Source organism: Phyllostomus hastatus, unplaced genomic scaffold (assembly GCF_019186645.2).
Source record: "Phyllostomus hastatus isolate PE091 unplaced genomic scaffold, TTU_PhHast_1.1 phas_contig_402, whole genome shotgun sequence".
Lineage (NCBI taxonomy): Eukaryota > Metazoa > Chordata > Mammalia > Chiroptera > Phyllostomidae > Phyllostomus > Phyllostomus hastatus.
In genome coordinates this window covers 9452889-9524514 of record NW_025333873.1, presented here as the reverse complement: position 1 = coordinate 9524514, position 71626 = coordinate 9452889, and the positions used below count along the sequence as shown (strand labels likewise).

General features: G+C 44.4%; 2 protein-coding genes across 5 annotated transcripts; both read right to left on the bottom strand.

Moving 5' to 3' along the window:
• Positions 1 to 32716: 32716 nt before the first annotated feature.
• RDH14 (retinol dehydrogenase 14) lies at positions 32717 to 37415 on the bottom strand. Its single transcript, XM_045844443.1, has 2 exons — positions 36934 to 37415; positions 32717 to 33728 (listed from the first exon to the last, which is right to left on the bottom strand). The coding sequence occupies exons 1-2, from the start codon at positions 37312 to 37314 to the stop codon at positions 33111 to 33113; spliced, it is 999 nt and encodes a 332-aa protein (XP_045700399.1). The 5' UTR covers positions 37315 to 37415; the 3' UTR covers positions 32717 to 33110.
• A 2996-nt stretch (positions 37416 to 40411) lies between these two features.
• NT5C1B (5'-nucleotidase, cytosolic IB) lies at positions 40412 to 60415 on the bottom strand. Of its 4 annotated transcripts, none has more exons than XM_045844441.1 (10): positions 60383 to 60415; positions 58511 to 58601; positions 58000 to 58130; positions 57262 to 57399; positions 55395 to 55955; positions 54944 to 55111; positions 53225 to 53354; positions 50657 to 50779; positions 50018 to 50202; positions 40412 to 40744 (listed from the first exon to the last, which is right to left on the bottom strand). In XM_045844441.1, exons 1-10 carry the CDS (start codon positions 60413 to 60415, stop codon positions 40412 to 40414), a joined length of 1893 nt encoding a protein of 630 aa, XP_045700397.1. The 4 variants fall into 4 exon arrangements, with proteins under 4 accessions (XP_045700397.1, XP_045700395.1, XP_045700396.1 ...); XM_045844439.1 differs by having other exon boundaries at positions 55395 to 55954; positions 57255 to 57399; positions 58000 to 58182; positions 58512 to 58601; XM_045844440.1 differs by having other exon boundaries at positions 58000 to 58182; positions 58512 to 58601.
• Positions 60416 to 71626: the final 11211 nt, after the last annotated feature.

Here is a 71626-nt window from a genome sequence, read left to right as displayed (position 1 = left end):
TGTGCCCATAGTGTTGCTGTTACATAATCCAGCTCCTGACAATATGACTGTGCAACTGTCATCAAACAAGTTCAAAGTGATGAGACTTCCAAATGTCCAAATGGGCTGTTTTTCTGCCTCTCCCTTCACTCTCTCTTCCCCTCCCCACCAATCATTCACCCCTCATCCTCGCTAAGTATTTAAATATTAATATAGTTTATTTAAATCATTAACTTGTAATTCTTCCTTTCTATAGCTCCGAGCGCGATCCTTAGCTTGACATTAAATGATATTTGATTCCTTTAGAATTCTCAATCCTAGAGAGACTGCACTGCTGATTGCAGAGAATGATGGAGGAGGCCAGACAACCTGGGCTCCCAGTCTCAGCCCCATCGTGTCCTGCTGGATGCTGTGGACAAGGCATGCCATCCCGTCATCGGTTCCGGGGGAGATGTAACGCTTGTCCTGGTGGCTCCGTGGGGTTGTGAGAATGAGGCTCCCTCTGGCTGAGAACGTGCTCTCAGCGCACCCAGACGGGGTGTGCACGTGTGAGGTGCTGCCCACGGGAGCCCGTGCCTGCGCTTCTGGGAACACGTTTCTGGGCTGTATTCCCAGCGGCCTTTTCCTTGGTTTGGTGATTGTGAGCAGAGCCCTTGAGGGCTGAGAGGTTCTGTTAGCACATGGATGCAAGAAGATGAGAGAGAAATGATAATATTTCTTTCTCCATAGGGAACTTCCAGCATCTCTGAGGAAACAGAATTTCTTCTGATCACAAGAGAGCCGCCAAGAATATTAACCATGGCGTGCCCACCAATGAGAGGGGACAAGGAGCCTTGGTTGATCAAGGAGCACGGGCTGGAAGTGCCTGGGTGTGCTTGTGTGAGGTTCACCAGCTGCACCCGCCTGGAGAAAAGCACCAGATCTTCTGTCTTCCATGGGCTGCATCGTGACTCCCTACATCTTCCCAGAGGTAAGGGGAGAACAGACAAGTCTGGAAGCTGTAAAACGAAGCAGTTATCAGGGACCCTTATAAAGTCCAATACCTACAGGACCAGGCAAATCAATGCGCATGTGTCTGGCAAATGGGAGAGCACACATTATCTAAAGGTGAATAGTCACTGCTCAGCTGCCGCCCCGGACACCGTATTAGATACTGAGAAAGTGTGTGCGTGTGTGCGCGGGCGCTCGCGCCCTTAGCAGTGGGGATGGGCTTGGGCTATTAACACATCTACAGCCATGTGGAAACAGCCACAGCAGTGGTGAATAATCACGCACCCCCGTGACTGTCTACACTGGGTCCCTCCAGGACCTGCCTCTGTCTGTATAGTACCGCCACAGTGCCACCAAGAGTTAATATGCTTCCCAGGCCTAAATGTGTCTCCCTCTGGGTGTTTGAGGGCAAATCTGTAGAAATAATGTTTCTCAGAGCCAAACATGTGCCTCTGTTTCAAAGGGACTCTACAGGCCACCCCTGATGGGGCCAAACAAAATACTCCTGAGAGCAGGATGGGACCTGTGGCTGCCAGTTAGAGTCTTTGCTTCTTCAGGAAAGGAAATCTGATCAAAACCAGCTTCTTCAGGGCAATGCTCAGTCTTACTGTAGTCATTTTGCTTCCTTTCTTTCCTCTTTTCCTTTCATGTCTCTTCTTCAGTCCCTCCTCCGCAGGACACAAACACATTCCTTCCTTCCTCGTGTCCCCTGATCCTGAATCCACAGCCACACACCTTGATAGCCTCCACTCAGCTACATAGAAGGAAAAGCAGAAGCTGCTACTCTTAGAGGGGGTGCGATAGGCTATTGTATATTTTTAGCATAGGACAGAAAGGATAAAGCTAGAAATTATTTGCTCTGGGTGACAAAGTGTCAAAGACTCTCATATACTTCAGGACCTCAGAGATGATAATCAAGGTCTTTCCACATTTGTTTTTGGACATTTCACTCTGAAGAGATAGGTGCCGACAGCTATCTTGGGACCACAGAAGACTGCTTTGCCACAGGACTTTTGTCATTTCCTGAAAGAAGGGGAGAGAATCATCCCCATGGCCCCCCTGCAGAGGTGGCCAAAGATAAACACCACCGAGGCGCTCGCTGACATGGGCCTTCGGGTCCTCGGAGGTTTGTCGGAAAGGTGGAGGGCGCCGGGGCTCCCAACCAGCCGTCGGGACACCGGGGGATTGCGGGTCAAAATGTCATCTCAGACTTTACCCTCCAACGATTGCAGAAAGGTCTCTGGTTAGTGCCAAAGATAGTCCCCTGCTGCCGTGTGGAAGCAGCAATGAATGAAGCATAAACACGCCTCCTTCTCCCAGACGCCCAGGGCTCTGTTTACAGATGAAATCCCAGGATGTGTATATTCGGTGTTCTTACTCCAGGATATTAATGGTCAAATGAACTCGTCTGGTGATGGCTCCGTCCCATGAATGCCTGATGGACGGTTCCGGTGTGAAAGGGGCACGGGACGTGCTGAGGACTCTGCGTGTGTGCGTCGGAGGCCGCGAGGCTGGAATGTGAGCTTGTTTAGAGTGGACCCGAATGGAGTCGCTTTAACCCTGCAGGGGTCGAGTCATCTTAAATACCACAGCCCCAGAGGGCCGGGCCTTGATAAATAAGATGAAATGGGCAAAATGTTGACTTTGTGATTCGTGATCTGACTAATGGAGTCCAGCAGCATTTCTAGGAAGCTTTATGGGTTTTTAAGCTTTATTTCAAAATCTGTAGTCAGCCCAGAGGTCAAGGGGTGGCAGGGCAGGTACCTCAAGCCTCTTTAAATCTTGCGGAGAGAATTCTTGGAGTAGGTGATGGGCATGGCTAGGCTTAGGAGTGATCTCTTGGATTGACTGAACAGTTAGTGAGCGTCCGTATCTTGTCCACTTGGGAGCTAGGCAATGAATGGGGGGGACACGTTTTTGATTCCAGAGGTTGCGCGCAGTTGACTGGGAGGCAAGACCAACTCGCAGGAAACCAATACAGAGCCGAATGGCACCATTGAACCTGACGTCGAGGGATATGGTAGAAGACGCAGCCAGGCATTGAAGAACCCAGGAAGCTCTGCGCATGTTCTCCTCCCAAAAAGAGTGCTCCGGCGGCGGCTCCAGCACAGGAGCCTGCGGTGACCCCACTGGAACACATAATGAGAGCCATCTCCCAGGGTTCGAAAGCCCTTGGTGTCCTTTCCACACGCTGTCTTGAGCTAGCGTGCGTGATGCCAGAAGTGACTGGGAAGGGAGAAGTCAGGGGCAGTGGGTTCTCTCTCCGCCCTGCGTCAGCTAGCTGGCGCCCCCTCTTTTGTCTTCCGTCCTCTCTCCGCGTCCTACGCACAACCAGACGCCGCAGAGCTGAGGACCGGAGGACAGCTCTGGGCTTCCCTGTGACTTCTGCTACCCGATTCACCCGTCTACATCCACGAGTCGCCTTTCCTAGGGCCTTGGTGAGGACACGGCGAATGCTCCCTGTCTCGCTAAGGACCCTCCAGAGTCCAAAAACCAACCAACTCAAAGCTCTAGAACTGGCAGGAAAAAGGAAAACCAGTTCTGATAAAATGGTTTAAGTTGAACGAAAAAAATGTTACAAAAAACAACCGTCATTTTTCCTGGATCTTGCTTTATAATCACTGGTGGAAAGCAAACATCAAATACATGTGTATATTTAAACAATTTTAGTCATTTCCAGACTATTTAACTAAATATAGCACTGCTTTAGCAAGACAGAGTATTATTTGTTTTATTCTCATAAGTGTCTTTGTGTTGTGGACATATAAGAAGATATAAAAACTACTTCGGCTCTTTAAAAACCCGATCCAGTAGAAGCCATGCCCATCAGCGTGCAGGCACTGGCCTCTGGCCCATTTCGGTGGCCGTGAACTCAGCCAACAGTTACTGCGTGCGCCCGTGTGCCAAACACCGTGTCAGGCAGTCAAGACAGACAGGTGACTCAGACGTGGTCGCTACCTGCCCTTCAGGAGGCTGTAGCTGGGCAGCGCTCCATACGGACATCTCTTCTGCAAAACAAAGAGTTCCCCAGGAAACACGACCCAGCATCTTCCACCCCTGGCTTTCATGACTCATACGAAAAACGTCCAGGCTGGATTGAGCCTGGGCTGGGGGTGGGGGGGCGGGGAGGGAAAGAAAGAAAAATGAGAAGTACCATACATGTGACAATAAATTTGAGATCATAAACCTTGGGATTCTTTTTATAATACCACGTACTTCAAAATCGGGCTGTATTTTTCATTCGACATGGATTTAAAGATAGCTCAAAGAAAACACGGGATTAACTGTAAGTAGTGAGATAGCGAGCGTGAGCCAAGCTTCCAAATAAACACATCAGAGGCCTTGGTCTAAAAAAAGACAGAACACAAATAACCTCCTCTTGATGTGCCTAAGGTTTCGTTTAACTGTTCCCAGGTCACGGGCTCATTTGCCAAAAAGAGGTTAACTCCAGGGCCCTCGCGGCAGCATTTCAGGAAACAGGTTTTGTGCCTGTGGCCTGTGGCAGCTGGGCGAAAGCGGGCGGGGGGGGGGCCCTCAGCCAGTGAAAAGGCTCTCATCCGAGCACTTTCAAAAACGCTTTCGTGTACTTGAGCGAATGGGCGATGCTTTCGGAACTTAGGGACGAGGGGCCTGAACAAACATGGGCTTGGCTTACCCCCAAACGTTGATGTCTCCAAATCAAAAATCAGCCTAAATGCATTCGCTGTGAGAGGCTGCGTGACCCCGGGCAGCCCCCTTCCCTCCCTACGCTAGGTGTCCTCCCTATAAAACGAGGAGCTTGGACGGACTGCTCTTTCAGATCCTTCGCAGTGCACACAGGCTCTTCCCCTAGGACTCAACACAGGAAGGCTGGCCTCTGCCCCCCCCAGAAGCTTCCAGCTGATGAGAGCAGCGAAGTAGCCAGAGTCCTAGCAGCTCAGCTGCAGGGTGATTTCCATTCGCGATCATCTTTCGGACGCTGGGCCTGGAGGAAGAGCAAGGGCGTTGTATCATTTCCAGGCAAAGACCTAGGTTCTCTTTTCAGGGCATGTGATTTCTCTTCAAATGTTGCACTTCATCATTGGCTGCCTCATCTGACCTAATCAGCGAGTCTCCTGATTTTCGGATGCGTGGAAGTCACCTGGGGATTTTGTGAAACATACTCATTCCTGGGCCCTGCTTCCAATGATCCTCATTGAGTCAGCCTGGACTGGAGCCAGGAACTAGATTGCTTAACAAGCACCCCAAGGGGTTCCACACACTAGGCTGGGAGAACACTGTTAACTCTTCTGAACTCGGGCTCCATCTCTCTCACAGACTTAGTCTCCTAGGAGCCGCCCCAGACCCATCTGACATTGCAACCCAACAGAGCGCATGGCAAAGGGGGCACGCCAAGGGCTCGACTGCATTCAGTGAGGAAGGGAATCCATGAACGAGTTAGGCGCACAGAGTAGGGACGGCCATTGTCACCACGATCTACCAAACACGGAAGTCACGCGATGCCTGAGGAGCTCAGGTGAGTGGGAGGGGTCCTCCAAGCCAGGCTGCAAACCTGGGTCTCCTCGGAGCCACCTGAAACAGTAGGCTGCTCGCAAAGGGATGTTTCTTCCCCAGAAAACACATCTGTCCAGAGGGAGTCCCTACGCCTCCTCTGTATTTTAAGCTGCATCCCTCAACATGTCAAAAGTGGGATTAAAGTGTAAATGATTGTCAATTCACCGCTGTCCTCCTGGTACTGTGCTGAGCGTTACAGGCCCTTTGGGGATGTAGGACAGAGCGGGGGAGGGGTGGGGGAGGGGACTGTCTTTAAATGTAACTGAATCGAGTGAGCTCTGGTGTGTCTTGGGGGGATAAAGCAGTTCACAGGCTGCTACTTTTTTGTGACATAGCTTTTATGAGGGGAGAGCCAGAATATTAAGCTCATTGCTTCCAGATGGGAAGGTTGGACAAGACAGAGAGGCCTTGGCTCCCAGAGCCTGGACGCCGTGGTGCGATATGGATGTGACATATTGAAGTAATCGAGATAGAAGATCTGGCTTTAGCCAAGGCTGTCAGATAGATACTTTTTAAAACATTACATGGTTTGTAACAAGGTATTGTGTATCCTCCCAGAAACCCTGCAGCCTCGGTCTCTGGGAAGGTGGTGGGGGGGGGGAAGTGTGCTTATTTTGCTTGAGTTACTAAAGCTCCTTTTTATACACGAAGCATTTGGCGTCTCCTGGCCAGGAGTGGCTGAGCCAACAGTCCGATGCACTTGTAATGTAGACCGTGCTAGTGACTCGCTAAGTGAGTCCAGGTGCTTGCTCGAGAGTCAGGGTCCTAAGCATTCCCTTATTTGAGCCCTGAAGCAATCATGGCCCAACGCCTCAAACGAGCCTCAAATCTGTTTAATAAATCATCCGTCTATTTATAGAGTTAATCCAGGGAGAAATCCTTCGGATTGCCTGGTGAGGCGTCTTCCACCAGAGGGCGCCCAATGCCCGTCGCATTCTGTCCGGGCTGCTCTTAATTGATGCGGGATTTCAGTTCCCCCTGGAAGCCCCGAGTCCTGTCCTTTCCTCCCCGTGTAACCTCCAGGCCCTGGATACAAGCATGTGGATCAAAGCTGGCTGGGACGGGGAAGAAAACCCAGACCCCTCTGGAGGGGGTCCTTCTCCCGCAACATCCACAGCGAGAGTTGTGTTCTGGCTCAGCCTGCCCGTGCACGCTGGGAAGGGAGTGCAGGTGTTCAGCAATCCCCAGTTTGCAACGTGCTGGTCGTCTTGTAATTCTCCTAGTCAGGAGGACGGCCCTTCCTTGGCGAACTTCACACCTGAGAACAGGTCAGGCATCCCTCGGGACCCAGCGTCTGCTCCCCGTTTCAAAGGTTGGGGACTGTTAAGCTTGTATTTTGATTAAAATTTTGCTTTAGCTTCCCCCCTCCCCTTCGACGCAATTTCTGGATATTTCATCCCAACCCTCATCTGAAGGGAGAGGGGAGGAGGTAGTTGATGTGAAACAGCACACTGGGAAAGGCAGCCAAGTACAAGTCCGAGAAGAGAGCAGCTCAGGCCCGTGGACATGGGACAACTAAAATCTCTTTCGTTCTCCAAGGCAGGCTCTGAGACTGACGCCCGTCAAGGACAGGAGATCGGTCCTGAGCTTGGAATCCAGACGACCAGTTGTTCAGGCTGGCCTCTCCACCGCCTCTGTGGCCTGGGGCAGGTCCCTGCACGTTTTCTGGCTCCGGCTACCTGGTGAGGCTCTGGGGACAGGAACGCCCAGCACTTGCCACTGGCCACAGGGACAGGGGTAGAAAGTAGTATGTCTTCAGAAAAGCTAGTCTCTGGAGTCTCTGATAGACATTAGTGGTAATGTCTCCGCTTCAAAGGGACTCAAACTTCCGGTAACGATGATTACACCAAGACAGACAAAGGAACATCATTTCTCCCACCTCAGTCAAACATTAGCCCACCTTGGTGTTCCCATAGGGTGCTGGTCACTTATCCAAACATATGCAGGGTCCAGGCAGGCCATACAAATGTCATGATGAGGGCACGCCTGCGAGCGAGGTGCACACTGAAGATTTGTTGGCTGAGTGACTAAGAGTGGGTCTGGTGGGAGACATTAGGGAGTGGTGGAGACCATGCTAAACTGGAAGGTACATACCTTATCTTTGATGTTCAAATTGTTGTTCTTTAAAACAGCACTTTAAATATCTTCTTAGCCCAAGGCTGTTGATTTTGTATCTCTGGATCCACTTTTTAAAAAATATTTTAGGCCTGTGTAAAAGAAGAAAAATAAAGAAGGACAATAAATTTGGTAGTCAAGGAAGCCCCCAATCTGCCCAGTTATGCCTGATTTAAGATCCCATCTTTGCTCATAAAAACAGTTCCATTTGTCATTCTCCTTGCCCACTCAGGATTAAGTCAACCCAGTCACTGCGGAAATAGTGTGTGTGAATGTCACCATAGGGCAGAAAGGATCATAGCAACACTCTTTCTTGCAGACCTCTATATGGTGGACAAATCATGAGCTAATGATCATCCCTGCCTCATCTTCCTCTGACAAAGCCCCCCGCCCCGACCCCCGACCACCCACAAATCCATGAGGTTATGACGGACACAGTGGGACAACTGGCCTGGTCATGGAACTAGGCTTCAGGTTCCCAAAGTGGGGGTTCTCCCTCCCTGGCTCTCCTTGTGCAGGGCTGTGTGTGAGGGCCCCGGAGGCAATGTCATGGGAAAGAGCTTTGTGAGTTACCATGTGCAGAATGAATACAATGAGTTAATACTATCGATTTGCAGGGAGCCTGGAGAAATAGTCCTCATGCTGGTTCAGTACCTCCCTTGAATGGCTGGCACTACAGCATGCTTTTCTCCATAGCTGAATAAAGTCTTCAATTTATGGGGTCAACCTTTAATGTCCCTGATGTTTCTTACTTGAGTTAATGAGTCCAAAGCTCCTGTTTGCATGTGACCACTGACCCTTACGGCTCACCCAAAGCTCTGCCCCATCCTTACAGTGGATGTGAGGCGATGACCCCAGGGTCGGGGGACAGCCATAGGTGGCTCTCTGTGCCCTGCCTCCTCCATCCAGACTTCCTGCAGTGGGTCCGGTTCTCAGTCATCCGCTGTTTGCATTTCTGTTGTTTCTGGTGTTTGCCTCCAGAATATGTGGTTGCAGCTTCCAGCCTTATATTTAAGGTAAATGTGTACGGTGATTTCAGCCTAGAGCCTAAGGGGATGCCCCTAGCATTACTCGTAAGCAGGTAAAGTGGAGGTGGGTGCTCAGGATGGCTCTTTCTGCCCCCAGCCCTGCACTGCTCCCCACTCTGGTGCAGGCAGATGCTTACCGTTATGTTTCCAATAAGAGGCATAGATTTGCGCTGCCTAATGATCAAAGTGGAACTGCTAGGCCTGGAATTCGAGGCTCTCCAAATCTGGCAAGATCTTTCTTGCCTCCCCCTCCCCCACTTCCTTATTAACACTCTGGGTTTCAGGCACCACGGAGCACCTCCGCTTCCACGAACATATGCCACATTTTCTCACGTCAAGCCTTCATGCATACAATTTCTTCTGCCCGATTTTTTTTTTGGCCTGGAATGCCTGCCTGTTACAATCATGAGCATTTTTAGAGCTTTGTGCCCCTCATATCTCCATGGAGAGGGGGTGTGAAGGTGGAGAGTCTCACCCGCCTCTCCAGGAGGAGGGAGGATGGAGAGACACCACCAGGCCTTCTCTCCGTCTTTCACTCATGCTTCCGAAGGGAAGAGGAGTGCCCGGGGCCAGGAAGTACACGCGTGGGCCTCGGCCCCGCCCCCCTCTTCGTAGGGCTGCAGCTGCCTGGAGGTCAACGGCTTCTTGTCTGGCTCCTACCCACTCCCTTTGGCCAGGACTTGGGGCTGCCTTCTAGAGGCAGCGAAGAGGCCCCACTCTTTGTCCCTCCACAACCACAGGGCTGGCCTGAAGCAGTGACATGCCTGCAGGGGGCAGGGCAAGCCCATCCACCTGCAGACCCAGCCCCCCCCCTCGCTGGGGTCCCCACACGCTATAGCCTACAATAGTGGGGGGCCCATGCTCTCCCATCTGGAGGCAACAGCAGCAATGCTGGTGGTGTTAGCTCCTCACACTCATGGCATCCCTGTTGCTACTTGGTTATGAACACTGAGGGGGAGGAGAGACGTTATTAATTATATCCTCACTCATTGATGTCCAAATATCACATTGTCCAAGAGGTCTTATCTGACTTCCCTGAGTAGGTGCCCTCGTCCCTCCCTTTTCCCTCTTAGCCCACCTCTGCCAGAATTTCAGTTGTACTTTACTTGTTCATCTGTTTCTTCTAAATGTATTTACAGGTGTCTGGAGAGCTGGGTTGTCTGAATTTAGATGTGGTATGATTTTCTCTGAAAATGCAACTCTAGACATTGGTGTGGTGCACTGAGAGCAAAGTCAGACAGAAGGCCTGGGGTGAGGTCTCAGACTGAGGTGTATAAAATATTGCGAGCCCAGCAGGTCCAGCAATGGTGTTTGGTGCTTTTTGAGACAAAATCTTGAGGGAGCTGGATAACATTATCTGCTTTGTACAATGGCAATGAGTGAAGCTCAAAGACAGACACGGAGAACACGGGGCATGATAACGAAGGAGCCTCGGTCTGCTTGGGGTCCTGCAGCCAGCAGCTGGTTGAGCCGGGGTCCCAGCATCGAATGCTCTGCCCTGCCCACCCCTCCACAGGCCTTGGCAGAAGCCTCGGCCCACACACGCTCTCTGTGGCTCTTGTGGTCCCTCTGCAGGGACAAGGGTAACCAATACAACTACCTGTAGTGACACAGGCAATAAACGATAAAGGCCAAAACAAATGATCCAGGATGTGAGTGTGCAGAAGACACCATGCAGGGCTAACCCTTAGGGCCTTGCCAGCCTTGGCAGAAGGAACCGGGGAAGCAGACTAGACGGGGGCCCCGGAAGAAGCATCCTGGAGCAGGCGCCGCCTGGGAGGGGCGTTCTAGACAGAAGGCCCCCCAGCAGCAGACAGAGCAAGGGGAATTCAGAACACGGTGAATTTACCACCACTCCCATCGCCTGGCCGGACCCAAGGTGGATATTTAGATGAGGTGGCAGGTAGAGTTAGGAAGGGCAATTTATTATGTCTTTACTGGGTAAGACAGTAGTTTCCAACTTAAGATGAACTGTAGTCTCATCTTTTTGAAAAGACACACCCCCATCCCCAGACCTACTGAATCAGAACGTCCAGCATGCATCGGAACCATTGTTAGTATTTTTAAATCCTTCCCAATGGCTCTGATGCGGAACAAAGGTGGAAAATCACAGAGAAAGGAAAAAAGACTTCCTAAGGCAGAGCCGAGTCCCAGATTTAGACAGATGAGTCCTGGGTTTGAGTTCTGGCCTTGGCATGTGTCACACTCTGCTTTGGAGCAAGCTTGTGTCTATGCCTCAGTTTTCTCCTTTTTACGGTGGGAGCAGTGCTAGGATGGCCTGCCTCCCACAAAAGGTCATTCTGATGAAAAACCAAAACGTTGTATTTGAAAGCCACATGTGCACAGGGAAACCTAGGTAGAGGTGAGCTGCTTCTCTGAACTGGGAGGTGGAACAGGTTACATAGCAAAGTGTTTGGGGCCGGCTGGGCACCCAGGGAGGACCGAGCATGGAAGATTGGAGGGTGCTGGGTGGCAGCTAAGGCACTGACTCAGGGGAGACTGAGGCAGCCCAGCAAAGGCAAGGCCTTGAGGACATCCGTGTGGCCACAGCCCAAAGCATGCAGATCCTCTGTGGGTGAAAGGCAAGGCCGTGTTCATGCCTAAAAATAAAACGGGCCTCTCCCAGCATTGGACTGGGTGCCTTGAAATACTGGAGGGCCGTGAGATGCAGTTCTGATTTTACGAAAGTTATCTTTTTTAGTGCAAATTCGGAAGCAACTTTGCTGGGGGACAATGTCCACGTCTTGGGTCTTTCAGAGTACTATCAATGATCCCAAAGAGACGACAGGTGCGGGAGAACTGAGAGGCCTGTCAGGCAGGACACGTCCTGTCCTGGGGCCTCAGACACTGGCACCTTCCATCAGGCAGGGGGAGGAGCAGGAAACCAGAAGGTTAAAAAAATCCCGATGTGTGATTCAACACCCCTCCTGCTCCCAATTTGGTCTGACCCGGGTCTCTACCTCAATTCCCTCCGATCCCGAAAGAGTTACTGCCCCTCGGGGTGGGGGTTGGGCCTGGCTCCCCTCCCTCCCGCCCTGGTGGCTACAGGCCCCATTATCTCACGAACTTTCTCATATCCCTGGGAGATAAGTATTTCCTTATGATAACGCTCGGGATCCTCATTTCACAGCCGAGCATGTGCAGACAGAGAGATGGTCCTGAAAAGAGGGAGACATTTTCTTCCCTTTCTCTGGACTCTGTCAAGTTCAAATCATAAAACGGAAAGCACAGGAAACGTCTCTGAGTCTTTTCAAGCCCGGAGTAGCAGGGAGCTGCGCGGGGAGAAGGAAGACTCGGTGTGGGGGTGCTGTGCTGTAAAATTTATGTTCAGTTTGGGGGGCTGGGGGGCTGGGGGGCTGGGGTGTGGATAGTTCCTTTTTCTTTTCATATGCCCGTAAAAAAAAAGATGGGGTTCCAGGCATAATCTCTCACGCAGGCTTCGTTTTGCAAAGGAGGAAATGGAGGTCAAAGAGGGGACTTGTTAAACAGGCGGAGGGGAGAAGCGCTGACCCCGCCCCCAAGTCCTAGTTGCATTTTTGTCCCGCTGTCCTTGCCTAAACTGTTACACATGCTCCCTGGGCCGAGTCTCTGGGCGGGCAAAGCCACGTCCAAGGGCAACGCTGCCTTTCCTCAAGGTCACCGTGCGAGCCTGGCTGCAGGCCGGACTTATCTGAAGGGTTTGAGAAACATATTGAAATTATCAAGACTTGGAACGCGGCCTTCATTTGCACGAAGCTTTCACCGCCTTACCGAGTTCCTCGACTTGAACTTCTCAAGGTTCAGTCAGTCCTTTTTATTTGCCTCATCGGAAGCCCTGCAATCACAGCACGGGCTTATCCCCCGGACTCAGCGTGAGGATTCTGGGAGGTGTGGGAGCCAGGCCGTCTCCACGACCCTCCAAGGACTGAGGGGGGAGAGATGTCCTGGGAAAACGCCCCCAGCTGAGCACGGGCCCCCGGGCCTGGCATGGGGAGGGGGCGCAGACTGGGTGGGAAGACAAGCCTTCAACACGGAGCTGTGGGCCTGGGTTCCGAGAACCAGCATGGCGTTCGGGACAGGGTGGCCCCTTTCTGTGCAAGTGATTTATTACTGGAGACTTCCCATGATCGCCAATTTAAATAATTCAGAATAATTTTCTCGCAGGCCTATAGAAGGAAAGCTGCATTTTGAGACTTATAAATGCATAAATAGCATAAACAATTCAACTCTTTTTTTTTTGCTTTTGAATTTACTTTTAAAACAGTAACTTCATCTTATGTATGTTAAGACTTCCAGGAAACTTAGAGATGTTTGTTCAAGGATGCTTTTCATTTTCTTGGGGTGAGCTGTACTGTTCTCCTAAATCCGTTCTAAATCAGCAGCTTGAGTTACCCTGTCGGATGTCTGGTCATCTTCATCGTATTTTACCCCATCCAAATCTATTTCATAATGCCGTTATTCCAGGAGTGTTTCTCGGCAGAAGCACTATCATGGCCACTTAAAGAACCCTTGGATGGCATTAATAGAAGCTATAGAAAAAAAATTTAAATTATAAGAACTCAGAGCACCCTGGCTGGCGTAGCTTAGTGGATTGAGTGCGGGCTGTGAACCAAAGCATTGCAGGTTCGATTCCCAGTCAGGGCACATGGCTGGGTTGCAGGCCATGGCCCCCAGCAACCGCACATTGATGTTTCTCTCTCTCTCTTTCTCCATCCCTTCCCTCTCTAAATAAGTAAATAAATAAAATATTAAAAAAAAAGAACTCAGAGCAGCAAAAGAAATGGCAGCAAGAGTTCCCCTCTGCCTCCTTCTTGGATAAACAACAGGAAGTACAGGGAGGGCCTCACGTGTGCTGGGGAACGGAGCATCGCTGTGGGGCCACAGTGAACACTTGGTTCCCAACCAACTCAGCCCTACTGATCATATGCGGTTCTTAAAGTCTATGCGTTTTGGAGATTTGGGTTACTCAAAAATTCATCGTTTTGTGTGCTGTGTTTAAAGGCATCTAACTTTTTGCCATGCTGTGCAATATGCAAAATAATGTAGATGTTCAGAGACAGGAGTGGGGAAAATAAGGCATCAGGATCAGGATTCAGACTCACACCTTTGCTTGTGGACAATGACACATATGACTTACTGAGCACTGCACGCTCTAATAATGTGCCATTCTTACATTCTTAGCACATCTGGAACGTCCCCATTGCCTGCATTAGGGAAAATCACTGCTGAGATGGCATCGTATTAGGTATCCTCCTTTTATTCGGTTCTCGTGGCAACACCAGGAAGCCAGTCTCTGTATGTCAAGCGGACGCTGAGTACTTGTGCCATTTCCTTGAGTCTCTGCTCTCTGAAATTGTGGCCTCATGAGTTCCAGTTGTTTTGGTAGTTCCCAATCCCATTGTTTCTCTGCTGAACCCCTTGTGATAGCCTCTTAGCAGCTACCCTCTGCCAGGCTTCCTGGGCACCCTCCCTGCACCAAGAAGTGACATACTTACCGTATCAAGCTGTGTTCAAATACCTGGGCCCATACGCTAGCTCCCTAAGTCTTGGCTGCTTCAGTAGCTCTCTGCTGTCCTTTGCTTTATCTGCTTTGTTTATTGTTCTCACCTACAACAGTGGTTGGCTACAGCTACTGCCTCATCACCGGAAGTGGAAGTCAATATGTTTCTGAGATTCGTAGATAGAAATCTTGGTCGTTCTTTTTAACAGATGGATGGAATTTACATACATAGTGCATTTATTTATTTATAGGTGACGTTTGGGTGTTTTCCAGTTGTTCACTGTTAAAACTCATGCTGTAATGAGTATTCTTGCTGTCTTGTGCACATCTTTGAGAATCCCTCTAAAACAGACATCTGAAAGTGGAATCGAAGAGCCAGCAAGGACACTCATTGTTAATTTCATTGCTTTTTGCTGCTTTGCTTTCCCAGGTAGATGGAAACATCTATCCTGTTTTCCCCAGTAGTGTGTTCGTGTTTGTGTTTACCACTAGCTTTGTTAATGTTTGATCGTGAGATCATTTATGTTTTCCTCATCAAATGGAAATGGATTTGTATCTCCTTATTTTGATGTTAGTGGAATTTCAAGTTCATTTTATTTTGGGGGTTCCTCTTCTAGAAATGCCTGTTCACCTTTCTGGTGTACACTTCAGCTGGGTTTTCCAGCCCTTTGGAGCACAGATCTGACCCACGCCGGCAGTCCTTGCAGTTACAAATCTCAAAGGTGCCTTCTTCCAACAGGCTCTGTGGAAAGCCCACGAGTGCCTTCCTCCCTTCCGATTTTATTACTTTCTACTGCTCTGCTGTTCTCTTATCCCAACACTCCAGCCCAAGCTCGTTTCCGACCTACCCCAGGAAGGCTTTTCACACAGACCTCATCCACAGAGAACGCTCCTTCCTCTGAAACCTCTGTCCCCTGTTTTCAGCGTGTGCTGCTGTGGTACAGTCTAGAACTGTGTTCTGTCTTTTCCTGTCCCCCAGATCAACTCAAAGCCCCATGTGGCCAGGGCACTGGAGGGCTATGGATCCAGGAGGCAGACATGTCAGGCATGTGGACTCTACCTTTACTAGCGTGTGATCTTGAACAAGCCACATAACCTCTCTGCACCTGTTTCTTCATCTGTAAAGATCACAATGCCAACCTCATAGAAATATTGTGCAGGCTAATGCCTTGATGCCTTTATCAGAATGCCCAGCCTAATATTCACTCAAAAAACTTAGCTGTTTCCATAGTAATTATGATTTTGTATTTTTCTCCACCCTAGGTTCCTGAAGGGGATTTCACACATGCTAGGTTGACCTTGACTCCCATGGAAGCCTCTTATGTATCAACGTTCACTCTTTGTCCATTACCTCCTGCCCACTGGCTTTGGGTCCTCTCACCCTTGTCCCTGGACTGCATGGTGGTAAGTGTGCCCTACGATCTGGGCAGTGCGATAGTACAGGTAGGGAGCATGTGTGAAGGTGGTGCTTTCAGGAGTCAGCATGGAAGCCATAAAACCGAGGTGAGGGGTTTTACGAGGAGTTTCCATGAGATTATTTGCTTTGTAGACATGAGAATCCCATATACCGTATGGCACTTTAATGTGCAAGGTACTTGCACATCTATGATGTCACACGGTCTCCAAAATAATGCTCACAGGTGGTCAGGAAGTATTAACCCCATGCCACAGATGACTCAGAGAGGGGAATAACTTCCCCAGGTTCATAAAACTCAGAAAGGACAGGGATGAGCTGCAGTTCAGGGCTTTGAATCTGAATGATGATTGATATCGTTACTATTCAGAGTTCCTACTGTGTGCCACACCCTGCACTGAGTGTTTTACTCGTGTTATTCCATTTATACTCGTTTCACATGCCAACGAGGTAAGTCTGCAGAGATGACGTGACTTGGCCCAGGTGCAAGGCTAGCGACGGAAGAGCAAAAACCGAAACTAGAACTCTGTGGTTCTAGAGCACAGGTGGCAAACACAGGGCCCGCAGGCCGAATCCTGCCCTCCACCTTGTTTTATCCAGCCTGGCACCTTGTTTCTACCTGGGGGGAGCGCCAAGCTCCTTGCCCCTAGTTAAGGAGTAGTTCCATTTACACAGTCCTAAAATTACATTCGGCCCTTTGAAGGCAACTGCGAGGCTGATGTGGCCCCCGGTGAACATGAGTTTGACACCCCTGCTCTAGGGCCATTGCTTTCACCCCATACACGCTGTGCAGCGTCCACATCTACAGGTGATAAAGCATCAGAAGGCAGGAGAACACCTCACCTGAGGACATCTCAGATGAGGTGACACTCACGTTCAGTCTGCAGAGAGAAGGGACATCCCATTCTTGCCCTTCACCTCCTCCCCAGCGACCACCTCTCCCTTGAGTCCCAGGCTCTCTGCAGGGCCTGGTCTAGCTCTCTGGGAGCACCCAGCCCCTTGCGGGGGAGACCTGGGCCTGCACAAAAGGAGTGTAAATTTTTGACAGTAATACTTATGCCAACTTGGACATAAAACTGTCATTCAGGAGCACACTGGAGAACTTTTGAATGTTTATCTGAGTAGTCTTCATAATGATACCCTCTCAATGACATAAATTATAAAGCATCATTTTGGTGTAAAGGAAACTAAAGAAAAAATCATCTTGAAAAAGCACATGGGGTGCTTAGAAGAGTCTATAAACCCCATTCATTCACACATCTGTTAGGCTGGGCAGTGCTTGTTGGGCTGGACAGGGAGACCTTTTTAAACATTCTCCAGGCATCAACCACTGGATAGAGAATACCCTCATTGGGGGGGTGAGGCCATTACAACATGAACCTGGCTACCGCTTCTGACTAGCTCTTCTTGGACTAGAGCACCAACCTCCTAAACGGCTGTCTGCCACCACTGTCCCCACCTGACTGTCACCCTTGTCCATGTGACTGCAATCCATGTGACCTACAGAGCTAACCATGCCATTCATCTGCTGAAGAACTCCAGTGCTGTCCACTGCCTAAAAAACTGGGTCACCTTGACCTCCCGTATGTGGCCTTCATACCATTCACGACTCCTGTCTCATCCATCTCCCCAGTGTCTTCTGTAGTTTCCTCTCTCTCGCCAAGTCCCTGAGCCTCAGCCTGTGCTTCCCCTGCTGCCTGTAACACCCCCCTCTCCCTTCTTTCCCCAGGAGCCCGAGCTCCCCAGACCAACTCAAAACCACATAGCTGTACAGGCACAGCTTTCCCACCCACCAACATTCGTTGTCCCCTGAGCTCTTTATCATAGGCTCAGTTATTTTGTATCACAACTGTTTTGTATGCATGTATTTATCTACACTGGCTAGACTGGGGGTACCTTGATGAGGAAAAAAATTGGTCTTATTTGTCAATGTATCATCAACACCCAGCTGAGTACCAAGAATATAACAGATACTAAAAAACAGTTAGTAGCCCTGGCTGGCATAGCTCAGTGGATTGAGCACGGGCTGCGAACCAAAGCATCGCAGGTTCGATTCCCAGTCAGGGCACATGCCTGGGTTGCAGGCCACGGCCTCCAGCAACCACACATTGATGTTTCTCTCTCTCTCTCTCTCTCTCCCTCCTTTCTCTCTCTAAAAATAAATAATTCTTTAAAAATTAAAAAAAAAACAGTTAGTAGATCATTTTTGCTGCCTAATATGTGCCAGGCCTAAAGACACACACAGATCTGACCTACGGACCGATGGGACTTGCAGGTGTGTTAAGGGCTTGACTGGAGGGACCGTGTGAGCTGGGACTCATCACGCAGGTAGTGGTTTTATGAAGGAAGTGAAGAGCAATTCCTTGCCCGTGCAGGGGGGAAACAAGGGGAAGAAGCACTCCCAGTGGAAGGAAGTGGCCCCTTTGGAGCAAAAGAAGGTGCAGCCAGAAAAACCCTTCAAAAATACCGCAGGCTGCAGTTCGCCGAGGAGTAAGTATCCTTTGCTGAGAGCGCTCACGCTGAAGCGAAGGTTCTTGGCTTGCAGTGCGGGTCACCTGCTTCCGTGAACTCCCAGATAGCAGAACGCAAGGCGCGAGCCCACATATGGGATGACTTAAACTGGTGCGAGGGAATGTGCGTGTCACTCCGGTCGGGGGTGGTACGTGCTGCGTTATTAGGCCCAGGCTGAGGCCACAGCGCAGCCATAAATCAAGGAGCGGGTGTTTAAAAACCAGTGGAAGTGTTAAGGAAACATGAAGTGGCTGACCTGTGGGGCTGGGCTGTTACTCCCTACAAGAATTTTGATGACTAATGATGTGGATAAATAAGTGCTTAAATTTCTCATAACCACACGTGTAATTTATTTAATTCAGGGGGCATTATGCAGTTCTGGGAGCTCTTTAAGACAACGGTGAGCAGTTAGCTGGAAAAGGTTGCTTACTCTTCCAAAGGGGCTGGTGCCTTTTTCTTCCAAACATGATTTTTTTTCCCCTGATAACAGGGATTAATGTATAGAAAGATGGGATTTAGGAGTAGCCACCCATCCTTCGAGTTTAATTTATAGTTTTTGAAGTTCAACCCATAGATGATCATTCAATTGGGTCTTTGAGAGCCTTTAAAAAAATTAAAATAACTGAGGAGGAGGTGAGTCACACCTAAGGATTTATTGGGTCCCACTGAACAGAAATTCAGGGCCGTCTGCTGAGGGAAAGGCCTACGCACCCAGAGAGGGAAGGAAGTCAAGTGACCGAGGTCTGAGACCTGGTGCCCAGCATGCGTTTGTTTCACTGGCTGTCACGCCCTGCACCTCAGTTTCTTCTTCTCGAGGAGGGGGCCAGTCAGGGCCACCTCACAGAGGATTGTGAGGGTCAAAGGGAAAATTCAGACGCCTACTTCCATACATGGTACACTTCTTAGATGTCTGTGAAAGAGATATATTTCAGGTGAACAAGCAATATAAAAATACCATAAGGAAAGTTTGTTCTCGGCTCATTATAAACTACAAAATCCCTAACTGGAACTTACTGTTTTGATAAAAATCTCAGAAATAATATTTTAGCACTTTATGTTCTTTTATAAACATACGTGCAGAAATATATGTATGTATATATATATATATATATATATATATATATATATATATTTACTTTAAAACTGAAAAAAGATAATGAGCTTAGCCCCAATGAATATAGGATTGAGGTTATAGATTATTTGCTTTCAGAACCTCATTCATTCATTTGACAAAAACAAACAAATTAGTATTCAGTTCTTTGCACGTTAGTCTCAAATGTGTTAGGATTACGAGACATGTGTTGATTAACCATTCTCCTTGTTTTAAAATGTCAACCTATTTTAAAAAGTATTGAGAAAGTGCAGTCAGTAGCCAAGTGAGTTCCCAAACACCGCAGAGTGTGGACAGCACCCTTGCCCACAGAAGTACTAGCCGGTGGCAACACTGTAGGGCTGGCTCAAGGTTCTTTTCATTCTTGACAGCGAAAGTCGAAATTCAGCACAGAGATGTGTTTTAAGGGTCTGAGTGTAAAATATAGACAGTGAAAATGTTGAAAACCATCAGCATTATATCTAAAATGTTTTCGTTAAGGCACCACCCTAATCTAAGGGAATAATACTAGGGCTGGGTGTCAGAGGGTGCTGGCGGGGTAAGAGGAAAAACCAAGCAGGCCAGTGGGGGAAGCAGAGTCCTCTTCCCAGACACCAGGCTTCTCCTGAGAGCCCGCTCAGACGCAGGATGAAGATGCCTTCTTCAGGGGGCCCTTCTTCTCTATGTCATTCTCTACCGTAGAATTCCACAACTCCATGTTCTCAGTCAGGGCTACATGCACCAAACTCTTGGTTCTTGAAAAAAAATGCCAGTGCCAGAGCCCTACCCTATGTCAATTACATTAGAATTTCTGGGCTAGTAACTGGGGAAGCTCAGTGCAATTTGTGTCTGGATGTCTACCTGTTGTTGTTTTTTTTCCTGCTCTATTAGTTTGGAGATTATGCATTTTTTTAATAAGGTAGATTTTTTTAAAGATTTTATTTATTTATTTTTAGGGAGGGAAGGGATGGGGGGAGAGAGAGAGAGAGAGAGAAGAGAGAGAGAGAGAAACATCAATGTGCGGTTGCTGGGGGTTATGGCCTGCAACCCAGGAATGTACCCTGGCTGGGAATCGAACCTGGGACACTTTGGTTCCTAGGAGATTATGCATTTAAAAAATTATTTTAGTGGTCACTTTGTATTATATCGTGCATCCTTGATTTATCAACTTGAACACCAATCTTCACTTTTATATTTCTCCTGGATAATCAAAAGCCTTTAGAACACTTGAACTAATTATCCTTTCTTGATTTCTGTCTAAACATTATCAGGTATATTGTCTATTATTTTACATTATGATTTTATACATCTTATTAGTTTTATATGATGTATATATACTTCTTCTTTTCTAATATAACTATCAGCTTTATACTTACTCAATAGTATTTTATTTAATATTATTTCCTGTATCTCAGAACTTCTGTCTGGAATTACTTTCCTTGTGCCTGAAGTGAATTGTTTAGAATGTCCTCTGCTATGATCAGCCATGACCAGCTCTCTTCGTTTTGGCATGATTGTGAACATTTTTCTTTTACAACCAGTCTGGATATGTATTCTGCTTGAGCATAGAATGCTAGGTTGGCCGTTATTTTCATTCAGTCCATTCACTACCTGTCACATGTGTATGCATTTCATATGTAGCCTTTTTAGGTCGGCTTTTCTCACTGTGGACGTAAGGTTCCTCCGTGTCTTCTAATGGCTTGATAGCTCATTTTTTAAATCCCTGAATAATTATTGTTGGATTTACCAGTTTACCCATTCATTCATATACTGAAGTACATGTTGGTTGCTTCCAAGTTTTGGCACTTATAAATAGAGATTCTATAAACATTTGTGTGCAATTTTAGGCATAGACTTAAATTTTCAGTGTTTACCTTTTTAATATTCTTGTTTAGAGTTGGGCTTGTTGAAGTTGTGGATTAGTGTTTTTCCTCAGCTCTAAAAAGGTGTCTTTCATTATGTCTTCAAACATTGACTCTGTCCCTATTCTCTCCTTCTTTTCTTCCAATAATTCTACCTACCACAATTCTTAGCCTCTCTCCTAAAATTTCCATCTTTATGTCTCTCTTTGCAGCATTCTTGTTGATATTTTCTGTTCCTTCCCTTTAGTCTATTTCTTCTCTCTTCTGTTGTGTTCAATCTGCAGTCAAATCCACCCTCTGAGGTTTGCATTCGTTATAGTAACTTTCATTTCTAGCAGTTATATATTGTTCTAAAAGTTGTCACTTTTACTGATTTTTTTCTCTGTTGAAATTTTCTAGCTCAATAAAAAACATTTTTATTGATTTTAGAGAGAGAAAAGGAGGGGCGAGGGAGAGAGAGGAAGAAACATTGATGTAAGGGAGAAACATCCATTGGTTGCCTCACCCCTACCAGGAATCAAAGCACAATCTAGGTTTGTGCCCCGACTAGGAATGGAACCGGTGACCTTTAGGTGCACTGGATGATGCTCCAACCAACTGAACCACATCAGCCATGGCTCAAGCTCATTTTTACATCTTTAAACACACTAAGCATAGTTATTCTCTCATCTGTTTCTGATGATCCTGACATCTGAAATTTGGGGGCCAGTGCTGCTGGCTCTCACTCCTGGTACCTATACTTGTACCTCACTGCTTGTCACCGCCTCTGACAAAATTGTTCACAGAGGTTTCCCAAGCCCTTTCACGGAACAGCCTTTCTCTGAAGAGGATTTGGGTGTTCTGTTTGCTCATTTGTTTTTGCTGCTGGTCATCTAGGGTATTACTAGTCCCTAATGATTTTAGACCAAACGGATGACTTGAGTTTTCTTAGATTGCTCTGGTGAAGTCAGTTTGCACTTCTATATGGGGACCAGGGCTTCATTTGTTGCCTTCCAGGGACAGGTTTCCTCCTTTTTTCCCCAAATAGGACAATTCTGAGGTTTAATCAGGAAATTTTACATGCAAAGCCTTCACTGGACTCATTAAGCCCTTCCTTTCTAGAACACTCTCTCTTTTTAATATTTTCATTTTTATTGCATTTTTCCCATTAGCATTTATCCTCCTTATATCCTCTTTAACCTTCACCCACCCTCCTCCCCTCTGCAATCACCACCCTGTTGTCCATGTGTATGAGTCATTTTTTTCTTTTTTGCCCGATCCCTCCACCTCCTTACCATGCCCCCCAGAGCTGTCAGCCTGCTCTCTCTGAGTCTGTCTTTGCTTTGCTTGTTAGTTCAGTTTGTTCATCAGATTCCACTGATGAGTGAAATCGTATGGATGTTCCCTCTTCTGCTCAGTGTTGAGACAACTCCCCTGTTCCATGGGGCAGCTGGGAGTGTAACACACCGTTAACCCTTGCTCCCCTTTACCTTGGTTGTGTAGTCACTCAGAGTTGCAGCGTAAGTGAAGTTCAGTGTCCACCATGTCCCAGATTTTACCCCAGATTCTGAGCAGACTTTCACTTCTACTCTCCTTCAGGCTGTAAGCAGTCAAAACAGAAGTTCACATTCATCATTGCTTCTTCTAGGGTGACCAATGTCCTCCGGGCAAAAGTCATTTTGTCTTTTCTCTTTTAAGAATCTTACCTTCACATTTACTTGATTTTGATCTAAGAATTTTTTCACCATTTTGTCAGTACTTTGCTGTTTTTAAGAAATATATATATATATTTCATATATATATATATATATATATATATTCATCAGAATTGTTAATTGCCCTAAAATAAGATTGGCCCAAGTAGCCTAGCCTGTCATTTCCTGAAGCCAAAGTCCCTGAAATAATTCTTGTGAAAAAGAAATGTAAAAAAAATCTCTTCTCTGTCACCACTCACTGTGTTCAGAAAATTTTACACGAAATAATATTGATATGTCAAGTGTGTTATCAGTTGCATAGTAGGAAAACTATTCTAAGAATCTTTAATTAGTGGGTTTTCACTAATAGGATATGTGTAATGTCTGAATTCTTAGCAGATGTTGAAGACTTAAAACTGTTATATTTCAAAAGAAATAGGCATTTGCTATAAAGTACAGTAATATGGTTCTTTTGATCATTGTATTATGATTTAACTCAGACATCTTTATTGTTTGTGCAATTTCTCCAAACCCATGAAATGTGATATATATCCCTCTGGCATGAAACCAGCACTCTGGATTGGGTACTGGGTTATTTAACTATCCTGATAAATAATTTACACTTGGGGATATTATGCAGAAACCTTTTCAATTAACCTGTGTTGACAGAGAAGCTAAATATAGAAGTCAATGAAAAAAAATTAACACATTCTTGACCTATTGCACAGACAAGAATTCTTCCTTAAAATATTATTACTCTACAAAATAAATATGTTAAAGGGAAAGATTGAAAATAATAATGATTATAAATATAAGAATTAAATGTCGACTTTTATTTTTATTTTAGGGACATTTTTAACTTTTGCTATGCACATTATTCTAGTTCACTTAAAGAAGTGTCTACTTGTCCAGAGGGTCTCAAATCTGAAAAATTTTGGTTCAAATCCTGATCTCATCAGGCAAGTCATTTAGGCTTTCTTTCTTTCTTCTTTAAAATCTTTTATTTATTTATTTATTTTTAGAGGGGACGGGAGGGAGAAAGAGAGAAAGAAAAATCAATGTGTGGTTGCCTCCCATGCATCCCCCAGTGGGAACCTGGCCTGCAATCCAGGCGTGTGCCCTGATCGGGAATCGAACCGGCAGCCCCTTGACTCTCAGCCTGGCACTCAATCCACTGAGCTACACCAGCCAGAGCTCATTTAAGTTTTCTAAAGATCACTTCCCCTAGCTGTAAATTAAAAATAAGAATATTTTGAAGTATTGTTACAAGAACTAGAGATAATATACATTAAATATTTCACATAAATAGTAGTTATTAGTTTATTCTAGAAAGAAATTTCTCTGGTGAGTTTAATTAAATCTCCTAATCTGTTCTATTGATTGATGACCTGTGGTCTTAGGGATTTGCACTACTGTGGCATTATTTTAAGAAGAAAATAAGCCCTTTTAGTCTTTTTCATACATATGTACTTATTTGAAAATTAAGTAGGGGGCGATGTAAATGCGTACAGACTACAGCAGAATTAATTGCGTTGGTTTTAGCAAATGATATCTAGTTAATGGAAGGCAGACTGCTTACTGAGGTCCACAGGAGTCTGCAGAGCAAACAGTGGAAGGCCGTAATCAATAACTTGACAGCACCCTATAGAAGCTTCCAGGGGAACCTGTGGCCAGATTAAAATCCTTTAGTCTGTGAGCTTTCTTTTTAGCTTCCCTCATACTAATTCCAACTTACCACTGATGATAGTTGTCAAAAATGATGGCACGCTTACCCAAGGCTTTCATACTTATCATTGCCTGAGAGTGTGAATATTTACCATACTTACCATTTTGAACATGAGTGTGCAAGACAATTCAGCGTTAGTGAACTCACAAGCCAGAAGGGTCCTTTTCTCCTTGCAAAGGTTGACCACATACATTTTCGAGAGTGTAGGAAGAAACCAGTTAAATTAGCTCCAGCTACCCTGGCCATCTATAGGGTGGTAGGCATGTTAGTTTTTAGCATTAATTAACTAATTAAACAATCAACCTAACATCTTGTGAGTCATTGATATACTACAGCCCTTTACCAGATGTTTGCAGGAGGCAGAGCACGTTAAAAAACTTGTCCCCGCTCTCAGCACACTGCAGTCTGGTTCTTGAAAACTCACATCTAGCCTTTGAATCCCCTCTTACCTTTACTTCTCTGATTAGACTTGCAGCAGATAAACAGAAATAAATATTCCTAGGGTAGCCAGGGTTTCAGTCATAAATGTCTTTCTAATCCATTCACACTACTCAAAGCACTTATGCAGGATTATCCATCACAAGTCATTCTACCATCTTAATCAAATTGCCTGCTGAAGGAAGCCTAGTATTTATTACATTTTTCCTAAATGGAAAACAGCTGTGATAAATTAATGTTCACCAGAAATCTCATTTTAGGAACAATCCTCAGATAGTCTCTCAACTGTCAGTCTTCCCAACTACGAATAACGTATTCCTCTACCCCAACCCGTGTCTTTGAGTGTGGCTAGTGCATTTGGCCCCTCCCACCTTCCTGTGTGGTGCACTGGACGGGAAATGTTTCCCGAGCCAGACTAGCAATATGTAAATGGTAAACATATATATATATATATATTTTTTTTAAGAAAGAGATTTTTTTAAGATTTATTTATTTATTTATTTTTAGAGAGGGAAGGGAGAGAGAAGAGGGGAGAGAGAGAGAGAGAGAAAGAGAGAGACATCAATGTGCGGTTGCTGGGGGCCGTGGCCTGCAACCCAGGCATGTGCCCTGACTGGGAATCGAACCTGTGATGCCTGGTTCCCAGCCCACGCTCAATCCACTGAGCTACGCCAGCCAGGGCGGTAAACGTATATGTAAAACAAGAAAATGTCCTTAGGAAGGTAGCCTCGTTGGCAACAACAGAACCCATGTGTACAAGGCTGACTTCAAGAGCCTTGTCCATCCAGAGCATACATCTCCCGCTTCTGGGCTCACCAGATGCAGGTGTCACTACTAATGATGTCACCAAACATTCAACCTCAGAATTAGCTTCCTCCCCTCCGAGTCTATAATAACCAACCGTGGTTCTGATTATGATTTGGCTCCCCACATGGATTTCCCCACTGGGATACTACGTGCTGCCTAAAGGAGAGAGCATTCCCGTTCCTCTGGCGGTCTCGCATTGTCGACTGACAATGTGAGGCTGCTACGCTGAGGCCAAGCAACGTGGTACTGTGGTTTCACCGGGGAATGCCATGCGGGCGCCCCTCTTTCGCCAGCCCCCTCCCTTTCAGTGTCCCTGTGCCTTCTTCATGTGGTTTCACTGGCTCATTGGCAAGGTGGTTTTCATTTGCAAGTGTATGGGTTTTCCTCCTCCCTCTGGTCAGTAACTTTGACAGTCTACTTTCTTTATAGGAAACAAAATCCATCCAGATATTTTAAGCGGCAAGGATAGAAGGTGCCTACAAAATCACGGGAAGGGTTGGGAAGGTATGATTCGTTCAAGTAACAGCAATAACTCCAAAAGTACTACAGAACTGACCGGCGAGGGGAAGCTACTACTTCTGCCAAGGTGAGGAAGGGGAGCCTCCAGGGTTCCGATGATGGATGTATAAGTTCCACCACACAGCCCCGCAGCTACAGGTCAGGGGTCAGGAGCTGAGGCCAGACACTGAGGCCGCTGCAGCCTCCTCTCAGCGTCCACTAGGAAGTGAGTGCACGCAGAACCGCAGGGGCAATCCCACTGGGTTCTTATCATTAAAACACAAAACAAAAGTGAACCAACAAACAAGCAAAAAACACCTCTAGATTCACAACCTTTCTTGCCAGCCTAAAATAGCCAGAAACAGTAGGAAAAAGTTCCCCTTTTCAATTCTCCCTTTAACATTTCACTGTAGGGGCATCTCTTTGTTGAAAGTTCATTTTCATCCAGAACATAGGTCATATTTTGTTGTTGTTGTTTGTTTGTTTATTGTTTTAAAACTCTCCAGCCTATGAGAGAAAAAAAGGTTCCTCTAGTGGTAGGTAGGGGAAAAAAACCAAACTGAATGCCAGTCAACTGTATCCTTCAGGTTCTATCTGTCTTATGCTCCTATGAACTCCACATAAGTTATATTGAAGGTATCCTATCTTATACATAACGACCGCTCACCTGGAATCTTTCAGTGCATGTGTGTGCATGTGTGGATAGGATCACAACTGTGCACTGGAGTTAACTGTACGTTAGATGTACTCAGTGTGATGCACTGTGGGAGATCCTGAATGGTCGTACCCAAGGAGGCTATGACCATGAGTAAGTGCATACCGAGTATACCGTTGAGATCTCATTATCACACGCAGTATGAAGAAACAGCAAGACAAATTCCTTCTGATAAACACACTGGTTTCACTTCTTATATTCATATTTACTTCACCAACTCTGCTAATACTTTTCTAATTTAAGTACAGTCACTTTTTTGTAGCTTCAATTCTGTCTTTCAAAATGTTGAAATATAGTTATCCTGTTTTCCAGTTCATAGCAACCTATAGAGAAAAATAAAAAAATATATACATTGGAGCCTTCTCCACCCTCCGCCAACAGACCCCAGCGAGTTGACTTTTGCAACACCCCCACCTTCGTTTATCTATAGGATGGCTCTTGATAGCTTGTGTGAGCTTTTTAAAGTTCAGCCAAGCCAGCTGCATGATCCACACAAAGACAATAGCTCCCACACACGGGGCTCCATGGATTAAAGAACCCGATCCATCAGTAAATCTGCCAGATGGCAGTGGAAGAAAGCTTGTAACTCTCTCACTTTCATTTCAACAGCAGCAAACAATGTTCAATGTTTAAAATAAACTCTTCCAGATGAGCTAAAGATAAACTCTGAGGTGGGTGGACTTGCTTGCTGGGCTGCAGCTCAGAAGTGTTTGATTACATTAACACAAAACCCCTGGGCAGAGCCCGCTTCTGTCAACAGAATGCTTAGACTGGAACACCTACTACATGAAGCCATTTCCTGTGCTTTCATGGGCTGGTGGCAGAAACTAGCCTTGCTTTTTGCATAAACTAATAATGATTACATATTTCTCTGTGCCCAGCCTTTCCTCAGTGTGTACAGCTTTAAGATATACCTAAAATGCCAGTACTGTATGTAGGTCTGCACAGATGAAAACCTTTGGAATATATTTGCAACTTAAGCTTCCATTTACTCATTCATCCTACTGTTCACTTTACTGTACTCACTGTAGCAAGAAAGGTGACATTAGTATTTAGAACCATTCTGCTAATAACTGGATAACTATTTAGATTTATTTGGGTAGAAAGAAAAAAAAGGAAAGAAAAAGAGGAAAGAAAAGAAAAGAAGTTAGGAACTTTTTTGTTGTTGCTGTTTTTAGTAGATTTTCAAACCTGCAATTAGACCAGGCTATAATGCATCATATGTAGTGTGGCAACTTCTAAAGATAAAATCACGCACAGAAAAAGAATCCTATTAAATATTCAGGAACTTGCCTATTTAACACAACGAGTAGATACTTTAAATGATGGGGAGAAGCAAATACAGGGCTAATGATGAAAATGAATTTGAGGCTGCAAAGACACTCAGGAACTAACATATCAACAAATAATTAAGTATATTAGGTTGTTTTGAAAAATAGAACATCCCAAATTTAGACTAGAAGTCTTTGGGAAAACACTATTCACTACATGGAACACAGTGATTGCCAATTCCTCCAAACTGAAATAGTTCTGGTATGTCAGTGCAATGGCTCTGTTTTGTACAATCAAAGCCTTTCTATTTGAGATCAGTTGGTTACACGAAGAGACTGAGTGAAGAACTGCATAAAGATGAATTGTATGCACCTCAAAATTATTAATTAAACTTAAAACATATGACATATCCGTTCACCCCCCTATCTTTTGATATAAAGTTAAGGGCTTATCTGTCTTTCTCAGTGTGAGTTCACTTGGAATTCCATTTTCTTGTAGAGTGCTCACTGAAATAGTAGAGTCTACAACTCCCAGCTTTTGTGTCTTTATAATGCAGTCAAAGTTTAAAGTCCCTTGCAAAGCACTAAATATAGACCCTGTTAGATGTTTACACTATCTATTTTTAGCATTTGACAGTTGTTTTGAAATTTGAATCAACAGTAAGTTTCTAGTGATTTGCTTTCACTTAGTTTTTTACAAAGCACTCAGCTTACTTTTCACGGAAATTGTCTTTCTCTTTGTACTCATCAGTTATTGGTTTGCGTTATGATTAGTAACTGCTATTATACATGACAACAAGCACAGCTGACACACACACGGGATTGGCTGGGTGTTCTCAGTTGCCTCCTGCGTCCCAGAGCCTGGGATAAGGCCTCGGCATTCAATAAATACAGGTTTGGGGCAGAAAGGTTGGCTTACAGTTGTTCCTATGGAAAATAATACAATAAATAACAACGGTACCAGAGTAAACTGTTTTGCTCACTCTCCATGGTAAACCTACTTTTACCTCACCGTGTATTTGTGAAATGATGAATGAATGGTGCGTAACTTACTCTTTCTATGTACATAACAGGTGGGAGCGGAAGTGCCAGGGGTGGACTAGAGGGGACACTGATAGCCTAGAGCACTTGTATACTATGGGCCTCCGCCAGTATGTTTTACCAAAAAAAAAAAAAGGGAGAATAGGTTGCCACAGCAAGTCTGTTACATAATGCATAATGGTTGGTTGAGCGCTTCTCCTGTGCTTTGATTCAACACCTAACTTAGCGAAAACTCTTTCACCTGCATAGACTTAGCTTTCCATCTCACTTTCCTTTAGGAATACCCTACCTTCCGCCATGCTAACCTGTAGCTCATTTAACTCCCCATTGTCCAGAGAAGGTTCGTGAAACATCTCACGCTGTCTGTGGGGGCCAAGCTCCCGAAGGGGGATTAGTAACGTGTTCTTTCTTCGGCGTTGCTTAGAACATTTGGAATCAATTAAATATTCAAATATTGGTTCTCTCAGATCTCTAGCCAGGCCCGGCAAGTTTGTCGGGGGAGGGAGTTCAAGGCAGACAACTGCTACTCCTCACACCAAAATCTCTAGCTGGGGATTTAACAACATACACTCTCTAGACTTGCTGGGGCTGCCGGCAAATGGACGGGATGAGGAACGGTACGGGGGGACAGCAGGAGCCGTATTCAGAAGCGAGAGTGACAGTGTACGTGAGAACGGCTGCCATGCCCGGGGTCTTCAAGACAAAGAAGCGCGCACCTCGGCATAGGTATGCCAGTGTGGCCTGCGTGAGCTAACGCTGGTTTTCACGTGTGTAAAGGATCGTAAAAATAATTTGTAACACAGACTGTCCTTGGCCTAATAATTCTAAATGTTTACACTCTGGCCTTTTGTAAAATTTGCTGGTTCTTGGTTTACTTTAGTTTCTATCATAGGTGCTAATATAAATATTAATAACTACCATTCCTATTAATAGTAATGATGAGGTGCGTGGGGGAAGGAGAAACTGATGAGGGCCCACAGGGGCCAGACAACTTGCTAAATGCTTTGCAGGTCAGGGGTGTGCAACCTTTCGGCGTCTCTGGGCCACACTGGAAGGAGAAGAGTTGTCTTGGGCCACACGTTAAATACACAAACACTAATGCAAACAAAAATCACCTCCTATTTTAAGTAAATTTACAATTTTGTGTTGGGCTGCCTTCATAGCCACCCTGGGCCCCATGTGGCCCGCTGGCTGCGGGTTGGACACCCCTTTACATACTCTACCAATTCATTCACTGAGCAATGCTCTGAAGGAGGCACTCATAATGTCAATGGCAGATCAGAAAGGACAAGTTCAGAGAGGTTAAGTAATTGTCCAGTGTCACGGGGAGGGGGGAGATGAAGTAGTGGAGCCGTTCATCAAACCCAGCCAACATGCTGGTGTGTTTGAGTAGTGAAATCGCTTTTCCAATGAAATGCTATTTAGAATCTCACTGTGCAAAACAGTTTACTCTGAGTAAAGTTGAGGCAGAAGACCTAGCAATCTCAGCCCTTTTCAGAAAAACAAAAAACCCTGTTTGGAATAGAAATCAATATTTCAAAAGATGAAGCCCATAACCAACATGAAAATGGGTTTCCAACGCAATTATCCCATTATCTGGCACATTACACATCTCCCTCTAACAATATTTTCCTAAGGTCAAAGGAAGTACCAAAATAACAGAATAACTTTTTACTTATTTCTGTGCCCAGTGAAACGATTACAAAGTCGGTCAGCAGAAGGGAGAAAGAAGAGAACAGAAAATAATCCTCAAAATCTAAGCAGTCATACTATAGCTATTAGTCCTCGATTCCATCAAACAGCGGGTGGGAAGGACATCTTCCAAATGGCAGCTCATTTTACCCTAATCGTTGGTGTTTCCAGATGAGTCTCTAGTTTTCCATCATGATAAATTAATATATCCTATTTTATTACGGTGCCACAAACAAGAACTCTGAAAGGCTCCACTCTCACAAAAGGCCCAAACCCCCTGAAAAGCATCAGGTATCAAAATGCAGCCAGAAAAGATGGTATTAAAAGAAAAGAAAGGGGGGGGGCTCCTTTTTAATGAAGCCGAGGTGTAGGACAGATTTATTAGCTCCCATTTTTCCAAGTTGCATTCTGGTGTACTTCCTGCCCAGATTTCTAGGCTCAGCAGATCTCTTTGTAGGATTATTTTTTAAAAATACATTTCAAAGGACAGGAGGTGGCTATCCATGCTACACCTGCAAAGACGCACCTGTGATGATACACACACAAAGTGTTCCTCATATTCACAACCTAAGCTCTAACAGAAAACAGACCTTCCGTATGATCTGCCAAGTTTCCGCCATTCTCGAAAAGAGCTGACGCTGGTAACCAGATTGTATAAAACGTCTTGAAAATCATAACCAATCAGAGGTTACCCCTGACTACAGGGGTCACTAAATCCAGGGTAGTTCAGTGTGTCCTTTACTGTCACCATTCCTTCTTCCAGTATTGACACACGGTTAAGACGAATCACTAATATAATTATTTTTGATGCTGTCACAGATGCCTACCACTTTCCTATGTAGACTCTCCTTTGATGTACAGTGTTGGTACCTTACTTTTCATTCAAGCATCATTATCAAGTGTTTACTCTCTGTCAGATATTATCCTCGATTCTTGAGGAAGGAAACTAATAATAAAAGTGTTCCTTGGAAAACTCCTATTCCAATTGTCTAACTGGATTTGTGAACAAATAATTAGCGCACCCAACCTCTACAAAAGCTGCCTCAAGATCAATGAAAATGAAGGAGGAGGAGAGCTGGTGCAGCCTGCAGGGAGACAGGAACACGACTGAAGGGGATGGCGAAGAGTATGCAGTATTCCCAGCGAAAAGGAGAAGGCGATGTGAGAATGAAAGGACAATGGAAGGAAAGGCCAAGAGGAGAGTGTTCGACCAGTCTGCACTGCGGGCTGGATTATATGCAATGGAGTCACTAGAGACGGGCTGTCCAAGACATTAGTTACTCACAAGGCGCATGTGCCTACTTAAATTTAAGTTAAGATTAGAAATTCAGTTCTCAGTCATCTCTCAAGTACTTGGTAACCACATACCTCAAGTCTACCATGATGGACAGTGCAGGGAATTATTTCCGTCATCGTCAAGTTCTAGTGGACAGCACTGAGTGTAGTTCATGGGGAATCTAAAATGTATATCAAAGAGTTTGAATTTGAAGTAAAAATGGTTTATAAACTTCAGGAATGTCCTGGGGTTCTCCATCTTGGCCACATTGCTCTGACCTGGTTTATGAATCCAGCTTCTGCATCTAAGTTTTTTTTTTTTTTTTTTAAGAATTCTGCAGCTTAAAAGCAAAACAAAACTGGAAACTCACTGTTATGGGTTACTGGGAACCAGCACAGGTTTTTGAGCAGGTAAATAACACTGCGACACAGACTTGGGTTTTGGAAACATTACCTCTTAAAGCAGCAAGTAGGACACGGGAGAAGAAAAGACACCTGGTGAACCCAAACCAGGGGATGCCACTGAGACGGTGAAGGACTAGTTTCAGTGAAGCTTCTAAAGAAACAGACAATTAAGAATTTGCATCAGTAAATTTATTCCAAGTAGGAATTATACACACATACCAGGCACTTTATTTCCACACAAAACCCAGTAGTGCAACAAACATATTTAACGCTTTGGCCACGAAACTCAGAAACTTCTCACAGTATCTATGTTGAGTTCTTTTAATATTTGTAATCCATGCTTGTTCAATTACAATTTTTAAAATATATTGTTCATTATTAATCGTATATTTATACATCTTTTCTGAAATTTGTTTTCACAACTTCAAATTATCCCTAATGCACCTCTTAGCAGTACTATTGTAAAACCAAAATTACATTTTCAAGTATCAAGTGGTCAAGCCACACTATTTCTGATTACAGCTTAAGTGACATTCATTTTTTTTTCAATGGCTTACACTTCTTGTTCCTACTTTAATATGCCAACCATGACTTCACTGACATCCCAGAGTTTTCGTGCAACAGACTCGTCCATGGCTTTAGGCAGTAGTTCCTCCTCTTTACAATCCCCGAAGTACTTTCCCGACACGCCTTCTACCTCAGGCGAAGAGGCTAAATAAATCGAGGTCTGGGCCCCTTCTTCTGGAGTTTTGAAAAAAGCCCAAGACACCAAGTTGAAGAGCGGTCTGACCAGCAGTGGAATGTGGACGTGCCTCCCGAGATTCGTCCGCACGATGCCGGGGTGCAGGGCATTGACGGTGACGCGCGTGCCTTCCAAGCGGCGGGCCAGCTCCCTGGTGAAGAGGATGTTGGCCAGCTTGCTCCGACTGTAACAGAAGCTTTTACTGTAGCTTTGCTCACTGTTCAGGTCTTCAAAGTTGATGTCTCCGTATTTATACAGTTTGGAAGAAACCACCACAATCCTGCTGGGAGCTGAACTTTTGAGGAGTCCAAGGAGAAGGTTCGTGAGCAGAAAGTGACCCAGATGGTTTACCGCAAACTGCATCTCGAACCCGTCTTCGGTCTTTGTATAAGGGCACTGGAAGATCCCCGCGTTGTTGATCAAGACGTCCAGTCTAGGCTCTTCCTTTCAAGGTCAAAAAGAGAAGAGCAAAATTATGAACACAGGCCCTAAGTATCCTAATTTTAAAATAAAAATCTTTTAAAATTCTTACAAACTACTAAAATTCTATAAAATGTCTCCATGAGTTTTCAATGGACAGAGGAAAGCAGAAGACCTGGATGCTTAATCCGGGCCTGGCTTTGTGCTTTTCACATGTTCTCTGATCCACCGTCAGCAACTCCTGAGCAAACAGCAGCACCGAGGTTCAGCGATCTGCCCACTATCGCAGGGTTCCCAAGTGCCTGGGCTCTTCACTAGTGAGCCAGCTTGTTTGTCTGCTTGGGATTTTCAAACCACAGCTGGAGAGTCAGTGTGAGCTAGAGAGCGCAAATGCAGCAGCAGACAGGCCAGCGCTGTGTATTCCCAGAGCTACCAGTGGTGCCTATGTCAGGGGCAAGTCCGGATGGCTTTCTTTTGCACTTTTTCTAAGGGTCAAATGGTCCTGTGGGGATGGGGCCACTTAAGTTGTTCCCTTAAAATTGGGACAAGCAATAGATTGGGTTGCAAATTAAGGCAATAGGACATCATGAATCAATCAAAGAAATACTTTAAAAAATTGTAATCAGTCTAAATACTCAGGCTCACAATAACAGCCAAGGGGATTCACAGGAGATAGGACCAGCAAATGTCTTAACTCTACTATGACTAGAAGTCCCAGTTTTTTTCCCCTGTATGAAATCTGCCTCTTTCAGGCTTTGAGGGGTCCCCAACTTAGATCTATACAGTCAGAACTTCCCCCTTTGACCAGATCCTCCTACATCTTTCCAGATTAAAGTCCTAAAATTTAGATTGTGCTTAAAGGGAAGTCTTTTCATTCTGTGATTCATATAGGTTGGTCTTCCCCAGCCCTTTTCTGGCTCCTCTCTTGTCTCTTTTGATGGGCAGAGAAAAATAAACGTACAACATGTTCCAGGTGTAAAGACAGAGTGATGAATCCACGATGAAATTAATTTGAGGTCAAATTTCAAATTTCACTGGCCCCTTTGCCAAGTGCAAGTGAAAAGAAAAATGTGTTAAATTTCACAACTGTATCAAAGCCTACCCGTCAAAGGATTAACTATTTCTCATTCTGTCTTCTAAGCACCTTCAGCTTTTCCAATAGTCAGCTTCAAAAAGAAGGCAAAAGTTCACCCGTGGGGGAAAGAAAGGAGTGTTCTTTGTCAGTAATCCTTTGGAAGAGTTTCCTGTATTAATCATTTCTGAGCCATCATTCTTTGCTGGGCTTGTGTTATTTTAAGACTTTATCATCTACTATTTTTTTTTTAAATTCTAGGAGATAAATGACGTAAATGCCAAGAATACCAACCTGTGGGAAATTTACATTTACATTTCATTTTTTAAAAATTTTGGTTATGGTCACCGAACTTGAGAGCCAGGAAGGAACTTAATTAATACTTTGAGAAACAAAGACAAATTCGTTATCTCTTTATCTCCTAATTTTAATTGGCTCTGACCTAAGTGACCCAAGTTGTAAAATACATCTATCAAAAACCAGAAGTATATCTAGCCGCATCTACCTTTTAATGAAAAATAGGAAGACCCACTTTTAATGTTTCCAACATCTCTTATGAGTATTATTTTTAAACTGTTTTACCTAATAATGGAGTAGGCATAAAAATATGCCTCCCCTGAAAAAAAAACAACTCTAAATCTGCAATAGCTCACGCTGTGCATCAAGGTGCCCTCAAGAGTCACCAGGAACACCCAGGGTGCTATGGAATCTTCTCAATTTTCAAGGGAAACAAAGGGATACACCACTCAACATCTCAAAAACTATGAGTTCCAGGTGGCTCACAGCTTTTAACAATATATTGTGCCAAGTTTTCTTTGGTAATGTCACATCTTTGTAAAGTTGTTTTTAGCAATTGCTGTGATGAAGTGCACGTATAATGTTGAAAATCAATGCAGAACAAGAAAGGAGGGTGGCAGTGTCCCATTGGATTCCAAAGTCAGAACTGACAGGTACACGTTTCTTACATTAACTATGGTTACTGAGGAGTGAAATCAACCTATCTTTTTTTCTTTCATTAGGTGTTCTATCTTTTAAAACAGCTACTAAGTTGTTATGACATCAATACTTATTAGGTTCTTTGAACCTAATTACTTAATATAAATAAACTGGTAGATATTTCTCTTGGTCTGAGGGCATGATGAAACAAAATTAGCAAGTTTAGGAACCTCTGCTCTGGAATCAAGACTCCCCATTTCATACAGGCATCTTTCCCCCACCAGCTAACTAAACCTCACTCGTCTGAATGCCGGCTGCAGCAAACCCACCCCAATTTCCACGGAAGGACACCCCTCAGTGGCCTCTTTACCATCTGAAAAAGAAATCCTCCACCTCATTGGCCGACAGCAGGCGTAGAGGAGTTAAAAGCAAGGGCTCTGGAGACAGATCCTGAGCAATCAACTTAGCCTGCCCATGCCTTCCTTGCCTTATGTTGTAAAATGCGGCTAACAATGCCCACTGTGAGCACTCCATGACAAGAGCCAAGGACACCTTCATTTCACTGAAAAAAAAATTAAAATATCTGAAATGCTTGGTACAGCTACAGTAGAGAAAACCTTTAATAGATGCTAGGAATTACATATTTATTTAGTTCTGTCTTTATTTAGAGCACGTGGCTCCTGGGATTCCGAGCTCCAGTTTATTTGGAAACCAGGCCAGAGTGTGGCTAAGGATGGTGCTAATGAGTCCCCTGGTGGCAGAGAGCTAAACTTCCTATCCCAGCAAGGGGGAAAAAGGCTGTTCCAATGTCCTTGGCTAGCAACTTCCCCCAAGTGCTCTGGGCTCTCTGAGAAAGGAGAGGGCCTGGTGCAGATCCACTTTGGACACGGGGAAGGTGATCCAGACACCTGGCTGATCTCCTGGGCCGTCCTCCCATAACTGAAGGCAATGTTTGGACAAACGCTTATTTTCCTCTTGGGCCTTTTTTTCTCTCAATATCCTTGGAAGACAGAAGACTGCCCAATCAATTTTTCCAGCCTGCAACTCCCAAGACGCTCCCAAATCACGTGACTGCTCCTCCTCTCAACCTCAGTCGTTCCCAAGAACGCACTCCCTCCCTTCGGGGCGGACGCCAGCGGCCTCAGCCCCTCGCCCCGCCGGCCCCGCCCGGCCCTCCTCCGAGACCCAGCGGGGGTCTCTAGCTGGCTCCCGAGCCCACACCTGGAGCATCTCCTGACAGAAGGCGCGCACGGAGCGCAGCGAGGCGAGGTCCAGCTCCCTGACGACGAGCTCGCCGACCCCGCCGGCGTCCGAGCCCCCGGCCGGGCAGAGGTCGCGGCGGAGCTCCCCCGCCGCCTCCTCGGCCCTAGCGCGGTCCCGGCAGCCCATGATCACCCGAGCCCCCAGGCGCAGCAGCTCCGCAGCCGTGGCGCGGCCCAGGCCGCTGTTGGCGCCAGTGATCAGCACTGTCTTCCCCTGCATGAGGCCGCCGTCCCCGCCTCCGTGCAGCCGCTGCACGCGGGCTCCCGCGAACCGCCGGGTTGCCAGCCACAGGGCCCCGCCCAATGCGGCCAGTAGCGCCGCCACGGTAGCCACGGCCATGGGGCACCCGGAAGAGGGCCCACCGCCCCCTGCGCGTGACGTCTGGAGTCCCCGCGCCGGGAGAGCCTACGCCGCCACCTGCCCGCGGAGACCTCAGGGGCGCGGCCTGCGGACCCAGACTGGGCGGCGTGGGGCATGCTGGGACTTGTAGTTTCCCTTTCGAGGGCCTCTGATTGGTTATAAGAGCATTTCCCCGTGGGTCGTGGTGATCCCGAGACGGCTTCCCGAGGGAGTGAAGGATGAGCCCTGGTCCCAGGTTTTCTGGCGGCTGCGTTTCCTCCCCAAGGACATCCCAGAGTGGTGGTGCTTTCCCAATGTGAATGCCTACTTCATACTGCGAGTTTACAAATCTCTCTCTAGGCTGGTGTGCAACTCCTACTCTTTAGGGCTGTTGGAGTGTGTTTTGTGTTCAGGGATCCTGGGACTTGTTCACCCTCCGTTCCACTTATTTTCATCCTCTGGAGAATTGTCCCTGCCCAACAAAACCTGAGGAAGGGCTCCTATATCCCCGTCACATGAGGCTAAGAGCTTAGCAACACGAATCAGTTGCAGATAGGCTAGACCAGGGGTTGCCAAACTTGAGTGTCACATCAGAACCACCTGAAAGGCTTTTACAGACAAAATAAAATTCTCAGGGCCTCAGTACCAGAGTTACGAATTCAATGGGTCCCAGATGGGACCTGAGGGTTTGCATGTTTAACAAGTTCCCAGGTGATTCCAATCTGGTCCCTGTAGAAAAAGGCGACTTCAAATGGGCTCATTTGACACTGGCAGAAACACAGCGGGAAAAGCTTGCACTTACTGTAAACACAGACTTTTGAGCAGACCGCTTCACAAGCACCTCCCGCGTCCTCCATAAGACTCTTACACGTTAAAACGGGAGGGAAAGTGCTTAGTCCACTAGAACGTGCTTCAGAAACGTCAGGGCATTTTCCCTATGGAATCCTCTCCAAGGGGCGGACTTGGTGACTTTAGACCAAATTATTGTTAGGTGGGCATTCATTCATCTGCTCACCCATCCATTAGGTGCCAGCCCCCGTGCACCAGTAGAGTCACAGAGAAATAGGGTGCTTACTGTTCGGCGCACAACATTCCACTGCCCCAGCCCCCTTCCAGAATCTTCAGGGCGAGAGGAGAGACACACAAAGTATGGAGTTTGCAATACCCCCTGCAACATTTTGACGAACTGCCCTCCACTCTACATTTGTGAAGGATCTGACATGCCTCAACAGTCACAGTGCAAAGAGGGAAGGGGAAGAATGCCGGAAGGAGGTTTCTTAGGAGTGCTGAGAATGCAGCGCAGAGGTGAGAAAGAGCAGGGTCACTGGGGATTGGACAGGGCCCTGGAACAGAAATCAGGAGGGTGGGGTGGGGTGGGGCGGGGTGGGGGGCTTTATTCCTCCTCCTATAATTTGAAGCTCGCTGCCACACTCCCCGAGCCTGGAACACATCTGTTTCCTCTCTCTCTTCAGTTTTCTCCATTCTCCGTCCTTCAAAGCCCACCTCGGTGCTTTTCATTTCCTGACCACTTCCAGCCCATGTCGGTATCTGCTTCAACCTCATGTGTGACCCTCGCTTGGCACCGCGAACAAACAGCCCTCTCGTGTTGGCTGTTTGAGCTTGCGCATTTGACTTCCTCTGTGGTATTGTTAACGTTTTCAATTTCCTCAAGGATGGGTTTCTCTCTGAGTCTCTCTTGCAGTCTTCACATGGGGGAATGCATAGAAGACACTGGGTACTCATTAGGTATTGTGACTGATATATTTTGGACTGGCTTACATCAAATTAGGAAGTAGATCAGCAGATGTATGTCAGCGGCGGTCTTCTTTAACTAGAACCAGGGTGGAAATTGCATACGTGGGTGAGGTAAGGTGGAGGCGGGGGGGTAGAACAACCAAGAGAGATGAAGCCCCAGACCTGCTATGTATCTGCTGTGAAGCTTAAGCACAGAGTTTGATGGAGTGACTCATCTGTTCAGGCTAGGTCCTATGGCCATGGAATCAATAAGAACAACTCAATTTGGAAGGTTGTATGTGTAACACAAAGAAAAACAATATGTAGCTTTTTAAGTAAATATGACCTGAATTTGACTCTTAGTCCTATGATTTATTAGCTGCTGTTCTTGCACAAGCTGCTTAATCTTTTTTGCATCTTAGGTTGTTCACCGATTAAAAAGATGGGTAACAATATTATATCACACACATTTGGTCCGATGAGAAAATGGGGTAGCTTGAAAATATCCTGTCCACTGTGCCACATCAGCTAGTAGATTATTGTTTGATAACCAACTAAGGATTTTTTAAAACAAAACAAAAATCACAAGAGAATGATCATAATGAAAGGCCAGAATACTACATTTCATGCCACATTTTGAAGCTGTGGCCAAAGCTTATTTTGCTATATGAATATTGGGCCTGTCTGCTAGGCCCAAAGCAAGAGACTTCAACACTGTTGTTCACAGGCTGTAAACCCACCAAATAAGCTTCCGAGAACCCTTCCTAGGGGGTTCTGTCTGGAGCACGCCTTAGAGGGAAAGCACCCTGTATGAATATCTAGCTGATTTATTTTGGAATGAGTAGTGTCAGAATTGGTACATATGCAAGGGGAATGACATTTTCATTTTGCATGGATTTAAAAGCTGGTCATAGGGGTAACAGACTAAAAAGTTCTAATTTTCAAGAGTGTACTTAACCCTACTCTTCCTACCTTGGAAGACCATTATTCTATAATGATGATTTGTACCAACTGTATTTACCAACATCCAGAAACGAGCACTGCTTCGTAAGATCTGGTAGGCTTCTGACATAGCCCTTTAAGCATCAAGCACATGAGTTCTAAACTTAGCCTAAAGAGTCATCATTACGACTCTTACACACAAATGTAGGTGCAATGGTATGCAACAGTGTGGACATCTCAAAAACAAGTAGCTTGAAGGTAACTTGAAGGTTCAAAATATTTTCAAAAAAATTAAAAGAAAACTTTTGCAAATGAACTAAGTTCTGAGGCCCAATCTTCTGCAACACCTAATTACCCTGGAGATCCACAAGAAGTGGCTTTTGTAATACCAGACTCACTGCTTTATTGCTCCACCCCATCTCTAGTTGTTCAATTTCTGATTAATGCCGTAAGGTACATGAGATGGGATGGTGCCAAATTTCTGTGCCCCTTCTATGTGGAACATGTGGTCATCAAAGAAGATATGGGGCCGTATTTTCACCAAGATAGGATTTTTGGGGGCTCCAGCAAGGAAAAGGGCTTCATCTATCTCTAGACCCCACCGGCGAAGGGTTTTCAGCACTCGAGCACCTGAGCTGGCTGCGCTCCTGGCCGTGACCAGGTAGGTCCTGATAGGGCAACATAACCGTTGGTCTTTGGCATAAAACTTCTTTTGCAGTCTGCCTAAATCTTCCAGAAAGCTTTTCAAGGGACCCTGTAAAAGGAACATATGCCACAGCTGTGATCCAGTGAACCGGAGGAAGTGAATGCTGAAAGAGCAGAGGCTTGTAAGAGCTTATGAAAGGGTACGATACTGCACGCAGTAGTATAAAGTCGGTGGCACAATGCCGACACGCCTTGCATTTATGTGGACATATTTCCTTATATGGAGCCATCCTTGCATTCCTCAAATAAATGCAGGATGATCCTATAATTCACTGTCTAAACAAATATTTTTAAGAGTGAAAGAAGTTTCTATTAAAAAGTTAAACCAAGGCAACCATCATAAACTTTGGATGGCAAAGTGGGATACTGTTCAGTTTATTCTCAAAAGTGCTATTTAAGTTTGCTTTTTGTGAATTGCACGTTTTAACCTTAGAAAGTATACTCTTTTATGTTGTTTCATGCCTTGTTGTCTTGAATCCAGCCTTGTCTTACATTCGCAAACAGTCTGTATATCATCATACTACCTTTTATCTTCATTCTTTCTTAACACTTAGTTTTAGCTATAATCTATCTACGGAGCACAGAACTGGATTTTGCCATGTGGTCCAATCTGAAAGTCTTAAATTTTTAAAACAAAATTTGAGTTTTAGGACATTTATATTTATTGGAATTACAAATATACATGGTAATACAGTATGATTTTTACTGTATTTTTCTTGTTTAAAATTTTCAAGTACTGTTCATGAACAAGTGTCTTTTTCTGTGTGTGCATGTGTGTTTCTTTGAAGATTAAGGATAGTTTATATTATTTCATCCTATTGGTTCCCTCAATAACCATAACTTTGTATAGTACCCTTAGTACTCTGTTTTTTAAAAATCCAGGACCTATTATTTTTTACAGTGAGGAAAAAATGAATTTAGAGTACTTCTTTACCTTTCTCTTATTCTTTCTTTTTCAGCTCTACAATTTTACTTGTTTTTGTTTGTATTGCTGAAGATTCTCATATTTGTATTTATCAGCTTTATATTTTATCCTTTGATCAGTTATCATAACTGAAGACATCAGCATATTTATTCTTCCTTAGACTGTTTTGCTCCATGGTTTTCCAGTTTTCTAGTTAAGTAATTTCTATATGAGGGCACATCAATATGTACTTTCTTTTCTGCTCCCTAATCCCTATGGTAGTTGTAGTTTTGTTTCTATGATTAGATATATTCTAGACCCATTTGTGCCTTTGTGTTTCTAACCATCTACATATTAACCAAGGTGTGTCCTCTAGTACTTATTTTGTCAAGAAAAGTTATGGAATAAAACTCCCTGAGAATAGTGTATGTTCTCAAATGTTGACCTGTTTTCTTTTGATTTGAAGGAACTTTTGGCTGGATATAGAATCAGTGATATATATATATGTTTTCCATATGCTCTTACAAGTAGCGATCTTATAAGTCTTTTCTTTAAATCTTTTTTAATCATCATTTTAAATTACAGTTTACATTCAATATTAGTTTGTATTAGTTTCAGGTGTACAGCATAATGGTTGGACAATGATATATTTTATAAAATGTTTTCTCCATTTTTCCAGTACCCACCTGGAACCATACACAGTTATTACAATGTTATTGGCTACATTTCCTATGCTTTACTTTACATGCCTGTGACTGTTTTGTGACAAGCAATTTGTTCTTAATCCCTTCACCTTTTCACCCAGCCCCCCAACCCCCTTCCCTTCTGGCAATTACCAGTCTGTTTCAAGTTTCTTTGTTCATTTCTTTTGTTCTTTAGATTCCACATGAAAGTGAAATCATATGGTATTTGACTTCAATGAACTGACTTATTTCATGTAACATAATACCCTATGGGTCCATCCATACTTTGGCAAATGATAAGATTTTATTCTTTTTTTATGGCTAAGTAACATTCCATTACTCTTTGTGGCTGAGTAATAGTCCATTGTGTAAATGTAGCACAGCTTTTTCATCCACGGGTCTGTTGATGGGCACTTGCATGTCTTCCATATCTTGGCGATTGTAAATAATGCTGCAACGAACATTAGGGGTGCCTGTATCCTTTCGAATTGGTGTTTGGGGTTTCTTCAGATATTTACCTAGAAGTGGAATTTCTGGGTCATAAGGCAGTTCCATTTTTTATCTTTTGAGCAACCTCCGCACTGTTTCCCACAGTGGCTGTTCCAGTCTGTATTCCCATCAATACTAGTGCGCCACTGCCTTTCACTATTGAGTGCCGCTGTGCAGAAGACCAAGAATAGCTGGAGTTTTCTTCCCCTCAACTTGTATGTGCAGGTTGCCCAGAAAATTACTACTTCATCTTTGAAGTCAAATAATTTTACTAGAGCATGTCTCATGAGCATTCTCTTCTATTTCCCTATTACACAATCTTTTAATAGTTTAATGCATATATGGAGATCTTCTGATAATTCAGGATCTTTTCTTGATATACATATCTCTTTATATTTTCCACATACAACCCTTTTCTCCTCCCCCCAGAACATAATTTCAGTGTTTTTCTTCAAGGATTCCAATTATGCATATTTTGGATTTTCTTTACCTGTGATCTAGTTCTCTTTTTCCTTCCTAAATTATTATTTTTCAATTCTAAACATTTCCAGAGTATTACCATTTAACATTTTACCATCTCTTCCCTCATCTTGCCTTTCCACTTCATGACACTGCTTTGTTAAGTTTTTAAAAGTCATGGTAAATGTTTAGTCGCAACTTTCACCTATACTTTGGCAAGTATTTGCCATGAGAGTTCTTCATCTGTTATTATAGTTTTCTCTTCTTTGTCTGCCTTTTTCTTGTAGTATCTTTGCCTGTGTTCTGTGCTGGTTCTTTTTTTATTACTCATCACTGGAGTAGATTGGCTTACCTAGGAGGAATTAGAGGGTTTAAGGGGAAGGCCAAGGATTGTGTTTTTTTTTTAATATAAAATCTTATTCTTTATTTCTATTCCAAAGTTATCTCTTCCTCTTTATGAGTTACTACGTTAGGTATAATTTGAAAAAAAGTCTTTTGGCCTACAATTTGCTTCTCAATGTCAGAATAATTTCCATTGATTTGATTGCTTATTTGTAACCCCCTTTTTTTAAAAAAATTATTTTATTGTTGTTCAATTACAGTTGTCTGCATTTTAAGACTATGTTGTTTCCACAATCCAAACTTTCCCTTCTTCTCTGTTGTCAGGGAAACAAACTATTTCCTGCAAACATGGCTTGTCAATGTGATCATTTATTTAATTTTGCTTTCTCAGAGGCTACATATATAGGGGAAAAAAAGCAAAAAAGTTACTTCCTAAAGGTGAAAGGCACGCACATAGGTGAAAAAGCTGTAACTCTTTCTGGGTGGAGAGCACAGTGGCAAAAAGGGTCTAGTGACTGTTGGCAGGAGCCACCTTGCTCACAGGCTGACTTTGAAACCTGGAGGAGCACAGTTCTCCTTTCTGGCGTTGAGTACCTTCCCAAGGGATACATGGAGACTGGTCAGGGTACATCATCATATTAAAACCAGGTACCCATATCATCCTTTCTTAGTTTTATTTTTGGGTATATCTTATAATTTATATATTTGTACAGTAGTTTAAGTATATAATTCACCACTAAAATGTAGAAATATGAGGGGAAACTCAAAATACTTCTGGAGGAGCTGTATGACTGGCAACATTGGAAGCTGTCTGGAGGTAGACAGCCGGAAAGACTGTTACTCATAACCTAACAATAAGAAAAAGCCAGATAGTCTAAACAATAGAACTTTTCTTGAACTCATTAGAGAGCTGAGTTATCAGGGCAACCAACTAACATGAAATCTAAGGGATACAAATCTAAGGAAAAATCTAAGGTATCTTCAAGGACAGATGGGATCCAGGGACCAGCACATCTTTGGCAGAGCACTGAAGGAAGCACACCAGACACCATATGAGCAAGTGTGCAAAATTCAGGTTATTTCAGGGAGCGAACTGATAAAGGCCAAGTGTGGGCTGATGACAGCGAAGACGCCCTGGGAGCTGCAGACACAAGAAACACACTCTCCCTTACGGGCTCCCCCCAGCGGCCCTGCGGCCCTCACTAGTCACGTGTGAGACAGTCTGCAGGCAGGGCGGGACAGCAAAGAATGCAGTCACTGGTGGTGCAGGTTTGCAGGACAGGAGCAGCTGTCACCCGGAGAAGAGACTGACATTGTCCCGTATCTCCTAAAGAACAACAGTCTCACACTGCTGAAAGAAAGACTTCACGCACAGCTACCCCCGCCCCCTCCCCAGGGCACAGGTAAAGACCCACCACCAAAAGGGAAGGGGAAAGGAGAAACTATCCCCTCCTGGGAAAGGGACAGGACACTGTTAGGGACCCAGACCATTGGATAGCTCCTATCACTGGAGGAAAGGCAAGATCAATGATAAAACTTCACCCCTAAGGTCTACAGGAATCGCCTTAGATTTGGTCTGAACCAGGACAACAGAGGGTGCCCCCCACCATCACCAAGCTAGCCGTCAGAGACCAACGGTAACATTTGGGAGAGGGGTGACGACATGGACACCCCCTCAGAGGCACAGACACAAAGGGAAGGGCTACATCTGAAAGTGGAACAGGGACAAACCCTCCAGCACCCGACCTGAGCAGTCTGAGGCCTGTGGTGGAATGAAGGTAACAACGGCAGCAATAAAAAATGCACAGCTACTTAAACTCCTGACTTAATTGTTTAAATCCATTACACTAATTGTTAGCAGAAGAGGACACCAGGCAAAAATACTATTTACCAAAACCTCTACTGTTGACACACTAGGACTGGAAATTAATCAAAGAATTCTGAGACGACACTAAAACAAAACAATCAGCTTTCAAGAGAAAGTGGTTAGCAGCAGAAGAATCAGTGATCATCTAGATGTCATGAATATGATAGGGAATTGCAAATAACTACAATTAGTATCTTAATTGAAATGTGGATTCATTGAAAGGTGGATGACATGCATGAGTAGACTTGTAATTTCAGCAAAGAGATGGAAAATGCAAGAGTTGAATTATAAGCCGGAAATAAAAATTACAGTACAGAAGTAAAACTACCTTTGATGGGTTTATCATTAGAGTTAACATAGCTGAGGAAAGAGTCAGTGAACTTGAAGATAGTTCAGCAGAGATTACTCAAGTTGAAAATGAAGAGGAAAACAGCAACAGGTTAAAAAGAACAGGGCCCAGCCTTCCTGTGGAAACACACGCATGCACACGCAGACACACACACCACTGCGTTCACAATGCTGCAATACAAGCAGACAGTCCTGAAGGCAGCCGGAGAAAAATAGACACATTACACACAGAGGACCCAAGACAGGAATTTAGAGCAATTCGTTTTCAGAATCTATGTAAGTCAAAGGACAATGAACGGATATCTTTAAAGCGCTGAAAGATAAATATGGCAAATGCAGGGAGCTATATCCAGAGAAAATAAAGTATTTTTCAAAACAAAGAAGAATGAAGAGTCTCTGGGTAAATAAAGACAGAGTTTTTGATAACAGCGCATCAGTTCTTCTGGCTGAAGGAAGGCATATGCTGCTAGGGACAAACCTGGATCTGTAAAAAGAAATAAAGATCCCTGGAAATGTTTAAAATAAAGAGGAATACAAAAAGCATATTTTTGTCTTATTCGTATTCCTTCTAAAGATAACTGATTACCCAAATTAAAAAATAGCAGCAAGGTGCTGTGAGTTTATAAGTGAGACTAAATGTATCACAATAGCAGGAAACACAGGAGGGAGAGAATGAGCACATGCTACGGTGGGTTCTTACATTACATGTGATGTGGCTTAAAACTGTCTGAAAGTAAACAGTGGTCACTTCAACTTGTATACTGTAAGTACCTAGCACGGGTAATAAGGCAAGAAAAATGAAAGACATACAGAATGGAAGCATAGAAGTAAAACTGTTTTCATTCACAGACAACACTGCCTACACAGAAAATCTCAAATCTACAAAATCTTACTGTGACTAACAAGTGATCTCAACAAATCTGCAGGATGCAAGGTCAGTATAGTGTACAAAAACAACTGCATTTCTTTATATTTGCAGTAATGAACTTGGGGCTTAAAAACTTCAAAGTATCATTTATAATAGCACCAAAAGCTATGACATATTTAGGAATATATCTAACAAAACATGTAGTATCTGTATGCTGCAACCTACAAACCACTGATGAAGGAAATCAAAGATGACCTAAATAAGTGGACAGATATACATGTCAAGACTTGATGTTTAGGTAACTATTTTCCCAAGAGTAAAATATAAATTTAACACAATCACAAAACAATGGACAAGCTAATTCTTAAATCTGTGTAAACATGCAAAGGAATCAGAATATCCCAAAGATATTTGGAAAATAATAAATTTGGAGGACCCACACCACCTGAGCTCAAGACTAACTATAGAACTACGATAATCAAGACTGTGTAATATCAGTATGCCCAACGCAGTAAAAATGAACCTTAACCAATGTTTTGTAGAAATATATAAATTAATTAAAAATAGGTCAGATTCCAAAAAAAACCCCAATTTTTATAATTTTAATAAGAATGTTATGCAAAACATAGGACGGAATTTTCATGACACTGGGTTAGGCAGAGATCTCTTAGATATGACATTAAAAGCACAATTCAAAAAAGAACACATTGATAAATTGAGCTTTATCCAAAGTATAAGTTTCTGTTCATTGAAAGATATGAGAATGAAAAGACAAGTACAGGCTGACAGAAAATATCTACAAAACATATCAAATAAAGGACTTGTACCCAGAATATAGAAAGAACTCTCAAACCTCAATAATAATAATAAAACCCCCAAACACTCCAATACAATGAGCAAGAGATTTGAACATTTTTGCCGAAGAATACATGTAATGGCAAATAAACACTTGAACAGGTGCTCAGTATCACTTGTCATTAGGGATATGCACATTAAAACCACAATGAGATACCATTACATAATACCTCTCATCGCTTAACACAAACAAACAAACAAAAAGCCACTGACAATACCAAGTACTGGCAAGTCTGGATGCAGAGCAACAAAACCTCTCCGAAGTGCTATTGGGAATGCCAAGTGCTATGTTCACTTTGGAGAAGAGTTTGCCAGTATCTTACAGAGTTTAACACATACTGATTATGTGACCTAGTCATCTTCCTCCTAGGTATTTACCCAAGACACAGGAGATCTCATGTTTACACAGAACCCTGAATGGAAATGCTTCTAGCGGCTTTATTTATTAATGCCTCACACTGAAAACCCCTAAATATCCTCCAACAGGTAAATGGATAAAGACAGTGTGGCGCATCCACAGAACAGAATACTTCTCAGCAATGCAAAGGAATAAGCTGCCGATACAAAGAATGACAGGGATGCATCTGAAATGCATTTTGCTAACTATGTCAGATTCAAAAGATTGCATGGTGTGGTTCCATTCACGACACCTTGCAAAGGCAAGACTACAGGGACAGAAATCAGATTAGTGGTTGGGGATACAAGACTAAGGATGACTACGAAGAGGCACAAGAAGGTTTTTTATGTTGAGTATTTTGAATTAGATTGTGGTTTCACAACTGTGTGTTTCTAAAAATTCTTAACAATCACTCACTAAAAATGGTGAGTTATGCTGTATGTGAATTATACCTCAAAAACTCTGATTAAAACACACACAGGCACAGAAAACACGCACACACAAATACCTGGAGGTGACTATCAGAATGGCAAGACGAGGTGGAGATTAAATCAGGAGACATCCCTTACTAGTCATGGCGGCACACTGGAGGCTTATGAACTATACTGAGAGTGGCCAAATTAACCCTCCCCAGCTGTCCCACTTGCTGATGACTTAGATCTCCTCTATGTGAGGCAATTGGGACATGTCTGTGGCCAAAGCTCATGGCCAAAATACTAGAAAGCCTTGGGGAGGCATCATACCTCGTAGCATTCTCATCAGTGGAGCACTCCTGGTAAAGCCTGGTCGTTATAGAGAAGCTATCTTTCCATGTTAAAAACAAACGGTAACTCTATCTACTGCATAAGGAAGGCAAGTGTGATTAAATAGAAATTTGTTGTGTATTCCTGCGGTCACTAGTGTTGGGTTTCTCGATTTCAATAGTTTAATGGAGTATTTAGGTGTTTAATGCAAAAAAAAAACTGATAAAAGCAAAATCTAAAAGAAATTTTAATTAATTACCTGGGATGAGAAAATGGTATTTTACTATTATCTTGAAGTAATTCTTTTTTTTAAAGATTTGTGTGTGTGTGTATGTGTTCTTTTTTTGGAGATCTTCCACATTTCGGTAATACTTAAAGGCTACTAAATGATGGGCTCTGAATTTCAGCAAAGCAGACATATGAAATATAACAAATGATATTCTTCTCAACGGCAAAACTTTGTTAATACTGAACGATTTCATAACATGTGAGCAGGTCTTCCAAAGGAGCTATTTAGGAAAACACTGTCTAGTTACACACACACAGTTTAAATATCACTTGCTACATTGTAAGGTGAGTTAGTAAAGCTTTTCAGTTTTCCGTTAGTTCATTCGTACTTTTATAAACGTAATAAAAATAATGTTTAAGTTTATCTTAAGTTCAAGAAGAGCGGGAACAAGGGTCAATTAAATTTCTTGGCAAGATTCATAGATTAAAACTGAGTGATCCATTAATTCAGATTCAGCCTGGAGAATATTTTGATTCTTCGAATTTCCTTTGGGACAGAAGTTGTGGGTTCCGTTCACTTCACACCATGACTTTAACCCTTCAACTTCAGTCTGTGGATCGATTCCAAAACGCCTACACATTCAGTTTCGTTCTGGTTAGGTTTTTTCATAGTTTGCACTGGTTCGAGGCTCCTTATTTGATTCCTCTCAAGCTGTCGGTTTTGCAGATTTTCTCAATTAAGCAATGCCTTCATTGAGTTTGAGGTTATGGACAAAGCAGTTCAACAAATGTTTACTGACCTATTGGAAGTGACCTTACTATTCTGAGAACCCGTTACTTAGAAATGGCTTATTGGTAAGCCATAAGACCTGTTACTCATAATTTAGAGGGGGTGAAGTCATTTTCGTAAGATCATAGAAACATTTCTAAAAGCCTAGATGAAAGAATGCTAAACTTAAAAAAAGTAAGCAGCAGAGGCCTCAAAATGAGGAGTTCACGAAAGAAAGGGAGAAAACTGCAAAGCATCAGAAGTGGGGAGTGGCTTGTCTAGAATAATCTAAAAGCCATCCCAGGGAACACGTACTGATATCTATTGGGAAATAAGCAGATCAAAATTAATCAGAGCTCCTGGAACCTACCTGAGCCAGACACTTATTGTCAAACACTGGGTCGTGTTGAAAGTATTTGTCCAGCCCTCGGTCCTTGGTAACGTGTTCGGACTCCTCACAGAAGAGGACGGAGTCCCCATCGAACGCCACGCGGAGCTGTGTGTCACAGTAAGCGGTGTCTTTGGCTCCATCAAACATTGTTGCAGCGGCGATCCCTGGCAGGGAGACCATGGGGACAGATTAATGTTCCTCTCGGGGCCATGATGTTTAGTTTCTACCATTAAAATAATAATAAAAAGCCACCCCAGATCTTGCATTTCCTCTGGCTCATTCTATGATGACTCCACTCCCCTCCACGACTGCACACCTCAAAGCCGTTGTCTGCACCCCGCCCCCGTTTTTGTAAGGGATGGGAAAGTGTAATATGGGTTATAAGAAGCCCACTGCGGATGTCCACTTCCAGGGAGGTCAGCGCTGTAAAAGACAAACTTAAGGGCTGCCACTTGGCGGAAACCCCCTTAGAAAAACCCAACAAGGGCATAAGCCGTAGAAACATGGAAAATCCAATGGAAGTAACCACTGGTGCAAAGCTCTCTATTAAGCACTGGGATAAAATACCTTCTATTATAGCTCTCTATTAAGTACTGGGACAAAATACCAGACGAATACCTTCTTTTATTGCCTCCTGTACTTTTTCAGAATCAGAAGAAAGATACAAGTTGGTAAGATAGGACTTCAAATAGCCCACGGGGCTTTTTCCACCAGTCAGACAGAAGCGGTCAATTAGTAAGCCTGTTATGGGGCAAGAAAGATTTCGTTATGTCAGAGGTTAAAGACATTGTACTTAACTGTAAATGTGAATGAGAGTTACCTTACAAATAACTGAGTTCCTCCTGAGGTTTTAGAATTACCTTCTTTAGCACCAGGACTGGAAAATGAAAATTACTTTCTTAGCACCAAAGTTTTATGTAATAGTAGATGCGTTTGGTGCATAATAATGTGTGAGGTCCCTCCACATGGACCTTGCCGATTTAGTCTCACAGCAACTGCATGGCAGCACTATATTTCCACTACAGAGAAGGAGACTGAGGCTCGAAGTCTTATCTGAGTCCTCTGGCTCACGCTGTCTCGGACCTTCAACCGCAGCCTCCTCACTTGCTGCAGGGGCGGGGGGCGGGGGGTGGGGAGGGTTAAAGTGTGGCTCTGTTGTAGGTACCATTTCTGTCTTTCTTCAGGGACAATACAACAGTGCTAAAAAGTTGTGCTAGGAATTGAACAACCTTCTAAAAACTACAACGAAAGGTCTGAAACTGTCTCCATTTCCTGACTTGAAATTTTAAATGGACTTGTTAGCAGACTAAACACCAATATACCATCAATGCCTTTCAAAGCAGTAACAACCTGGAAAAAAAAAGTAGTAGGTGCTGCCGAGAGGTTTGTCGAATGAACACTCAAATACACCGTGGATGAAAGTATAAATTGGCGCGAGTTGTCTAAAAACTAATTTGACAAAGTATATCAGGGGCTTTTAATAGGTTTATACCTTTTGACCTAGGATTACTTTCTTCTGGGGTTTATGCTAAGGGAATAATCTGCAACTCTGAAAAAGATTTATGCAGAAATGTGTCCATGCAGGATCATTTTATAAAAGCAACACTTTCAACAATGTGTGAATAATTAAATGAAGTGTAACCTTACACATATAAGGTTCGCACCCATTCAAAGTGTTTTTAGATATGCCCTCAACTGGGTAGCTGCATGCCATAGAAAGCAGAGTCTTGAGTGCAGCACCTATACGGACCAAGAGAGTAGATAGGATCCATTGACAGTTGTGCAAGTGTTTGTTGGGGTGTTAAACAAAATACTCTCACTCTTTTCACTTAAGCCAACAGTGGGCTGCAGTGGCACAAAACTGCATACTACAAATCTTTAATTATATTAATTTCATGATCAGAAATTATGTGGTGGCACTGGGGCCTTAGAAAAGGCTAAAATGTTGTCTGCCCTCTCAAAGAGGTGATCGTCACTGAGGAGCTGGGCTTGTAAACATAATTGTAATGTAACAGAGACTATAGCAGAGAGAGGCACAAATTGCCTTGACACCCAGAGAAGGCAAGTGACTAATTCTTCTTCCAAGTGAAAGGTTGTTTGTTATGCCACGAACAAGGCTGCTGCATGAGAAGATCGAGCTCAATCAGTTAATTAGCAGATTTAATAATGGGTAAAAAATACAGTGGGTTTTTTTTTACGTTACTACCTTTGATGGGCTCATTGTGGTGAGGGATAGGTAGACCTGAATTGGCAAATGAATCAAACAATTGCACTTTGTCGAATAACTGATCTATGCCAGTTGTGTATGCTAAACCTTTTACCTACATTCTTTTCATGTCACAGACACTATGAAGGCTGCATGTTTGACAGGCAAAGATGTTTTAAAGTATGTCACAGTAAGGTCTCAGCCTTATAGTCAGGATACCACTAAACTCATAGCTTATAATGTATCTTGATTACTTACAAATATGCCCCATTTAAATGAAGAATTTAAATATGCCAAATTTATACCTTATTTTGGCTTGACATACCCATAAAATGCTAATCAACTATTAGTGTTTTCCTCTGGATGTCACTGAAGAAAATAGGCTAAAAGTGCCTAAATGTCAGGTAATTCCATCACAGGAAGAAGGGCTGCTTTCTCTTCGAGTGCCCTGCGCATTGATGAAAATGCTATGAAGAGACTAGAGTTCATCCAATTTTCCATGTAAAGGAATCAAGACAATGTTGCCGGCCTGACTCTGGATTTGATGTGTGGGAGAGCAGCCAGGGAGAAACACAGATTTTAAGAGTGGAAAGGAGAGGTGAAACCTTTGAACCTTGAACATGTATCTGTGGTGAGCAAGCAGTTTGATCACACGGTGAAAGCCCCTGGGTTGACGGCTCCTTGAAGTCAAGTTCAGAAGTGAAAAACATAAAACAGAAATATATTGCAGGACCTGGGATTAAGACTTTGAAATTCACACTTGACAAGTTAAGTCCAGAGCTTTGGGCCCAGCTCTGTGCCGAAGTTAAAAATGAACATGGCCTCTCTTGTTCTGACATAGGCAAATAAACATTCCTCACGCAGAAGGGGGTGTCGGTATCAAAGACACTGCATTAGTTAGGCCACAGTTAGCAAAATAACATGGCTTCTCTCTCCCCGAGCAGCGAGCTGTTCCTCCACACGGTATTTATTTTACTTACCATAGTGATTGACGCTGTTTATAAGCCGCACTCCCACTTGGGCATGGTTATTAGTCATCAGTACAATATCAAATAAGTCCTGTTCATCCGGATACAGATCGTGCAGTCTCGTATTGACATGCTGCAGGGCCTGTCGGTTACAAACACGGGCGTGTGCAAAGAGGGCCAGGCAAGGCGGGTGTTGGGGGTCTGGAGAGAAGGGGTCTCATCAGTGTCAAACTCAAGCTTTGAAGACTCTTCCCTGAGAGATTAGAGCTCCTTTGAGGTGGGGTGCTGCCATTCATTTCTGTGCGTTATGCCTCTCACACACAGGACTTCACTCCATGGTTAGTGAATGTATAGGTTCATACGTATTTGTTACAATTGTTACAACATCTGGTCTACTAGCATGTTATGCTTTGTCTAGTTTTTTTTTCCTTGTTTTGTGAAATCCACCTTTCTTGATCATCTGACTTTTTGAAATGTTTCAATTACAGTTGGTATCTGATATCACTTCAAATGCGTTTCAGGTGTACAGCACAATGGCCAGACAATTATATAATTTTCAAAGTGATTCACCTGATAATTCTAGTACCTACCTGGCACCACACACACTTGTTACAATATTATTGACTATATTTCCTATGCTGCGCTTTACATACTCATGTCTGTTTGCAACTTCCAATCGTACTTCTTGATCCCTTCCCCCTTCCCCCAGCTCTCCAAGCCCCTGCATCTCCCTCACTCTGTTCCCTGTATCTACGAGTCTCTTTCCTCTTTTTTTTTCCACTTATTTCATTCTTTAGATTCCACATGTAAGTGAAATCATATAGAATTTGTCTTTCTCTGTCTGACTTCTTTCACTTACCATGGTACCCTTTAGGACCAACCATGTTGTTGCAAGTGGTAAGATTTCTTTCTTTTATACAGCCGAGTAATATTCTATTGTCTATATATCCCACATCTTTATCTAATCACCTCTTGGTGGACACTTGCATTGATGATTATTTTTTATTGTGAAAAATAATCTACATGTTAACCTTGCACAAGGGCCATGCTAATGGTCTGTTGTTCCAACTTTAGTGCATGTGTTGCCAAAACGGTGTTTGGTCTGTTTTCAAACAGGAGTCTTCAGAATAGGTGGCTGGTTTCCTCCCATGCCCCATAAGTTCTACTTACGACTGGTGGGAGTGTCCTTTGTTTCTGCCTGGTTATGATGCTATTGCATAATGTTTGTTTAAGTTTTATAGAGGATCACAGCTATAAGTGCTATACATTTCTGTATAAGTTCAAAGCACCTTACTTTATTAATATTATGCCTCTAAGTGCCAAGAACATCTTGTTTTGTTTTGTTTTTTTTCCATATGCTATGTTTGGGGCAAAAGCAGCAAAAATGAATTTCATCTTATTTTGAGGAGGCATTTTATCTCTGCTCGTGCTCACAATTGTGAACTCATTGCTTCTGGCTGCCGCTCCTTCTCGGGAGGGAACAGAGGCTTCTGTGTTTGTCCTGGCCTCCCCGTTAGGACTCCACTCAGGAAAGCTCAGCCTCTCAAATCTAGGGCTGGAATCCCTTCCCCAAGGGCCTGGTCTGGAAGTCTCTGTGAAAGCACAGTCCAGCTTGGGGTCAACTAAGAGGGCAAGAATGACAAAGGTGGCGGCTTAGGGACTATAAGGGAAGCTGGATGAGATCCCATGCGTGACCCAGGGCCTACGCACAGCAACAGCTTTGCCCAGTACCTTGATGAAGCGGAACGCGGGCCCAGGGGTCAGGATGACGTTCTCGTTGGTGAGCTGATACTCCATGTACTTTTCCAGGCCCTCTTCCTCATAGATTTTCTTGCCGTCCACCATGTTGAAGAGAGCCTGGGATGACACAGCGATGGTGATGGCATGCTTGGGTTTCGGCTGCAGACAGAGGTGCCAACAGAGTCGAGGGGGGACAGTCACATAAACCGGAAGGTATTGGGGATGGGGCTCACCCCAGGGCAGTGTGGGGAGAAAATAGCCGGGCCCTTGCTCGGAGCATTGGGATGCTGGAGACAGCCAAGGCCTGGGACCCTTCCCCCCACCCCTCCAGGCTGCAGAAGGGAGGTTTGGAAGGGATTCCCCTACCGCCTAGAGAGGACACTTGGGCCGTGGTGCTGAGCAGAGGGACGCCCAGGTACAGGGGCCAGGGGGCCCTGCTCACCGGCCGGGGGCGCGAGCAGCCTGGAGTCTTCTCATACAGTGTCTTCACCGAGGACCAGTAGGCTTCCTCGTCATCGTTCTCATCCTCCCGCTGCCGGGATAGGTCGGGTGCGAAGTCACGGTCCAGCTGGGAGGAGTAGGTGGCCCTGCGCTGGCCATAGGACTTCCATTCACTGGGGGGCGTGCGAGGATATTCCCGCTGCTGCAAGTCCCGGGCATCCCGCAGGTCCCGGGCATCCCGCAGGTCCCGGAATTCCCGCAGGTCCCGGGAGTCCCTGGAGTCCCTGGAGTCCCGGAACTCCCGCACAACGCCGTGCGCCCAGGCTTCATGACTCTCCTGCATCTTGGTGCTCCGCCTGGACTGGAACTGGGACTGAGGCTGAGACTGAGGCTGAGACGGGGAATCGGGGGTTGGGGGAGGGCTCGGGGGCTCTAGAAACACTGGGGGCGTGTGAGCCACGGGTGGCGTGGGTGGGGAGGCCTGTAGGGACAGCTCCTGCGTGGACTCTTGCTGGCTCTGGGAGGTGGATGACGCCTGGGAGGTTGTGGAGCTTGTGGGGACCTGGAGCAAGAAGACGGGCGTCTAGGTTACAGGATCGCCTGGCATCCCTGTCCCCATCTCCAACCGGAGTCAAGGAGAAGGACCAGTGCCCTTTCCTCTGTTCATTCCTACCCCTTAATTGGATCCTTGTTCATCTCAGCCCTTTTAAGTGGGGCTTAAAGGGGCTTAGGCATGCCAAGTCTCCAGATATTAGATATTTCTGTTAAGTGGACACAGACACAGTCTGCTTTCACTTCCCCTTAGATCCCCCATCAGCACGTCACTTTTTTTCTTTTTCTTTTTCTTTTTTTTTTGAGTAGCTAGGTCACAGGCCCTCTTTCTTGCCCTTAGGTGGATGGCACACAGATTGCAAAGTTCTGTCATGTGACTTCTGTAATGTATACCTGCCCAGGTAGCGACCTCCAGGTGGGCTTGCGTAAGGGACCTTGCTTGCCCTGCCTCCATCTGTGACCTCCCCATGAGCCACTAGACCAGGCGTTTCCACCAGAAGACTCTGCAGAGCACCTTGGAGACATCTGCCTCCGCATTTGCCCTGTGGTTCAGGCAGTGCTTGCAGGGAGGTCCTTAGGCTGGAGAAACTGGTGTCCCCCAGTCTGTGGACTTTGTGTGTGTGGAGCTCAGCTGGAGAGAAGGAGCCATTCCAGAGAAGGGACTCCTGGACTAAGATGTACAATAAGTCATTAAGTGTGCATATATTATTTCCACTTTTATGTCCGTTTCACGTGTTCTGAAAGGCATTTTCTTGGCTAGATGATTGAGCCAGTCTCCACAGAGACAGATGGACTGGTGGGAATTCATGTTTTCCCAGTGGCTGCATGTGTGCCGCTCTCTCTGCAACCCACCACTTAATCCGCAAACCAACTCTTTCTTCTTACGTGGCCAGGCTTAGCGTAACACTCTTCAGCAATTTATCCTCTTTGTTGACCCTTCTACACCACCCCCTTCTTAGTCTTGAGTACGCAATCATTCCTGAGTGAGGGGAGAAAGGACTGAGCAACCACAGAGTTTAATCATGAAGTGTAGGTATGGCCTATAGATGTTGTGACCTGGGGTTGTAAACTAGCTCTGGTGGCATTACTGGTGTGAAATCTTAGGCAAGTTGTTCTGTGTTTCTTTCAGCTGTAAAACAGGGCTCAGAGTGGGAGCCTTGTGAGGGCTCAACGAGCTGAAACATATAAAGAAGGTAGAATGGGCTGACAGGTAGAAAGCATCCATACATGTTAACCGTCATCATTATTGGTGTTATTCTTACTATTATTAGTAGCATTATGCTATCACGCCCTCCATCCTTCCTCTCCCTCTCTACCTTAAGACTGGCACTCTTGCTTCTGGGCTCCTCTATTGATGGGGCTCTGACGGATGGGCTTCGTGAAGTTCCCGACCACTGGTTTCGCACGAGGTACCCTCGAGAATCTGTCTTCGGCAATGATAGTTCTTGTGATCCCTTTTGAGGAGAGAAGAGACCCTGGGGTATAACACCCCACCATCCACTCCTCCAACGCATGTGCCTGCAGAATAGCCATGCCAAGCTAAACAGCGGCACACACTGAGAAGATCCCTGGCCACCAGGACCCTTAGTTCAGTCTTGGTCCTTGAGTACTAACTAGTCTAGCTCTGGCCCAATCCTCACTTCTCTGGGAAGCAACAAAGTGGGGAATCTACCTGGAAGAGCATTCAAAACCAAGAAACAAATCTGGTATCTCATATTTTTTCACCTGTCATTCTTACATGATACTTAGTAGAGCTGACCGTTTTTCTTCCCTTTTCCCACTTCTTCCCTTAAGGATAAGCCCGTTAACAGATGCTAAAAAGACATATCCACCATTTTTTAACCAGAATACAAAGATGAGGGCAGGTGGGCCTAAACAAGGCTGCAACAGGACTCCAAGGCAGCTATGTAAGAGCAACTGGAGCCCTCCGGAAGGAACGACGTGGAAGGGGACCACGGAGAAGCGAGGGGAAGAGTTTCTATGCCCCACACCCTTCCCCTCACCCAGACTGCCTATGGCTCCCCTACAAAATCAGTAGTTCCATCTCTGCTCACCCTGATCATGGTGATCTGCTGGCCCTGTTCCCACAACAGGCACATGTGAATATAAATACGTATTGTGCGGCAGGGGCCAGGAAGGACTGTTCCCTCAGGTGCCCTAAGGCAGTGTCTACACGCCAGGTGACAACGCATGGGGCAACATCTCAGCCAGTGATTCGGAATGACTGCATGCCTCATCTGAAAGATTGTGCAGAAAATGGTCAATGCCATGGCCAGGCTCCCCTTCCCTCCCTGATCTGAACAAAGACCAGTCTCCTCCCATAGGCTGAGCAGAGGAGGCAGCTGTGGTTTCTACACCATATTTTCTACGTGAGCACGGGCATGAGTACTACAGGGAAGGCAGGGACCAGCTTCTCCTAGCTATTCCTTAACCTCTCCGCGAGGGGCATTAGGAACCCGTAATACACACCTTGGTAGCTCAGTCTCCCAGAACACCCTGCCCCCAATATTTTCTATTACCTTTCTGCTTTTTAATTCTCTCGCTGACGATGAAAAGGTCAGCTCACCTGAGTTCTCACACGAGCTCCTGATTTGTCAGACTCCCGTCTTTTCTCTGATTCTAGACTTTCTCTTGAGTATTTCGTTCCAGACTCATTCTTAATATAAAAACAAAGAATGTTTATTAATGTTAATCTCAGGGGCATCAGAAACCCGGCACTTGGGGATAAAAGGATAAATTAATATTAGCATCTGTCTCTTTGCCAATATAAAAAAATAGATAAAGTTTGACATTATTTTTTGCCTTGTTCTCCTAAGCATGAGTAAAAATAACACACAAAGAACTATATAAATTATGTTAAGGTAGAAATTTGGTGCTTTGTAGATTGAAGACGTGAGGTGTTTATCATTTAAAAAATTACAGTATGGGATATGCCGTAGGAGAATTTTCCAGGGGCCAGCAATACTTGGGTTTACATGTGAGGTTGCTGACATAGATTACCCCTTTCTTTCCTCCATTACTCTGAAGATTGCCACTCAGTGGAACTTTAACTTTTGCCATGCAGAATTGAAACTTCTCTTATTTTCTTAATAAACCATAGGTCCAATACTATGTGGATCTAAGCCTCACTGATATTAGTCTGATTTTTAAAATGAAGGACCTTAATGCTATACTTAATCCTTAAACCTATTTGGATCTATTGACAGGCATGCCTTCTGTTCATAGTATCTAATTACTCATAATATGCTAATAGGGAGACGGTGCAGGAGAGCACAAGAAGACGACTCACTTGATGGACACCTATGCAAATGACTGTTTTCACTTTCAAGTGAGAGAAATACTATTGTGTTGGATCACCATTTGTATTGTTCATGCTGATTTTGTAGCTGTGATGGGATCAAGATGAATATTATTTCTCTGTTGAAGAAGCTCAACTTCTAGCTTAGACGAAGGTGTTCAGGGGCAGTCTATTCATTTCTTGATGCTCTGTGCCTTAGGCTTAGGAAAAATCTGACCAGTGTTAACTGAACGATTGTTAGTCTGTGGCAGCAGAGAATGGCATGGTTGTGTGATCCTGGAACTAATCCTACAGTTTTTCATCAACCCCGCGTTATCTCCATGAAGTCCTGGCACTTGTAACTTCAAAAGATATTCTAAACCCATTCCTTCTTCTCCATGCCTGTCATCATTGTCTTGTTCCAGGCCTCAGATCATCGTGGGTGTATATTCTTAGAACATAGCCCTTTGATAGGTCTCAAGGCCTCAAATCTTCCCCACTTCTGGACCCGTCCACCCCATGGGGGTGGTATTCAGGGTGATATTATAAAACATGAATATAATTATGCTTCATTTCTGGATACACTTTTCAGTCACTTGGACAGACAGACTGGGAGCCTTCTGACGTGTCCTGTCTTCCTCCAACCTGTAGGCCCTCCACTCTCCACTTCACATTCTTCTTTGCCTAGCGACTTGCCTGTGTCTATGTACCATTTTGTTTTCCTGTAGCCCTCTCATCCCTTTAATATCCTTCAAACCCAGATCAGTGTGACCTGGGAGAAGTCCCCGGAGTTAAGCATTCCTCTGCGTTGGCTGTGTCTTTCGTACATGCTTTCACTGAGCACTGCATTGTACTTGGTATTTTCTTTCCTTCTTGGTGTGCATTCTTCAGAGGTAGCCACTGTGATTTTACCTCTTACAACTGACATACGAGCATATACTCAATAAAGGCTGACTTACTGGTTTGACCTACACTACATGCTTTAATCTCCTTCTTCTCCATTCTCTTCATTTCCTTTACTTCCTCTTCCATTTTTTCTACATGTCATGATCATCTGAAATGGTTGAATTATTTCAGAGAGGTTCCAGAAGTAAATGTTGGACTGTCGGCTACTTTTTCTTGGCTCTTTGGCAAGATTCTAGGATGTTTAATTCACTTACCTTCCTTTTCTGTTTCAGAGATGTTTGACTCATTTCTTTAACTATTGGAATGCTTTGGTTGTTACACAGGTGTTCATCTCCCCAGCTCCATTTCTTGTTGTTTCCGTTGCCCAGTCCAGGCTCGTGTGTGGAATGTCAAATTGATGACATCACATGTGATTCCGTAGTAACAAACTGACTCTGAATACATTACTATAAAAATATCAATATTCTTTATTCGTATTTGAGTACATCTGTTTTTTTCTAGGAATTGATGTTGAAACAATGTTCAAATATTTAATATGTAGCAGTATTACTATGACTGATCCTTCTTTTTAAATCTCTTCTTAGCATTTCTAAGTCGCCAATGCATCAGTTCCATTTGTGACTGGACATTTTCTGGTACTGCCAGAATTAATGGCGAGCTCATTTATGGGCCAAATCATGTATTATCATTTACCCTGACAGATTTTCGGGAACTTTCTGCAAATCTGGAGACTATTTTTGACAGCTGAGATTTTTTCTAAATATGGAGCATAGACTTGAGTTTAGTTTTAGTGTTTGGTATTTCTTTCACAGCAATATCATTTCCGTCTCACAAGGTCGCAGCAGTTTCCCCAAGGCTAGACCCAGTGTGGTAGATAAAATGATCTTTGCCCTGTCTTTGCTGCTGTCTGTGCTGTCCTTAAAAACTCAGACACACACGTGTCCCTCTTGTGTACACACGGAGAAGAGTATATAAAATCCAGCACCCAACTTGGGTTTATAGGCTTCAGGGTTGTTCTGCATTTTCCAGTTCTGAGTTTATCTTCACTCAATTCCCGTGCCACCCTGAGCTGGTCAGACCATCATGGATTCAGTCGCATTTCTGACCTCTCTTCATGGGACTTGATGTCTTCGTTTGAGTATCAGGAGAAGTTTGGGGCAGCTTTCATCACAGTCCTCCGAGGGGTCGTCTAGGTAGTAAAACATGCAGTTTCCACGTGCGACTGCCTGGGTCCTGTCACTTCCTGTATCTCACCATGACCCCCGGCAGGTTGTTTAATTTTCGTAAATCTCAATGTCCTCGTTTGTAAGATGGAGATAAGAATGGTATCAACATCAAATGGTAGTTGTGATAGTTGGCATAATATGACATCATGAAGAGGGACTGGCATTCATAAGTTATTAACCAATGTTAGCTATTTTATAATTTTGCTACAGCTATCTTACAGAGTTCAAGTCGAAACATCTCTAATCTGACCCCCACTACACTCTAGGAACAGAATGTTAAAATCAGTATCAGTTATTCATATACTTCTACAACCGAACAAATGTCAGCTTGGTGATTCTTCCCGTAGCATCAGGGACAGAGCAGGAAGACAGGCGCGGACGTAGCAGTTGGGAGCAGGAGCTGGGGAGCCCGAGACTTGAGTTCTCCGAAACAGGACGGGCACATGTGCAGAGAGCGTTCTCCACCCATTTTTGGCCAATCTTTCTGACCCTTGCCCTGGTTGCCGAGGGGAACATCCCCTTTCCCCTGGCAGTGCTAAGAGGATATTTTAGAGTAATTTGTGGGACATGGTTCCTACCTGGCCATTTCCCTACTATTTATTTTTTTGGGAGGACTTGCCATACTAGTTCAAAATTCCTGGAGACACTAATGGGAAGGTCGCTCAAAGAGGAGGGGATGCCATTCAGAATTCACCAGTGAAGAAGAGTCGTTTTGGAAGTTCCTATTTCTTGAGTCAGCCCATTTTGATTACCCACGTGACTCAGAGGTTGCTGTGGATTCAGGGGGCCAGAGAGCTCTCTCTGTGTGGGACGCTGCGGTGAAATGGGTTTGATGGATTAGGAAAGAAAAAAATGCAGGACACTTGTACTTTAGGAAAAAAATTATAAAAACTTTCCTTGAGTGAGATTTAAAGGGAATTGTGGTCTATAAAATATAAGGCCTTGAAAAATAAAAGTGCCACTTAATTTTTGTGTAGGTTAGGGCTCTGAGCTTTAATCCTCTCATCTGTAAAATAGGAATCAAATGCATTATACATCTCAGAATTTTATGTAAAACTTGGATAAAAATCACACAAGTACAAGCACACAGCACAACTTATAGTCGGTTCTTAACACATGCCTCCAAGATAATTTTTGTTTAAAAAAATTCTGCACATGGAACAGGGTGGGTAGGTTAACTGTAGGATTTGCCAAAGGGCTTGACAGTCGGGGGGACTAATTAGAAAGCGGGGACCACTGTCTCATAAAGGCCTGGGAGCGTAGTGCCAGTGTGAAGTCAGGGTCTTGCTCTTTTTAAGAAAATGATGAGGAGTTTTTTCCACTTTTCATTTAGCTTAGCCGAAATGGTCCATGTTCACCTTTTTTTCCCTCCATCCTGCCTTCAACACTCACTTTCCTAAGTAAAGTTAACAAATGATCCCATTTCTGCCCTTCGTAACAGCCATTAGCAAGAATGTTCAACACTCACCAGCATTAACCAAACCCTAATTAGCCAAATACTGCCTGCCACCCTTTACAATGCACACCTTTCTTCCCCCATGCCTGCTACGGCTCTCCTAAAAGAAACATTTGTAGAACTCCCCTCCTTAGCCCACTCTCCCTCACATCATTAATCAGCTGGCTACGCCTCATCCAAGGGGGGAAAAAAGTGATCCAGTTTCCTGCTGAATGCCGGCCAGATGAACAAGTGCTAAGTCGGACTTCAATGTGCGCCCTCCTCACGGTCACGGCACACCCACTGCTGCACCTGGGGCTGGGGACTCATCCTGGGTTTCTCGGAGGCTGTTTTTACCTGTCCTGTCAGGTCCTGCATGATGTCCTTTGGACTCTATGCAAGCCCTGAGTGGAGCAAAGCAGGCCAGTCCCTCCTGGGACCTTCAGCTTACTGTTTATCGGCTGGCTCAGAGAACTCATGATCCACGGCACCAAGGGGACAGAGAGACTTTTTGTATTAGGTAGCCTTATTGAGAGAGAGAGAGAGAGAGAGAGAGAGAGAGAGAGAGAGAGAGAGAGAGGGAGATGGCCACTGCTATGCATTGTCCCCGAGTTGTTTCCTGCGTGGAGGTGGCAGGCACCAGGAGCTCCCAGGCCGTATGCCCGTGTTCTTGCGATGGGCGACACGATGCTGGGAAACACCTCTGTGGTCTGCAGGCCTGGCTTTGAACGTCCGTGCCGCCGCTGCCCAGGGGTCTCTGCAAGTGGCTTGGCCTCACAGCCCGTTTTCTGGTTTGTAAGATAGGAATGACAATAATACCGACCGCGAAGGAAACAAGGGATGTGGAGGCTGAAGCAAAACGCCTGGCACAGAACAGGCACTCAGGAGCCATCCTCTTCCCAGATCCCCTGCCTCCTGGTTCACCTGCATAAACAAATCTGAGGGACTTCGGGGAGGGTTTTATCTGGACCGTGTGACCACCTAGGGAGGGCCTTGCCCTGAACTCCAGTGCCCCATGAACAGGAGACTGGGAGTCTTGTCTCTTTGTTTTCTTTTGGCCTGTTTTTTATTTGGGGTCTGTGTGATTTCCTGGCAACAGCTCCACTGGCGGTGAGAAACTATGTGTGTTTGCTATTTGAGGAGCAAGCAGCTTGTTTCTAGAGGTTCCCCTCCCCAGTGTTGTTGCAAAATGTAGGTCAGTGATACATGTCCCTCCGTGTAGCACAGCGCCAAGTAGAGTCCCAGGTCTAGTGCAGCTTGGATTCTGTATTTTTGGTGATGCGTGTGGACAACATTGGCTTTTATGATATTTTTCAGTTTTTTGAAGTTGGGTTTCAAGACCGATTGACTTTCCTCTCTTTTCTGGTTAGCCCCCTTGGCTGCCACTTCCTTTTCCCCAGTGAAACAAAGCTTCCTTCTGCTCCTGCGTTCCTCCTGCTGTGAGGGGTACCCCCATTTTCCTGGTAGCTCAGGGTAAATCCTGAATTTTTTCCATGACTGCTGCATCTGCCTCCTTGTCACATCCTATCATCGGCATCTTTTACTTGAGTTTCTTAAAATCCTTCAAAACCAGCCATGTCCTCCCATTGTCCCTGCTTTAGAAAAGTAGCCTCAGCCCTGGCTGGCGTAGCTCAGTGGATTGAGTGCAGGCTGCGAACCAAAGTGTCGCAGGTTCGATTCCCAGTCAGGGTACATGCCTGGGTTGCAGGCCATGACCCCCAGCAACCGCACATTGATGTTTCTCTCTCTCTATCTCCCTCCCTTCCCTCTCTAAAAATAAATAAATAAAAGCTTTAAAAAATGTTAGTTAAAAAAAAAAAAAGAAAAGTAGCCTCAGTGGGGATATCTGGGTATTTCACCCAGCACTAAATTTCTTTTTTACTAATGCAGACAAGAGAGTTTTGAAACGGCCAAGCTAGTGGCTGCTTTTACTGGAATTGGATGCCCCTTGATGCTCCTATAACATCGTGTACATCCTGCTATTATCAAGCACGTTGCATGACATTTCATCATTTATCCATCTGTCTCCCCTGCAACACCTTGATTCTGTCCTGTCCTCTGATGCGTGGTACTGCTGCCCTGCTTCCTCACAGGCCTCTGTAACTGTATCTGAAGGAATGTAGGATGGGTAACTAACTTCTGACGTGGGGCTTTCCCTCCGCTAGGGCACATTTAGCCCATTCACCTCCAGGCCTGACCTGACAATGTGAAACTGTGGTATAGAAAAGAAGGGGCTCATTTCTGAAACCGGATCTGCAAGGCAACGGATAGATTCTAAGCAAAAACGTATACCAAGAACCTTCTAGGTGCCAGATGAGGTGCTTTATGTGTTTATCTTATTTCAGTTTAACAATGACTCAGTGATGAAGGCAATGGGAATCTCACTTTGAACATGCAAGTTTCACGGGAGGTCAGTAACTGTCTGAGAAAAAGAAGGCATCAGAATCCAGACTCTGCTTGTTCTGACTTCAAAACCGGAACTCTTTTTGCTATGGGACTGCCCTCCAGAGTTTGGGTGGTATCAGTGCTATGCCAGCTAGAAAAATCAAGATGAGATAGAACAGAGAAGTTAACTCATCAATGAAATTTTGTGGAGTGGCATCACCAAGACAAGGGACGTGATGAAGCAAACGCAGTGCCAAACACAAAAGGTTGTTGTATTGGAGAGGAAGTGTGACAATTCCAGTGGGGCGATAACAGGTTTTTAAAATCATGGGTTCAGAGAGTAGCTGATATTTCAGATACCATCAAGAAAAAACTCTCCTTAGAAACGAGGAAACCGAGGTCTAGAAAGAAGAAAGACCTCAGAGTCACACAGCAAGTTGCTGATGCAACAGAATTAGCTACGAGGTCTTTGCATCCTGTCCCCTCCTACTACTTGTAGCTGCATTCGTTTAGTTCATTTTCTTGCAGGTCAGCCTACCTTTCTCATTTGCTTTCATTCAACAACAAGACACTTACTGGGCAAAGCATTATACCAGGCGCTGGAGAACCAGCAACAAGAGAAGGGTCTGGGGTTAGCAAAACACTTCCGTGTTTCTCTGTCTCGCTGCGTCTCTCTCTTTCTCTGTCCCAGGAGTGGCCTCCGCCCTGAGTGCAGGCAGAGGTCAGTACACGCCCGCCTGCGAGTACGGCCCTTCGCGTTTCGCACTCCTTGTTACTGTGCATATGCTCCAAGGCTCGGTGTCACATTATGCAGTGCCCTCTGATAAATCGTAGGTGGAGAGTGGACGAGAATGATCACGAATGGGGAGAAAATGTCCAGATGTTAGTAGCTCACAATGTTTTAATTTAGAGCAGTGCTTTCGCCCAATGCCATCACCAAAGGTTTGCCTTTGGTTTATTTGTGTTATCACAACAGTGACGATGGAGTTAAATGCAGCCTTTGAAGAGAGGATTTTTGGTTGTTTCATTTATATTCTACCGTTCTTTCATTAAACATTTCTAAATATTCACAGGGCCCAATTCTTACAAAAATAAATCAGATAAACCTAGGGTTCTTGCCAAGTCAAATATCTACAGTTTCTGGCAATTATGTAATTTCCAACTCGGCTGCAGTAACTATTGCTGATAAGTCAATCGTCATAAAGAGAAATGTTCCAGACCAATCTTTATTAGTGTGTCCTTCACTGATATATGCAGTCTTTTTTTTTTTTTGTTAAAGCAGAGCTGTAAGTTTTTTTCAGTCCCTAGTGAATAGCTTCTCATCATAACAATTTATATCTGGATAATGTCACAGTACAATGTAGAAATGGTAAATTAAAGCCCATGAAACGAGGCTCTGCTGTTATTAATAAGAGCTGCTCTGGTTCTCACCATCTTGTTATGATGGCACTGTCCCCGAACGCCACTCTGCCGTAATGTATTTCTGGCGGTGCACGTCGCCTTGTTCCAGACAAAAGCAATGTTTAGAAAGTTGTTCTGTGGAGCTTCTCCGGGAAAAAGGAATGTGAGAATCATGTGCTCATTTAAATACCTCCTCAGCATGGAGGTTAAACGCATTATTGATCAGGAAAAGGCTTTATGGGGAGAGGAGCTCTACCGTCTGGCAGGAACGGTATAAAATAAACAAACGGAGAAGAGCAGCATGCTGGGGTTTTTTTTCTAGAGTAACTTACCTGTTTGGTTCAGATGGACATTGTTTAAAACACTTGTGTGAAAGGAATACCTACAGATTGACTTTCCTCTGTAGTGAGAGCTTACATGGTATGACCTTTCTTGTATCAGGGTCATTATAGTTTGTGGACTATTTCACTCATATTATTTCATCTGTTTCTGACAATAAGCCTAGGGCATCCTATATGAGGAAGCCAACACTCGCACTAGGCCCCGAGCAATGTTCTTTACAGTACAGCTAGCAGGTGGAGGCCCCGAGACTCACCCAGGCTTTCTGCCCAACAGCTACTCCCCACCCGCACCCTGAGCCGAAGGAGAGAGGCGGTGGGTCCTTCTGCGACGTGCAGCATCACGGGAGAGTTTCGCTCTCCCGATGCAGGTGCTCAGGAGATGACGGTGCCCAGCTCTCATTTCTGCAAAGGGGACGTAGCCTGATAGATGCCATCCTCTCATAAGACCGAGCAGTAGCCAAGATGAATTAAAAATCCCTTCTTGCCTCACACTCACATGGCTTCAGTGAGGGGGGAGCAAACCAGTGGATACTGGAGCCTGGAGCCCGGAGCCCAGACTTCGAGGTTCTTGAACAGCAAGCTTGATTTGCAAACTGTTATCAGAAGTATTCTGTTGATGGAAACAGTACATTTCAATTTTTCAAAGCCAATTGGCTCTTGTCTTCTACTGAAAAAAAAATGCCTTTCTTTGCCAGTATTAGTGAAATACATACATACATTCATAATAAGAAGATGGGAAAGGAGGGAAAATAACTTATTCCTAAAGGCTAGGAGTGACTGCTTCCAGGTGTCTGCTTCTTTGGGCATGCCGTAGGGCTGGCTGGATGGAAACATGGAACCACAGGGTATTTGGAGACAATTAGCCTAGAGAGGCAAAAAAAAAAAATCAACTGAGAAGCCAGCCTGGGTGAAGAAGACCGGAAATAGTTTCTACAGGCTCTTAAAACAAATGATATAACTAAAATGTATTGTATTGCCAAGGATGGGGATAAAGGAAAATACGCTAAGTACACACTGGGATAACATGGGCTTTTGACCATATATACGCAATAGTTTTGAAAGCAAATGATATTTAAGTTGCAAAAATTAGAATACAGAAAGCATGATTTCTGTTTCCTGGTTCGCATCCAATTAGCATGAAGCTAATGCTGTAGATTTCAAACTGTTGGGCAATCGTGTGTATTCTCACTTTGTGAGTGTTAGTGCAATTGCAGGTGAACAGGGCAATTCTGTGGCGAATAAGTATAATCGAAGGGTAATACACATGTAATTTATCAGCTTGAGTCTTAGGTCCTTTTTTTGTGATCAAACATCAGGAGTTAACGATACTGTTGTCTACTTGTCCCTTTCTCTTCTCGATGTGAAGGGGCATGTCTTGGAGAATTGGGAGGAAGGGAAGTTTTCCAAGGAGGAGCCTGGACCTGCCCTTCTCAGCCCCTGTTGGCGCAGTGGGTTATCTGGTTACAAGGTCAAATGGTGGACATGCCCTCTCCTGAGGCCCTCTTCTGGATTCCTTCCTACTCCCTCCGATCTGGTTCTCAGAGTTCAGTGTCCTTGCTGATCTTCCTCTAAAACAGCTTTCCTGATAGTGAGGCACCCAATGATAAGTAGCTGCCTTCGGAGGTTTGGGATCAGGATTTATAAAGGATCCAGAGAGTCACTTGGCTATCAAAGTCTTCTTGGACACTGAGTCCTCATCTACACGTGAGGGTTTGAATAACTACATCTCTTGCTTCATATCTTTATTTATTGTTCATACAACAATGGAGTCACAGCCATAGGTTGATAACTGTACATCAGTTGCCCAAACACTCTCTTTGGCATTGCCCAGCCTCTATTTCACTGTGATCACAGTGTGAGAGAACCGTCTCTGGGGTGAGAAGAAGGAAGCCAGGAGACCCTTCCTTGCTTTTTCCAGGGCAGCAGGGATTGCTATGGAAGCCCTCAACTCTCCTGCTTTCTGTGCTTCAGGGAGGAACCCGCACAGTTGCAGTCAGGGCCACTGTCCACGTGGGGAAGGACTGCTGGCTCCCACGTATATCACTGAGGATTAGTTTGGGAATGAGGGCGGTCGGAGTCCCCGCTGCTCTAGTTTTATCTGGGACTCTACAACGGGGATGGGGACAGGGAGAGGTCTGCAAAAACAATTACAGGGCGATGCACACAGCAAGTTTTACAAGCTTGGATATTCTTCAAGTGTCCTCCCTGGGAGTGTTTGCGTCTGAATGAGAAAGCTCTAGTTTAAACTTGAGGAGTTGGTTTCTGGTTAATGCGCTTGTTCTAACCCCTCCTGGGAGTAGAATAATGGCTCTTCACAGAGAGAGTGCGACTTTCCGAAATGCTATTATAAGAATAGGGTTGTCAGATTGAGCAAATAAAAATTCAGGGTGGCTACTGAAATTGGTATTTCAGATAAACAAGGAATAATGTCTTAGTGTAAGTATGTTCCAAATATTACATGGGTCCTCTCAAGTATTGTAAAGAACAGACTTATGATAAAAAAATTATGTATCTGCAATTCATATTTGACTAAATACACTGTATTTTATCTGGCAACTCTAGCCATGAATAGTTAAAACGTGATACTGCTGTTGTTCACAGAAAAAAAAATTTATTTGATCATTGGTTAGGTTCACCTAGAATCTATGATATATTAGATATGTGTCTCCATTTTAGATAAATTACATTAACAGGATAAAATATCTATTTTCTCTTTTATATTATGGAAATAATGGAGACATCCACAAGATGTGAATATGTATTCATTTCTTGTCTATGTGGTAATGTACTATACAAGTTTAGGTTAGTTTCATTTAACTCATGATTGAAGAATAATACCCAATATGAAATTCTTTTTTATTTTATGAAATTAGTATATAAAGCAAACATCATGAATTGTATGTACTGAGAAACTGAATAAAAATGGTATTATCTTCATTATATTAATACTCTGTGTTCCTTGTGGAACATTTGGAAAATATGCAATAATATAAGAAAAAATGTACCTGCAATGTTCCTTTTCTGTCTTATAATTCTTGTGGCTATACTTTTTTTCAAGAAAGACAAGATTGTTCTGTAATACAATTTTGTTGCCTTTTTAAAATGTACCATTGCACCATGAATGCCTTTTCATGACACTAATAGTATTCATAAAACACTTGAATAGAAACGTACTATTCCTTTTCCTTATTGTTTCAATTTTTTCCTGCTCTAGTGTTAAAATGAAAGTATTGATGCATACCTGTTTATTTCCATCATTGATTACTTTCTGTGGAAATATTCTGGAAGTGCACTGAGTGACCTAAAGTGACATGAGCTATGGTGGCCAGGGCTGTAGCTGGAAGCCACCTGGCCATGTCCACCTCAGTGCTCCGTCGGGAGGGGCGCTCCTGGACACTGTTGCCCTTCAGCCCCTGCTCACCCCTCACACGGGGATTGAGGTGACTTATCCCGTGGAGGGGTTCAGAAGCAAGCAATCTGATTCAGCGCTTTCCAGGTTCTGTTTCTTTCAGATGTGGCTGCCCACGTAGAAGGTAGCTCCGAGTTTTCTCTCTGCCATGTGGCCAGGTTACCAGGGCAGGCTCTGGCTGGCTGAGCAAGCCTACAGTTGTCTGTTGTTTATAGAAAACCAAAGTTGGGAGGGAATATTAGAACATCCACTGTGGCTAATCATCTAATTCGCATCCTCCTCTCTAGTGATTTTAAGAAATAAATCTGATATTTGGTCTTTATCTCTCTGGTAGCCAGGTCTAATTTTCAACTAGTCCCAAACTCAAATCAGGGAGAGAGGTTAGCTTGTCACAAGTTATAACCCCAAATGTAAGATCATTGGCCAGGAAGAATTGGGGATATGGCATTTGGAGCTCAAACAACAGGAGCTGAGCAAGATTTCAAGCACTGCCAGCCTGGACCTAAGGCAAGACAGCTTTCTCTGCGTTGACCTTGAAGTTTGGGCCTTTAAGCTTGGCAGTCAGCATGGTGCGTATTGTAGTTGTGCAGCTGGGGTTATTAGTTGGTTTGGGTCATGCAAGCTCTGGTAAACATGACTCGTGTGGTCCTGGGCATGTCACTTTGATCTGATTTACAGAGGTGTGGTTTGGGTGAGATGGGAATTAGCTTCCTGGGAAAAGGAGTCGCTTAGGTCCCGTTAACGATCATTGTAGAATCAGTGTATAGGCTTTTAATTATTTGCTGATGAAAGCTTTCTGTCTCTCTCTCTCTCCAGTGGAATTTTTTAGCACGGATAGCAGGCCAGGACTAAATTCTCAAAGACAGATAAGTTGCAGGAAGAGAAGACAGCACTAGAGGCAGGCTCTGTCAGCTCTGTCTCAATCTTGCAGAATTCCAGACACGAAACATATTTTGCCTGAAGTTTCCACTCCCCAACTCTCTCCTGCCTCTCCTTATTTAACAGCCCGACTCTGGAGTTCCATCCTGGGTTTCTAGATATTTCAGTGTCAAACCCATGAAAAAGCATTTCATCTGCCTCATCTTCTTTATGGGGAAGATCTAGTTTTGGGGGCGGAATCTGGAGCTTAAGAGAAGGAATACAAAATCGTGAATACAAAATTAGGTATGAGAGTATATATTAAGAGAACATGAAATAAAATCACAACGTGCTACTAGAGGCTTAGAGATCCCAGTGCCTATGTTTTGAAATCTCTTGGCCAATTTATAAGAAATGCTTTTCTAAAAATGCTCCCTGATTGG

Coding starts and splice junctions, on each gene's coding strand:
- RDH14 (XM_045844443.1), bottom strand. CDS start 37,314: ATGGCCGTGGCTACCGTGGCGGCGCTACTGGCCGCATTGGGCGGGGCC. Junction 33,729..36,933: donor TCTGTCAGGAGATGCTCCAG/GTGTGGGCTCGG, acceptor TGACCTTGAAAG/GAAGAGCCTAGACTGGACGT.
- NT5C1B (XM_045844439.1), bottom strand. CDS start 60,415: ATGAGTCAAACATCTCTGAAACAGAAAAGGAAG. Junction 58,183..58,511: donor GAGCTCGTGTGAGAACTCAG/GTGAGCTGACCT, acceptor ACAATCTTTCAG/ATGAGGCATGCAGTCATTCC. Junction 53,355..54,943: donor CCGCGTTCCGCTTCATCAAG/GTACTGGGCAAA, acceptor TGTAACCGACAG/GCCCTGCAGCATGTCAATAC.